Raw genomic sequence first — 72,089 nt, forward strand, 5'->3', positions numbered from 1 at the left:
CGGGTGTTAAGCAAAGATGCCAATGAATAAAATTAATAGTTTTATATGGCAATAAGTAGGGCGAGCTGAAGCGACATGTGGACTACTTTATTAACGATGTAAGCGATGGAGACGATGCAAGAAACAATCTAAAGGGTAAGGAAAATACATGTAAGAAGAAAAAGGGCAATGGGAAAAAAGATGTTGTATTTCTCGCCGGCTGAGCGCAGCGAGATAGGCGAGAAATGATTTCTCGCGAAATATTTTTCAGTTGCAAATATGGCATCTGGTGTGTTCTTTGTTGTCGCTTCTTTTCCTGACTTCTTCAGTCAGTTTTGAGTCTCACCAGTGTGGACCGGTTTTTTCGATCTCCGTAGGATTTTCCTTGAACGAACTCCTTTGTCAGGATCCCTCGAACATAATGCTTCTTTCTCAGTGCCTTTGACATCCCCTCCGATCACATCGTCGTCGGCTTCCCTCGCGTCCCCCGAATCGCCGTCTTCGCCATCCAACTGACCAACATCCGAGGCGGACAGGTCCTCTGCGTGACGGAATCTGACACGACCCGTGGAAAGCCAGCAGTTGAAACTGCAACACCCACAGGACAAGATCCAGGAGCTGAGGACACTGTCACGAACGGGCCTCAACCCCAAACTCCAGCAAACAAAACCCTCGCTCGTACTCGTAGCCAAAAATGCTGCGAACAACAGTTTGAACAAAAAATCGAACTGTTCGCAACCAAGGACGGCGCCAAGCCCCAGGTCCGTGAAAGACACCAGCAAGGCGCTATGTCATCCATCGACCATCGCGTGAGCCTGAGATACACAAGAAACAAACTTCTGAGAATTGCGGAGGAAAAGTTTGGAATGTGGTGGTGATGATTTGATGCTGATGATTACGCTGCACGCAAAACAGGCAGAACGAAGAAACATGCCATCTCCAGCAAAAACAATGACCTCTGCAGTACCTACAGTAGCCTACAGCCGCAGCTGCCACTGGGCAATCAGCCATCGCCAGCCGCGAGATCACGAGGCCAGATGACGGATCGTGGCTGCCGCCAGTGACTATCCAGATAAGTTGAATTTATTGTTTGCTTTTTCTCATAGGTTTAACAGATTGGTGCCGTAGTGTACTCCAGTCACCTCCGTTCGGGCTTTGTTGCAGTCGTGAATGAAATTACTTGTTTCTGTACTCCAAGCATCCTATTATAATGGAGATTGTCTCTCCCTTTCCCTTCCTCCGGCACACACCAAATCATTCGGTAACGAGAATAGCGCCGCCAACCATGCCGGATTTGTATATGGTGGTATAAAGTGCCTTCTTACGTGTAGGTGGTCAGGCGTAGTTGTACAATCGAATAAGCTCCAGCTTATAGTAATCGTGCGATTGCTTTACACCCCTACAGGCAAGGTTTGCAATTCCAGTACTTTATGCGGGGTAGGGTAGTACACTAGTTCCGCTTCCAGTATATCCATTGTACAGCGTCGGTGCATTATTTGTGCGTCAGTGGATGAATCTACAAATTTGTGTATGCGAAGCTAACTTTAGTAAATGCGCGTATGGCACACTGTGTGCTGGTGGCATAACTGTGTTTCGGAATGTGTGTGCTGCGCATACTGTGCGGGCGGACAAGTCCTGCTGTATCTGTCTTACTGAACGCATTGTGCGTTGTGCTATGTTAGATCGGTCCTGCCTGATGAGTGCATCGTGCACCGAGTGTCGGCAATGATTCCTGGTGTAACTGTCCTAACTGGCAAGCACATTATGCGCTGTTTGGTAAAACTGTGTTTCTGGATGAGTGTACTTCACATAGCGTGTTGGTGGACATGTCCTGGTGTAACTGTCTTACTGGATGAACGCATCGTGCGATGTGCTATCCCAGACCTGTCTTACTTGATGAGTACATTGTGCGCTGAGTGTCAGTGTTGATTCCTGGTGTAACTGTCTGAATTGACGAGCGCATTATGCGCTGTGCAATGTCATATGAGTCCCGATAGAACTGTCTCACCGAAGGAGTGCATCGGGAACTGTGCGATGACCAACGGATCCCGGTATGTCTGACTGGAAGAGTGCATTGTGCGCTGCAAGGTGACGGTGGATGCCCAGTATAACTGTCTTACTGGAAGAGTGCATTGTGCACTGCGAGATGATGGAGGATTCCCAGTATAACTGTCTTACTGGAAGAGTGCATTGCGCGCTGCGAGATGATGGAGGATTCCCAGTATAACTGTCTTACTGGAAGAGTGCATTGTGCGCTGCGAGATGACGGAGGATTCCCAGTATAACTGTCTTACTGGAAGAGTGCATTGTGCACTGCGAGATGACGGTGGAGGCCCGGTATAACTGTCTTACCGGAAGAGTGCATTGTGCACTGTCCAATGCCAGACGAACCCCTCTAGATCTGTCGCCCTGGATGATTGCGTTCTACACTGGGCGACGCCAGATGAGTGCCCATATAACTGTCTCACTGGATGAGCGCCTTATGCACCGTACAACGTAAGGCACTTCCAGCCCGGCAGTGTCCGCCCCCTCCCAATATCAATGTCTTACTAGTTGACGTATTGTGCAATGTACGATGTCAGTTGTGTCTCTGTACGATTGTTTCAACGAATGAGTGCATTACGCCACGTACAATGTTGGGTTGAGTCCCAGTAGAATGGTCTTACCGGATGTACGTATTGTTTACCGAAAGTTATAATGTCGATTTCCAGTATCATTGTGTCTCATTGGAGGAGTGCCTTGCATACTGCGTGGGGTCAGCTGTGTCCTAGTCAAAATGTCTTACTAGAGGAGTTCATTCCAGTCTTATTCGCTCATCAGATTGTGTACTATACGATGTCAGACGGGTCCCCGCATAACAGTCTCTATGGGTGCATTGGGTACTGTGTAATGTCCGCCACCTCCCAATATCAATGGCTTACTACATGTAGTTGACGTATTGTGCAATGTGCGATGTCAGTTGAGTCTGTATGATCGTCTCGATGAATGAATGCGTTCGCCACATACCATGTTGGACGGGTCCCAGTAGAATGATCTTACCGGCTATACGTTTCGGTCACCGAGAGTTAAATATTGAGTTCCAGTATCAGTATCTGTCCTATTAGAGGAGTGCCTTGCATACTGTGTGGTGTCAGCTGTATCCCAGTAAAAATGTCTTCCTGGAGGAGTTCATTCTCTACTGTGTGAAATCAAAATAGGCCCTCTGTACCAGTCCGATTGGACAGGTGTTGAATGCACTTTGCAAAATCGGATCAGACCTAACTTACTGGCTTCTTGCATAGGCTCTGTGTGTTCTGTGTGAGGCCTGGCGGCACTGTGTGAATATTCCTGGATTAATTCCAACAATTTTATGCTAAGTAGTGGTTGCGTAATTTTATGCTGTGCATTTTAATCATGCCGGCCCTATCGGGTTTCACTTGTCCCGAGTCTGTTTGTGGCACACCCTGTACATGCTTCTTGCATCCAGATGACTTACTCTGCTGTTCTGTGTGCTTATTCTGCTTGTTCTTTCTCCTTTCTCTTCTCTACTCCCTGCTTTAGAGTACTTCAGGGGTTGGCTATGGGAGGATTGATCCTGTGCAGCCCAAACTGAACCGATATATCTGCTATCTGTGATCTTTATAGTCGCCACATGCTGTTCAGTCAGGGTTGAGAATCAGATGCCTTGTTCATGTGCACTGCGTGGACGTATCACTATCAAGTCCTGGCTGGCCAGTTCCTGACACCTGAACTACTATAGATACCCTACATGCTCTCACACTCAGTTTGGTGGGTGGTTCCTCAACACTGAACTGGGACGTACTGCACCAGATCAGGGTGCTAGGTCCTTGGACTATGAGAAACTTTGTGTAGGTCATAGCCTACTCGTTTTGTCCCGTACTCTCTCTCTGTGTCAGTCTTCCTGTCTTGTTTGCATCTCCCTGCCTTCTTTCTCGTTTTCGCCGCGCTATGCTTTTTCTGAGTCACATCTGGCTGCGGCCAACTACCCTTCACTTTGTGTGTTGTCGCTATTGCTGTCTATGTCTCTGTGTTTGCCAGTATATGTGGAGCGAGAAGTTGTATTTCTCGCCGGCTGAGCGCAGCGAGATAGGCGAGAAATGATTTCTCGCGAAATATTTTTCAGTTGCAAATATGGCATCTGGTGTGTTCTTTGTTGTCGCTTCTTTTCCTGACTTCTTCAGTCAGTTTTGAGTCTCACCAGTGTCCCTGCCCTCCCACCCTTTATTTCTGTGCATATTATCAATGCTTTTTATCACTGTTTGCCGCGATGTGCTTGCCATGCCTACATGATGCCTAATCGCCATTGGGGATATACACCCGGTTTTTTCCCTCACAAATGCGTCCGTCGGCGCGAGGGTTTTTTCCCGGCTGGCTCGGTCCAGGAAAATTAATCTGACGGTCCCAAGTGGTTCTGCATCATGGCCTATTTCTGCTATCCACTGGCACGACTATTCTATCTGAGACACTCTGTTCTCAGTCCTTGCTTGCTTCCATACCTCACTCATCCGGTTCACATCTGGCTGCGGCCAACTACCCTTCACTTTGTGTGTTGTCGCTATTGCTGTCTATGTCTCTGTGTATGCCAGTATATGTGGAGCGAGAAGATTCGAACAAGTTTTCGTACAACACTCTTCAGGAATCACTGTTGTACTAAAGAACAAAATGAGAACAAAGGAAATAATATAGCAATCAAGGTAGGGTGACACGATACAATGACAGCACTGGAATATCGAGGTGCGATTTCTCACAAAAGCGTGCAGAACACAGTCAGTTTCTAGTACTGACTGTTGTCGTACTTATTCTGATTCCTGTTTTTCTGTTTTGTGCCGTGCTCGTCATGGTTATCTTTTGCAGTTACAAGTTTTGGAAGCTGTTTGTCAGCGCATTCATAAGCCGAATTTGTGTGTCCAGAAAGATAGTGTTATTACCCTAAAATTGTTCAAATAATGTTCTTTTGTGTAGTGTGGCAACGTTGTTGCCACTTGTGCCTAAATGTGTTTTGTCACCTTCTTGTTTGTTATTGTTATTATTATCATTCGTTCTCACTTTTTTGTTTTTGTTGCTGATACACACTTGTCACGCTTAGTTCTTACTTGTATACCCTTGTGTTCTGCACGCTTTTGTGAGAAATCGCACCTCGATATTCCAGTGCTGTCATTGTATCGTGTCACCCTACCTTGATTGCTATATTATTTCCTTTGTTCTCATTTTGTTCTTTAGTACAACAGTGATTCCTGAAGAGTGTTGTACGAAAACTTGTTCGAATCATCTTTTTTCCCATTGCCCTTTTTCTTCTTACATGTATTTCCTTACCCTTTAGGTTGTTTCTTGCATCGTCTCCATCGCTTACATTGTTAATAAAGTAGTCCACATGTCGCTTCAGCTCGCCCTACTTATTGCCATATTAAAATTATTGTCTCCTCGTCGAATTCTTAAAATAGTTTATAGTTAATCTAATTACTCAATCTGCGGACAGCATCCTGTTTCGTTCTTTTTGAACTCATCAGCGCAGCACAGAGGAAATGAGGCCGAACCTGATAGCAATGGAAATAAAAATTTCCAATCAGGCCCGAACGTACCTTGCCAGAGTGCTCAAACTGACAAGTCAGTGAGCTCTGCATAACGCAAACAGCAAAGGCACTACCCCACGCAAGAGTGCTCAACTGCTACAAGAGCAGGAGCGAAATACTCAATCTGCGGACAGCATGCTGTTTCGTTCTTTTTGAACTCATCAGCGCAGCACAGAGGAAATGAGGCCGAACCTGATAGCAATGGAAATAAAAATTTCCAATCAGGCCCGAACGTACCTTGCCAGAGTGCTCAAACTGACAAGTCAGTGAGCTCTGCATAACGCAAACAGCAAGTTAATCTAATTATGGTTATGGGTGCAGACCGGGAACAGAAAAGCGTTTGTAGCTTCCTATCCAGGCTGTTCTCTACTGTATAAGTACTAAGTTTCGTTTGGAATTAACTTTTGCTTTGTTCGTTAGGGGTAGCGAAATAACTAAAGCATGTACCAAACTAAATTATTTTTCCCTGAACGTTCGGGGTGACAGACTTTGACCAAAAACGAAATTTTGTACGTAACGAACTTGCTGGTGGAGTGATCTAACGAAAGATTTTGTGAACGAAAATTTGTACTCCTACAGTACAATTTGAAACTCGGATGTTGAGCCATAAATAAATGTGGAAAGGAAAAGGACATATGGATACGAGTTAAGAGTAACAAAACTGACAAGAGTACTCTTGTCAGTTTTGTGCCTAGTTATTGCACTTTCTGACTGTATATAGTATCCAGTTACAGTGATGGAGAGTTACTCTTAACTCGTATCCATATGTCCTTTACCTTTCCTACAGTACATATTCAGTTTTATGAAATTCACCCCTGGTTTAATCATTATCTGAAGAGCTGGAATGCAAGGTCTGCTAAATCCCCCCCCCCCCCCCCCCCCCGCCAAACCCACCAAACCCCAAGCCAAAAAGGACGCATTTCAAGCGGTTTATATCTAAATCCATATTTGGGCTCTAGTTTTCAAATGGTTCTAGACATAGTTTGAAGGTAGAAGTGTGCGTGTTTCGAGAGAATGTAGCAAGACTGCCCCTATAATACCGGTAGTCCATTCATTGGAAACTGGCGCCCTAACTTTTTGGTGTTTCCCAAACATAGTTATAGATATCGTGAAAACAACAGTACGTTCTGCAGTGTGTGACCCGTGCTCCTTGCCACAGTCGAGGCCAGAAAAGTTCAAGAAAAGGGAAATAGAAATTCAGCCAGGTTTTACAAAATTAGAACAAGTATGCCATGTCAAAATGTATGGAGAAGCAGATCCCACACCCAGATTTTTGAGAATTAAAGTCGTTTTTGATCCAGCCGAGTCTCATGCGAACCGTGAATTTTTTTTTTTTTTTGATCCCCAATTCGGCCCAAATCGGACTTTCAACAGCCAGCGGGACTATTTCCGATGAATGGACTATAAAATTTTGTTCTGAATATGCACTGTGTTGTGTTCAGCTCTCAAAACCAGGTGCCCAGGCACAGATGGAGCAATATACACCTGGATGGCCCTTGCCGGCTTGCCGACTCACCCGCACGTGAACGAGCCCCACAGGAGACCGATCTGAGTCGAGGCCAGCAGATGTGCAGGCGTCGAGGATACGACATCATCAATTTCAGCCACTTCACCACACTAGAGCTTGGCGTGCACGGCTGCATGGTAGCAATGCTCAAAGAAATGATGGGAAACGGATACAGCAACCCTATTGAAGTGTGGACAGATCATGTGTACCGTGGAGAGCATGTCATTTACAGTCTCAACCAGAACGACACGGAAGATGTATTGTTTGATGAGCAAGGAACAAGCCATCACGATATCATCTGTGAAGGTAAGCTATTCCCTTTTTTCAGTAATTATTATTATTATCATGCTTAGTTTAACTCGGATGGTGAGACAATTAAATTATGGTGAAAAAAAGAAGGACAAAATGTTACGAGTTATGACTGACTGTCCACCAACGTAACCAGATCTTATACAGTCAGGTTTGCGCCTTGGAGAAGTGTTGGAGCTAGGTGTCAGGTCGCCGAATGTTTCAGTATTCCTTGTCAGTTTTGTGCCACTTTGTCGCACTCGCTGACTGTATAAGATCTGGTTACATTGGTCATTGGTGGACAGTTAGTCATAACTCGTAACATGTTGTCCTCCTTTTTTCACCAAAATTATCATGGTTGTTTTAGTTGACATCACCAAGCAAGCGTGGCTAGCCTTTGCATAAGCCAAATGAAGAAAAGGAAAGAGGAACGAGCGAAGCCAATGAGGAGCACACACACACACACATGCAACTGCAGAATAGGCAAAAAGGAATAAATAAGACAATCCTAAAAACACACGAAATGTCAGCTATTTACTTCAATAAATATAATTGGAAACGGCTGACTACAATAATAGCATATTTTAAAAGAACGAATGGGATGAATGCTCAGCAGCTAGGAAAGAGTAGACAGGTTAGTACGTACTGTAAGTCAACAGATATTCGGCGCATATTTATTTTCAACTATTTTCGGCCAAGTCATATTTGGCCGAAGATTAGTTTCGGCCGAAATTGTTTTTTGCAAGGTTCGATATGACAGTGTATGCAGGAAGCAGCAGTACTGGCTGAAAATTTGTTGCAGCCTAAATGTGTATCGTTACGGAGCCTTTTGCGGAGGAAGCATGTCTGCAGTACGAACTTCGCCTCATCAGCATGGCCTGGCTAGAAGTACATGGCGATGCACTGGTAGACCGCTGGCTAAATACACTAGCCCTAGAGCACAAACCCACGCACCATCCCTACCAGGTCAGATCGGTCGAGAGAGACGAAGAGTTGGTTCGCAAAACCGTAAAGTTTACTACGGAGGGCCTGGTGTATGATGAAGCGGAAAGCAATCAGCGAGCCCAAATCCTCTGTGTCAGTAAGTGAGATGAAAACTAATGGCTGGCTCCACCAACGGCTTGCAATTCCCAATCATGCTTTTGTACCTGCCAACAACATGATGGACGTGCCCATTTCTTGTAGCAACAGGATTTGTGCCAACACTCCTTGTTTCAATGCGGGATGTGCCATAATGACTTTCCAGGGGCGTCAGAAGGTATTTGACATTGATGCCACTATGAATGGGGGGGGGGAGAGCTCCCCGGGAAAATGTTAGAAGAAAACTGGCCCCAAACAGACCATATAATTATTATCTTATTGCTTCAAAAATCACGGGGAAATTTTATTGGTGAGGCCAAAGCACCCCTCGCACCAGTTCCGACGCCCGTGCCCTTTGCCACCCCGACTTGTGCCAACAGGGCTGGTAAAACTACACGGTGGTTGTTCATGGTGATAAGAATGATCACACTTTCCAAGCTGTCTTCGTCTACCCATGCACAAGTGGCCATTGGTATACTCGTCCTTCATCCTGAAACGGTTTTAAAACAAAACCATCATAATTATCCTGTGGTCCTGTGATCCTGCATCAGCCTGGCGTGCGGAGAGGAGTTTGTGCTATTGAGCTGTTTGCTTTCGTTTTCTGCGCAGAGTCCTGTGGGAGCGGTATTCTTGGGCCAGACATGATTTGCTCCTGTGACCCCCATACATCCTACGGTGAACAATGTGAAAAAAGTAAGAATTGCCTGGAAGGACTGTCGGACCAGTAATGTTAACGAACATTTTTAATTCTAACGAGTTAACGAATTTGAATCGAATTTCAAAGATTCGATAGCATTTGAAGTCGTTATTTGCTAAACGATATGTACATGTACAGTCATTTGCCGGTTTTGAGATAAAATTCGTTAGAATTTCACCTCGCTAACCCACAAAAATCAGGAGATCGTTAACTTTAATTGACGTTAAAATATCTGGTCTTCCAGTAACACAATCTTCTTCAAAATAATCTGAGCACACATACACACTTCATAGCCTGAGTACAAAACTAACATGACGGGTGTAGAACAGCAGGTATGTTGTTGTTACTTTATTTTACTTCACCAGAATTACAGTCAGTAGAATGCCTTCTCACTAGACGAGTAGAGAGGGTGTCATGGCCCAAGAAAGTCGACAGACAGACCGGTCCACCTTTTACCTGCACCACTTGATGTGAAAGCAAGAGAAAGCTCTCGCGTATGTGCAACTCTGCATACAGGCCCCCAGATGTGTCACGAGTACAATTCCTACTGCGTACACAGAAGGCTAGCATGTGCATAGTCTGAATATCTGCCATGATCCCTGGATCAAGTGTACTGTCTGGCTTACTCGCTGGTGACTTTGTGCGGTCGAATATTTCTTTTCCCAAAGCTCCATGAATGACTTACCATGCTCTCTTTATATTATTCTGTCTCGCGCTGTGATGTTGTTTCCACTGTATGCCTGATCGTGTCTATAGCATGCAAGTGCGTGAACCAGGGTCGGTGTGACAGCGAGGGTATATGCAGCTGCCCAGAAAGATTCACCGGAGACAAGTGCCAAATCTGTAAGTATAGATGGATTTTAAAGGGAACAAGAGAACTTCAAGCTCAAAGGATCAGTCGTAAACTTCTCAGCGCCTTCTAGGTTCAGCCTGGTCCCATAATAAAACCGGTTGTGGCGACAAACACGATTAGGTCGGCTGCAGGGACACCGTAATCTCGCACCTGCCCCAGCACCAATCAAACATGTCCCTTTGGCAGTTCACAGTACGAACTTCAACAAATCCCTGTGTAATGCGTACCAGGGGAAGGCTAGACAGCATGTCTCTAGACATCAATAGGCATTGTATGAAAAGCCAGTCAATAGCACTAAAGAGCGAAAGCCTTTTCCAAGTTCGGTTTCACTCACGCACCGGGCCCAAGCTGGCAGCACATACAAACGCCGGGCAAGAGCTGGCAGCACAAACAAACGCCGTACTCACACGAATACAGTTGGGCCAACGGATGGCCACAGCCATCAAAAATAGGAACAAACCCATCCACGTCTTCTTTCTCTTGCTAGCTGTGCTGCTGCCTGCATCCAACTGTTTTGCAATTTCTCCCTCCCACCCACGCCTCCTGAAATTTATTATCGCTCTACACTATCCTATGTCTCACAATGAGTGCCACTCAGCATGATGGTACTCCAAGCTACATGTCATGTATTTGCATGATTTGATCTGTCCTTGGTCATTATTCTTGACAAGATTCAATTGCAATGAAGCGCCGGTGGCCGGCGGGGGCATTCGGCGGCTTGGTCTGATTCATAGCTTGTTGGTAACCGGCTTGAGATTTCCAAGGTTGCTATGACACCGTGAAGTCATGCGCAGGGCCACCCAACATGCATTTGCCCAGGAAAGACAGAAACGCGTTGCTAAGCAACAGCAAAAGCGCTCGGCGAGTATCACGCTACTCATGTAGCGCACATTGGCGTAGGGTATCACGCTACCCTTGTGCTTTGGGGTACCACATCGCCCCTCACTGGAATCAGACCCGCGCATGGATACCTTGCGCTGGCCTCCTGACGGCCAAACTCAACCAACTTGTGCTCTGTGACTGGGGTTGTACATGTCCAAGCAACATAACGTGGCCCCGGTGGGCTGACTTTCAATTAGCCAAGTGAGCTACTCAGGCCAGGGTGCATGGTCACTATTCGCAGCACTTATCGTCCATGCAGCAGTCGGGTTAATAGTTAAAGCACTGCTCATGACAAGCAAGGTCCCGGGTTCAAGTCCTGGTGGGTCCGGGATTTTTCTCTTTCCAGGCAGTTCACTTCCCCGATTGATCCTATAGATCAATTCATTTTAAAATAAATGCGATGAATAATATGAGCCTGGATCAGCAAAAACCATCCCATGTGGAACATTTCGAAAAACAAAGTTTTGCTCCAAATTGATCCACAACTATTGGTATCTTGTCTCAAGAAATTTTAGATCAATCACACCGTCGTAAGTGGGTAAAAATGTGGTACACTACATCTCTGCACAAATGGCGAAGGTGGCATCTATGTGTAAGATTCATGTATTTGTATGAGCGTTGGTATGTGTCTGATCCTGTTCAGCCATGCAATCACTCAGCTGGTTAACAAGGAGGAATACTATCATTGGGGGTGTACTCAGACCCTGTAAATTAAAGCTGTCTGGATCCTAGCACTCGAACTCAGCATCATTTGCGGCAGACTAAAACTCGTGGAGCAAGGCTTTCCATAGCTTGACGGCAGCAACTAAGGCGTGTCAGTCATCTGAGTGACTGTGCACCGTAGGGAAACCATAATTCTGCGAGATGGTCGGTGAGACGGGTGGTGTGAGCAGGTAGACGAAACAATCGCTGGTGGATCAGTTCGCCTATCCTAAGGGTATGAATACGGCTCAGCTCATTCCAGCGCCGGGATCGCATGAAAACTATGATATCATACCCCTCCACCACCTTCAACACCCCGAAAGATCATGTTTTTGTGCAAAAACAGGGCGCCTGGTTTTTACCCCAAAAATGGGGTACTATCAATAATACCTCATTTTTGGGCTGGGGCATGTACCTACTCCAAACCCCGCCCGACACATACTACATGTCTACTCTCCATATAACGTAATCTCTGGGACCACGCAAAAATTATGTTTATCGAGAGTTATGTTATGTAGAAAACCGTTTGAAAAATACATGTACCTCAAAATGAAGGATATAACAAGGCTGGTTCAACCGTGTAAACAAATACACACTGCACCATCATCGATATCAGATACCATCAATACCGCTGACTATATGCACAATAGGACTAGATTGGCTATAGTGCTAGCTACGGCTACAGCTTGATTGTACCACGCACGTGAAGCGTTGTATCGAGAGTGCGCACGTCGGGGACCGCGCCGTAGTGTGCGTTATGCCGGGGTTTATGTTATGTAGGATTATGTTGTGTAGAACAAAATTTGTATGGGAGTGATGCTGTTTCGGCGCCGGATTTGATTTTTTTTTATGTACTAACGAGGTTTATGTACAAGTGAGAGTTGTTATATCGAGAGGAGACCTGTACTGGGATCTGTCCGAAGCAGGTGTACAAATGGGGCGGTGTGTGTCCCAGCCCCAGCTGTTTGGCCACTGTACGAATGCACCTTTTATCCAGTACAGTTAGCTGGTGTCTTTTTCTGGGATGTTAGGGAGGAGAGATATGCGTTGGAACTGTAGAGGATGCCAGGTAGAATGAGAGCAAGTCATATAATCTGCCAGAGAGGGCATCTCATCCGGGCCGGACTAATCCTGACGAAGAATTTGTTCCTGACATCTCAATACAACCGTTTTGAAATGACGCTTTTCCACTTCTCCTACTTTTTCAAGACATAAGGCCATGGTAAAAAATAAAGTTGATTCTCAGGTCATGAGCCTGTGAAAATCGGTGCGAGCGAGCGATTTTTTATTTTAATTCCCACAATTTTTTTATTTCCAAAGATAGGGTCACACATGTGTACGTCACAGGTTCATAATTAATTTATAATTATTTTATTATTCAGGCCAGGGAGTAGAAAAATGCCGGTATTTTACTACTCCCGGATTCATGTCTTTCGCATTGACCGTTTTCATGCACGCATATGCATGCATAGAAATAAAAAAAATCGTCGGTGCGCCGCCAAAAATCGGTGCGCGCGTACTTGAGAATCAAAGATAATTTTTACCATGGCCTAACATGGGATTTGAACCCGCACTGTCGCCCTGCATGCATTCCCCTGATACACTTCGCATACATACACATTCTTCGAAGTTTCTTCATGTTATGATCTTGCAGCTGAAAGCCCTATTTGAATAGGGTGTCCAGCTGTCTTTGGTGGTACGCTACGCGGCATGTACGGGAGAGAGCCATGCAGGCGCGACGACACGAAATACATAATTGTACCAAAGTAAAGCTGTGTGGACCCTGGCTAGCGCCAGACGTTACTGAAGTAACGTCTGCTGTATAGCTACGGGAATAACGTGTACTCTGCTTTGCTTCTGCCTGTGGTCTTACCTGCAGCCAAATGGCTTCAAGTGAGAAGTGTGACGTACGCAATGGCACAGCCCACCCATCTGACCATGGTCACATTGGACTTTGCCGAGGAGGCCTGTCAGCAGTACGGATTGCACATTGTTACCGAGGACTGGGTTCAGAAGCACGGCCATCATATACTGCCAATGCGCTGGGCACTTCCGCTGTCTCTGGAGCCACACACTCCTTATCACCTCGCACCGACACTGGTCAACGGAAAACGGCGTCACCGCACTGTTACATTTGAAGAGGATCAGAGTAGGCCAACATTTGAAAGCTGCTCGGCCGGCGGCGAAGCGGCTATCTTCTGTTTCAGTAAGTGAGATTTAATTTATGTATTTAGTTATTTAGAAGACCAGAGAGCTACAAGGTACGCTATGATATCCACTTACACCACCAGTTACTTTACAATCAGCTCATGCGATAACATTGCACGAAACTGACCAACGGTACTGACATTCTGCACATAACGGTTAGTACCCGAGTCTAAAAATGTGTTTACTAAACTCAATCTCGTGGCATGTGCACAGAACGCTAATGTAGGGACCAAGCACAGAGGTGAGGGTTGTTACGGAATCACGGCCATTCCGTTCCCCAGGACGCAGGACACAAAGGACAAGTACTCATTTGTTTTACACTAGATATTTTGACATGACAGAAATGAAGACTACACTGAAAGAGGCGAACAAGAAGACTGACGAAAGGACTCTCGACTACAAAATCGCGCATGCTAATTGCACACATGCACGCGACTAGACGAGACAGTTTGTGGAATGCCATCACACAGGAAAACAACACATCATTTCACAACAGGGTGATGCCTTACCAGATGAACCCTGTGTACCAGGATATGCAGATTGTTTTCATTGCTGTTGTTTGATGATTACCTCGCATGTATCTGGCTGGGGTACCCATGTGCTCACATACAGTCCCTGGCTACGCTTTGGAACTGTTTTCGCTGCGTATGTCCTCATCTCTCTTCGCTTTGTCTTCGCTGCCTGATCTCTTACTAATCTTTGCTTGCCTGCTTGCTTGCTTGTATTGCTGAGGGAACATATGCTGGTTTGTATTCGTGGGTTCCTATGGTGCATGGGCCATGCGTACTCATCCAGCGGATATGTGTGAATAATAATAGTAATAGTAATCGCAATGGCTGACTTTGTCCAAACAATTAACTCTCTCTGTCTCGCTGTCTCTGTTTCGCTGTCTCTTTTTCTCTGTTTTTCTGTCTCTCTGTCTCTCTTTCTGTGTTTGTGTGTGTGTGTGTGTGTGTGTGTGTGTTTGTTGTGTGTGCGCGTGTACTTTTCACTTTTCGTGCAGATTACTGTGGTGGTGGTGAAATTGAAGAGGACCTCGGTTGTGCCTGTGACCGATCCGTGTACTACGACATACATTGTGAAAAACGTAAGTCAGAATGTCTCTTTTATCATACTTTGCCCAGAAATAGAAGAACAATAACAAGAACGTTGGGAATAGAAGAGCATTGGGCAGTCAGCTGACCACTCCAGCTTTGGCCGTGCAACGTATTGTGAAAGTTGCCTCGGATTGAATAAGGCTGATTTGCCATACGCCGACAGAAGTAATTGATGAAGCTAATGGAATTGTCTCTCTTGCCATTTGCTGCAACCCATAATCGATTTTTGTTTTAAAAATTGGCAATCTGCCACTCTGTGATTAGCGAATGCCTCACTTTCCAGTACCCGTAAAACAAAATCCCGTGCTTTTGTCTGTGTTCTGCCGTATTCTGCACACACCGACCCCGGCTGTATATCCAATCAGGGCTGCAGCATGCAAGTGCTTGAACCAGGGTCAGTGTGACAACAATGGTGCATGCTCCTGCCCAGAAGGATTCACCGGAGACTATTGCCAGAAGCGTAAGTCACTATCAATGCTTTATTTTATTTTATGTTTTTATCGTATTCATGGTCCGTGCAATATATGCTGAGCGGTTGTTGAAAAGATACCATGATGTTTCGAATGTAGCGAGCTATTTTCAACTACGGGGGCATCTGTAAAAGCTGATATTTAGGCGAGACCAAAATAAAATCGAGATTCCCGGGCAGGATCCATGTGAAATTGGTGCGGGCGGGCGAATTTTATTTTTTATTTATTTTTCCCATGTATGTACATGACTAATATGTGTGCATGCCATGTTGAACTTTTTTTACAGCATTTTCCGGTAATTTTTATTCAACTTTTTTTGCAAACAACAGGTACGCGGTTTACCCGTTCAATTTTCTATATTTCAATGGCCCTGATCTGTACATATTATACAAGCTCGGGTTTGTGTGACTCCACGTCACAGATCTACTCACACGATCAGTACTGTACATGTATGAACTGTTAAAAAAAAATGGCTTTGGCGCAATTTTGGTGCGGGAGGGCCCGGGAATCTCTATTTTTGTTGGTATCGCCTTATTTTAGAAACGAAAACTAGTAATTTGTCTTCAACCCCGCTCCCTGAGAAACGAACACATACAAACAGAACATAGCATCGAATTTTTTTCTTTTTCTGGATGTGCCAACACATACAAACTGGGCATCAATATTTTTCAAAAACCGAACAGGCGTTTATTCCCCCACCCCTCCCCCACCCCGCCCCACCCCGCCCCCTGAACGACTAGCTTTCGTTTCTAAATGAATATTTACAGATGCGCCCTAAAGCAAGCTCGTGGTATGACTGTACACATCGCCGTATTGATACTATATGCGCACATGCTATTGTGCTAGGCACTGTTCTACACAGATGACATTGCTGGCTTTATCTAACAACCATTGTGTCTTGTTGTTGGTATGTGCTTTCTTCTTTTGTTTTTTTGTTTTGTTGCTTTCTTGCGACCAGTGCTCAATGAGTCGAACATTGTCCAGTGTAATCTAGCTACAGCGCCCACAAACAGTCCAATGAGCACACCAACCATTACCCCAAACACTACACTCGTCCAAACTTCTAAGCCATTCACCACAACCACCGCTGCCTCAGCCGAACCACCCATGGACGCCGCAACCACCGCACCCGCCACCGCCACGCCCACCCCGTTCTGTATCATCTCTTACACAAAGCCCACTACTACTGCTAGTACAGCGACTGCCACCGTCACGACGGCGCCAGGAGAAACACCCGACGAGCAGACAAACTCAACCAGTACATCGCCTGGGTCTGGCAGCACCATGCCCACAACCACCGCCACCAAGGTACACGAGACTACCGCAGAGAATGCTAGCAACCACTGCTGCAGCTACCACTGCTGCAGCAACCACTGAGGCAGCAACCACTGAGGCAGCCACCTCGAATTGGACAACCACTGCTGCAGCAACCACTGAGGCATCAACCACTGCTGCAGCAACCACCAAGGCAGCAACCACAGATGCAGCAACAACTGCTGCAGCAACCACTGGTGCAGCAACCTCTGCTGCAGCAACCACTGAGGCAGCAACCACTGCTGCAGCAACCACTGAGGCAGCCACCTCGAATTCCACAACCACTGCTGCAGCAACCACTGCTGCAGCAACCACCAAGGCAGCAACCACCCAGGCAGCAACCACTGAGGCATCAACCACTGGTGCAGCAACCACTGCTGCAGCAACCACTGCTGCAGCAACCACTGAGGCAGCAACCACTGAGGCAGCCACCTTGAATTCGACAACCACTGCTGCAGCAACCACCAAGGCAGCAACCACAGATGCAGCAACAACTGCTGCAGCAACCACTGGTGCAGCAACCTCTGCTGCAGCAACCACTGAGGCAGCAACCACTGAGGCAGCAACCACTGCTGCAGCAACCACTGAGGCAGCCATCACTGAGGCAGCCACCTCGAATTCGACAATCACTGCTGCAGCAACCACTGCTGCAGCAACCACCAAGGCAGCAACCACCCAGGCAGCAACCACTGAGGCATCAACCACTGGTGCAGCAACCACTGCTGCAGCAACCACTGAGGCAGCAACCACTGAGGCAGCCACCTTGAATTCGACAACCACTGCTGCAGCAACCACTGCTGCAGCAACCACTGAGGCATCAACCAATGCTGCAGCAACCACTGAGGCAGCAACTACTGAGGCAGCAACTGATCCAGCAACCACCGAATCCGCGGCTACCACAACCACCAAATCCAACACTACTTCCACCAAAACGCCAATGGATGCCACAACCACCGCATCTGCAGCAGCCACAACCACAACGCCCAACACTACGTTAACAGAAACACCCATCGGTAGTGTCACCGCTGCATCCACCACTGCAACACCCACCAAATCCAACACTACTTCAACTACCACAACCACTGCTGCAGCAACCACTGCTGCAGCAACCACTGATGCAGCAACCACCGAGGCAGCAACTACTGCTGCAGCAACCACCCAGGCAGCAACTACTGCTGCAGCAACCACCGAGGCAGCAACTACTCCTGCAGCAACCACTGAGGCAACAACCACTTCTCCTGCAACCACTGATGCAGCAACCACTGCTGCAGCAACCACCCAGGCAGCAACTACTGATGCAGCAACTACTGATGCAGAAACCACCAATGCAGCAACCACTGCTGCAGCAACCACTGATGCAGCAACCACTGAGACAGCAACAACTGAGACAGCAAACACTGATGCAGCAACCACTGATGCAGCAACCACTGGTGCAGCAACCACCAAGGCAGCAACTACTGATGCAGCAACCACCAATGCAGCAACCACCAAGGCAGCAACCACTGCTGCAGCAACCACTGAGGCAGCAACCACTGATGCAGCAACCACTGAGGCAGCAACCACTGCTGCAGCAACCACCGAGGCAGTAACTACTGATGCAGCAACCACGGAGGCAGCAACTACTACTGCAGCAACCACTGAGGCAGCAACTACTGCTGCAGCAACCACCCAGGCAGCAACTACTGCTGCAGCAACCACAGAGGCAGCAACTACTGCTGCAGCAACCACCGAGGCAGCAACTACTGCTGCAGCAACCACCGAGGCAGCAACTACTGCTGCAGCAACCACTGCTGCAGCAACCACTGAGGCAGCAACCACTGATGCAGCAACTACTGATGCAGCAACCACTTCTCCTGCAACCACTGATGCAGCAACCACTGATGCAGCAACCACTGCTGCAGCAACCACTGAGGCAGCAACCACTGAGGCAGCCACCTCGAATTGGACAACCACTGCTGCAGCAACCACTGAGGCATCAACCACGGCTGCAGCAACCACCAAGGCAGGAACCACAGATGCAGCAACAACTGCTGCAGCAACCGCTGGTGCAGCAACCTCTGCTGCAGCAACCACTGAGGCAGCAACCACTGCTGCAGCAACCACTGCTGCAGCAACCACTGAGGCAGCCACCTCGAATTCCACAACCACTGCTGCAGCAACCACTGCTGCAGCAACCACCAAGGCAGCAACCACCCAGGCAGCAACCACTGAGGCATCAACCACTGGTGCAGCAACCACTGCTGCAGCAACCACTGCTGCAGCAACCACTGAGGCAGCAACCACTGAGGCAGCCACCTTGAATTCGACAACCACTGCTGCAGCAACCACCAAGGCAGCAACCACAGATGCAGCAACAACTGCTGCAGCAACCACTGGTGCAGCAACCTCTGCTGCAGCAACCACTGAGGCAGCAACCACTGAGGCAGCAACCACTGCTGCAGCAACCACTGAGGCAGCCATCACTGAGGCAGCCACCTCGAATTCGACAATCACTGCTGCAGCAACCACTGCTGCAGCAACCACCAAGGCAGCAACCACCCAGGCAGCAACCACTGAGGCATCAACCACTGGTGCAGCAACCACTGCTGCAGCAACCACTGAGGCAGCAACCACTGAGGCAGCCACCTTGAATTCGACAACCACTGCTGCAGCAACCACTGCTGCAGCAACCACTGAGGCATCAACCAATGCTGCAGCAACCACTGAGGCAGCAACTACTGAGGCAGCAACTGACCCAGCAACCACCGAATCCGCGGCTACCACAACCACCAAATCCAACACTACTTCCACCAAAACGCCAATGGATGCCACAACCACCGCATCTGCAGCAGCCACAACCACAACGCCCAACACTACGTTAACAGAAACACCCATCGGTAGTGTCACCGCTGCATCCACCACTGCAACACCCACCAAATCCAACACTACTTCAACTACCACAACCACTGCTGCAGCAGCCACTGCTGCAGCAACCACTGATGCAGCAACCACCGAGGCAGCAACTACTGCTGCAGCAACCACCCAGGCAGCAACTACTGCTGCAGCAACCACCGAGGCAGCAACTACTCCTGCAGCAACCACTGAGGCAACAACCACTTCTCCTGCAACCACTGATGCAGCAACCACTGCTGCAGCAACCACTGCTGCAGCAACCACCCAGGCAGCAACTACTGATGCAGCAACTACTGATGCAGAAACCACCAATGCAGCAACCACTGCTGCAGCAACCACTGATGCAGCAACCACTGAGACAGCAACAACTGAGACAGCAAACACTGATGCAGCAACCACTGATGCAGCAACCACTGCTGCAGCAACCACCAAGGCAGCAACTACTGATGCAGCAACCACCAATGCAGCAACCACCAAGGCAGCAACCACTGCTGCAGCAACCACTGAGGCAGCAACCACTGATGCAGCAACCACTGAGGCAGCAACCACTGCTGCAGCAACCACCGAGGCAGTAACTACTTATGCAGCAACCACGGAGGCAGCAACTACTACTGCAGCAACCACTGAGGCAGCAACTACTGCTGCAGCAACCACCCAGGCAGCAACTACTGCTGCAGCAACCACAGAGGCAGCAACTACTGCTGCAGCAACCACCGAGGCAGCAACTACTGCTGCAGCAACCACCGAGGCAGCAACTACTGCTGCAGCAACCACTGCTGCAGCAACCACTGAGGCAGCAGCCACTGATGCAGCAACTACTGATGCAGCAACCACCAATGCAGCAACCACTGCTGCAGCAACCACTGATGCGGCAACCACTGAGACAGCAACAACTGAGACAGCAAACACTAATGCAGCAACCACTGATGAAGCAACCACTGAGGCAGCAACCACTGAGGCAGCAACCACTGATGCAGCAACCACCGAGGCAGCAACCACTGATGCAGCAACTACTGATGCAGCAACCACTGCTGAAGCAACCACTGCTGCAGCAACCACTGATGCAGCAACCACTGATGCAGCAACCACTGATGCAGCAACCACTGACGCAGCAACAACTGAGACAGCAACCACTGCTGCAGCAACCACTGAGGCAACAACCACTTCTCCTGCAACAACTGATGCAGCAACCACTGCTCCAGCAGCCAAGGAGGCAGCAACCACTGATGCAGCAACCACCAATGCAGCAACCACTGCTGCAGCAACCACTGAGGCAGCAACCACTGAGGCAGCAACCACTGAAGCAGCAACCACTGAGGCAGCAACCACTGCTGCAGCAAGCACTGCTGCAGCAACCACTGATGCAGCAACCACTGAGGCAGCAACCACTGCACCCGGTAAGTGTGGCATGGCTTGATGGTGGATCATTTTGTGGAATTTCACTAGGGGTGTGTGTTTTTGTGTGTTTTTGTGTTGTGACCCATGTTCTGTTCATGATGCTGACAATCAACTCTTTTGGTCTAATTGGGTGCATTTTGGTATTCGACAATGTTAAAACATTCTCAGACCAAGACTGTTTGCCTACTAACCACAAATACTTCAAGTATAATGAAATTATGATTCCATTCTTTCCGGTCGTTGAATTGCTCTAACTCCGTTACCACTCACTGATGATAATCCTGTGCCTTTTTCCTTCCCATACTGTGGTGTGTGGGAAAATCAATCGGTGGTATTTTAACACTTCTGCAGCGTGCAAGTGTGTGAACCAGGGTAAGTGTAACGAACAAGGTAAATGCATCTGTCCAAGAGGATTCGCCGGAGAACATTGCGAGAAGAGTAAGTGGCAGTTGCTCTAGATATGTTTCCTTTTTCCGTTCATCTCATAGAGGTTTTATAATACTGCATGCCATAAAGGAAACCAGTTGAGTGGCAAACTGGGAGAAATGTGTACCGAGGTACTCTGAAAGCCCTAATATGGAATCCAGCTCAGTACTAACAGTTTTACAGTCAAATCTGCCGTTAGCGACCTCTGCTGTAGGCGACCATCCACCGTTAGCGACCGATTTTCCGTGCACCGACGGTTTCACATACAAACTGATCTGTCCAGAGCGACCATCTGCTGTGCGCGACCAGCGACCGCGATTTCATGCATGGTGGCTGCATTCAAATCTGCTGTAAGCGACTGCGACCCAGGTTCACTAAGGTGCGAAACTGTACTTGCCAGTGCGCTGTCAACTGCAAAGTGTGAAAATGCGCTGTCTTGCAAGTGCGATCGACTGGCGCCTGGCCTGTACTGAGGCTGTGCTGTAGCTCTCGACTCAAGTCCAGGCAGTGTCGATCTACTGCCGTGTCGCATACGCGTACTATACGGGTATGGTCGTCGTTGAATATCCAATAAAATGATAAAAAAAATCACATTATTCTCGTCGATTTGAGTACATGGAAGCATATACCTGGTATGCCGGATTTACCATACATCTGCCGTAAGAGACCATCTGCCGTAAGCGACCGCTTTTTCTTGCACCAAGGGGCGGTCGCTTACGACAGATTTGACTGTATCAAGAGTCCATAACCCCAAGAGTGTGCAACTGTGGTCTGGCTGATGTAGGCCCACTGCGGGGCAGAATTCCAACATTACGTCATGCCGCTGAGGCACAAAGGATAAAATTCCGCTGTGCTTGGATTTTGCCTTGGCACCAGGGAGTAGTACAAGCGCTTCGAACATGTACGTCATTTTTGTCCTATTACTATAGGCCTTATGCACATTGTACAGATGCACGAAATCCCGTATAATCTTGTAGAATCCCGTAGACCCGGTTGGGTGTTGAATGTGCAGGACCCTATTGTGTTTACTGCTATTTCCACTATGAAATGGGCCATGAAGGCATTTCATACGAAATCTTTTCCCGGCAGAGATCTAGCTAGTCGTTAGTTCAATCCCAAAGTGAAGAAGGCTTGAAAAGTGATCGTTTGCCATGAATTGTGAGGCTAAATGGGTCAAACGCGCATGTATAGCACACAATGAACACCCAACCGGGTATGTACACACCTACGGCCATAGTACAGAACTTCGTACATCTGTACAATGTGCATAAGGACTATTAGAGAGGTTCCGCAATACGTAAAGTTGAGCAACTTTACGTTAGTAGGCGGGGAAAACCCGTGAATTCGCGAGTTTGCACTCCACTTACGAAAAGTTGTCTACGTAGAGTACGTAGATAGGGCTCTGATAACGTAGGTGGTCCGTAAGTGGATTGGGGTACAAATTTATGACTCTCTCCCCAGGTCGATCTGGCCGTACGCTGCCGCGTTCGGAGTTGCCAAGGGCAGCTATGTGATTTGAAAACTCCGTATGGCGGAACAAAGATGCGCATGCAGTTAACGTAAGACTGTCCATAGATCGACTAAGTCTTTTACTAACGAAATTACGTTATGCGGAACCTCTCGAATGTTGGAATTCCGCCGCGCGGATCCCCATGTAGAGAGTTTGCGCACTCTTTGGGTTATGGACTCTATGTTATATATGTATTGACTTATGAGTAAGCAGAGCCAGATTTGGCCAGTGAAGCTTCGATACCTTGCCGCAAATTTCTGCTAATATGCTCTTTTCTCTATTTGCTGCATTGCGGCTAGCGCCATGATGGCGAAGAAAACTGCGTCAACTTCCGTGCTGTTTTATCTCTACCGTGTGTGTTTGGACAATGTGTTGATGCAGCATGCGAATGCTTGAACCGTGCTCGGTGTAATGAGAATGGCACCTGCACGTGTCGGAAAGGATTCTACGGCGACAAATGCCAGTACTGTAAGTATCTTTGAGTGAGTGTGAAGTGAGTGTGAAGTGAGCGTGCTCATTCGCTTGGTGTTAACCCGGTCAAGCATGTGCCCAGGGGTGCAGCCCAAGTGGGATGCAGTGACTCAGCCAGAAAGCCACTCTTTAGATGCAGCGGGCGCTTTGTAAGGGGTCTAAATGTCTGATCTGCGTGCGTACACAAGCTCCCGCTAAAGCCTAGTGTAGTCAAAGGACCGTTGGCCTCGAGTGCTGGTCCCGGTGGTAACAGTGGTTGCTTTTTCTTCTTCTGACTTTTCCTGTTTGGCACCCCTTCCAACTAATGAGTGGCTTAAGACTTCCCGTATTTGATGAGATTTAGCTGAGCCCCCCTCCCCCCACCCCCCTTCCTCCGATTCCCAGAGTAAACTTCAGAAGTACCACGGCAGCATCCTGAAATTGCATTCAATTCACCTTTTGTATTGGTATGGTTATGTGCGTGTGCGTGCATTTCTCGGTTTGCTTTCCTAATCACAGATGTGAAGGAGGTCTGCAATGGCAGAGATCATTACAGATACTTCTACATCCCGCTGACAGTAATCTGCTCCGGGGGATGCGACAAGAGGGCAGGACTCCCGTACGGCCATAGCCAGTGTCTGGATAGGGGCTACGTGCTCGCCGACGAACGTGCCTTCATGAACAAAGCGCTAGACATTCAGGGCTGCTTCGATGGCATGCTCGTCGACATGATGCACCACGGCTACTCCACCCCGGTGAACATCTGGACTCTGGGCTGGGCGCGGCACTATATCTACACGCACTCCCTGCTAGGCAGCCGAGCTAGCCACAGGCCAGCGGATGCCAGCAAAGCCGACACTGTCTGTCATGGTAAGCGGTGGTGGCCAGGCATCTCGCTGAAAGTATTCGCAGCTACATCGAATCGGGAGAATACGGTTAACCCTTTCACTGCTGTTGCCATACTATTACTGGGGTCTAGACAATGCCCAGGCTCTGAGCCCATACTATTACATAATGGCTGCGCGTTACATGTTGATGAAAATTTACAGTCTGTGATGTATTTCCAGTGAAACTTTACCTGTCTTCGTTGGTCCTTAGAGCCCTGGCAGCAATGCACCACAGCATTCAAAGCGATAACCGCAAAAGGCCGGGCTTCCGTAGCAGTTGTGACGCTTGCACTAGATTTTGGTTTGCCAAAACGAGCTTCTTCTGTCGTAGTTTCGGGACAAGTTACATGCATGGTATTGATTGGCCCATGTGAACTGATTTAGAGTGGTTTCGCATCTATCACATGACCATACAGGGCAGCCATGTTGGTTCCAACTCCACTCAACCCCTGCATCTATGGGTCAAATGATGTCGGCCGTGTTGGTTCCACAGTCAATATGACAATCATGATCTGGTCTTTCTGCACAAATTTAGTCACATGAGGAAGATGTGAAACCATTCTATCGCTGATTTTACCAGCAATCAGCACTTGATGATGGTTATCATCATGTTCATCTCTGATTCCAATGCTTTTCACATTTGTGTGTGTGTCCCAGCCGCTTGGCGTTATTCCAGATCAGGACCCCTGGCAGTCGCAGCCCTCATCATGCACCACTTCCAGCGTGAAACGTTGCCCACTGCCGAAGGTCTGTGTTACTGGTACGGCCTGCACATCCCGACGAAAATGTTCCTCTTGAAGCACGAGGACGAACTGAGACCACTCTTTGCGAGAACCGAAATGCGCAGATTCCCGGGCCCCTACTACGCAACAAGTCATGCTGCTCAGCCTAACCAGCCGCGTGTACAGAACAAGGTTACCTTCGATGTTAGCACACTCGCACCGAAGATCGAGGATGACTCACAGCATCCCGGGTACAGTGCCGTTCTCTGCGTCAGTAAGTGTTGCAGTGGGCTTGTAATGTTGTGCTTCACAGACGGAAGAAAGAGCAACTGCTTGTTCATAACTCACGAGTTTCACGAACTGAATCGATCATCAGACGTAAATTTTCGTCTGATCGATTCAGTTCGTGAAAGTCAGAGTTACGAAAAGGCAACTGCTCGTTCTTCTGTTGGTGTATACCGCTCTTCGCTTTCGTCCAATTGAGCCATCTACAGATGGTGGGTGATGAAGTTCACATTGTAATCTGTACACCGTGAAAAAAATGATGTGTCTCCTCTAACCCCTTATGGGCCTCACATAAGCGTAAAGGTCATATACGACCCGCACCGTACAGTAAAATCCCATTTTTTTAGTGTTTTGTTGCTAGGAGACGACTGAAATGGCGCGCTGCGTATAGCTGAGGTTCAAGGCTTTCCAACGGTGTAAGATACAATCATTCTTTCCATACAAATGTTTGCAGTATCGAACGACTGAAGTTTGGTTAAATTGGAACAGACGACCATCCGCCATCCGCCATGCACATATGTGGAGAATGGGAACGCATCTCTTGAGGCCGGGCCTGACAAGCTTTCTGAGGACAGTAGTTGCACCAGTCCAGGCTGGATATCCCTGGAGGGTTTGCAGAGTAGTGTGTTGATAAAGAGAGCTCCGTTTGGTCCTCCTTGCTGAAAATAAATCGTCCCCGAATGAATAAATCAAAAATACCAACCAGCGAGGAAGCACGGCAACAGCAACTCTTACAAGGACTCGTCAGGTGCGATCAGCTGATTCGCTTAGCCGTGAGAATCACACCATGCATGAGATCACGCCTGAGTACTCATCTGAGCGAGAGTGAATCTGACGCGAGCGGCGCTGAAGTGAACGAACCAAAATTACGATATTGTGATACTGCCGCTTGTGGCGCATCGCCGATGGCGATGGATTTCAGTTCAAGGACGGAATTAGGAGTACACAATTTTATAGCGTCTACCTGATTGTTTATCGTAGGACTTCAGCTCCGACTTGATATGCACTTGATATGCATGTCGTGCTATGATTTTCGTGTATTACGTTCGCAATTGTATTTTCTCTCAACTTAAAGGGCTTCCACGTGTCATACCCTTGCCTGGACCTAGTCATATTTGTGTTTTCTGGACTCGTTCAGGCAAGTCGACAAATTTTCGCTTGCCTGGACCTAGTCATATTTGTGTTTTCTGGACTCGTTCAGGCAAGTCGACAAATGTTCGGCCCTTTCAAATTTCGGCCTCTCCAAGGGCTAACACACATTTCGGCTGCAACAATTGTTTGACCTGTACTGCTGCTGCCTGTATACGCTGTCACACTGAACCCTGCAAAGCAAACTTTCGGCTGCAACAAATTTTCACCCAATATGGTCAGGCCGAAAATAGCCGAAAACAAACATGCGCCGCCTAATTATTTGTTGACTAAGAGTACAGTATTTCTTAAGTTCTTGAGTTATGGCTGGTTGTTTGTACACGTGTGTTTGCGTGACCACCTCTCACATGCATTGAGTTAGACCCACTAAGGGCTAAATGTAGGGGTCAAAAGGGTGTACCGGGTACCCGGGTACCGACCCGTTAATCTCAGGTACCATTAGTAAAAGGGTACCCGTTTGTAAAAAAAAAAAAAAAAAAGTGATCCTATCGGTATTCCAAGACTCAAAAATAAATAGGAGTGCGGATACTCTTTTCCTTTTTCCTGTGCATTCCCGCTTTCGATTTTATCAGGCAGGAGCAGGCTGAAAGACAGACTTGACAGTTGTTCTCTCCACTCTAGTGCAAGTAAAAATCGTACTGGAGGTTTTTGATTGTGATGTGAGAAAATGCAAGACTTGAAACTCGTTCGAGGTGGCAGCTGAGTAACTAGAAAGTTACGATGGTTCTCCGACATCGAACCTGCCACAGTACTTGATGAACTAGTGTCACCAGGCTGAGTGACCAGTCGGAGTGTCACAAACCGTGATGTCCGTAGGTGGTAGCTACATGTATGATACTCATGGTTGTAGTTTGTTCCTTCAATCGACGAGCTGAAAAGTAGTTCGAAATATTGCATACAAGATTACGGATTTGTGAAGATTCATTTCACGAGTTCAACAAGCTAGCACTAGCAGCTAGCTGGCCAGCAGCACATCAGCTGTGTCAGGCACCCCAGCTAGCTATGGGCGCGAACATCTTCTGAATGCAACGAGTACCAGTTCTCTGCGAACATAGCAAATAGGATTGCGCGAGATCACGGAAGTTTTGCTAAACCACTCTGTTCTTGAATGGCTTGAGTCACATCGATCTGCAGTTGATTTGCGTACATGTAGCAAAATACATGACATTGTAGCTTGTAGGACCATCTACATGTACGATTGTAAGTTACTGCCTGTGAAGTTATGTACATGGGCAAATGCATGGATGACATTCATTTGGAACCTTCATTGCCATAATAATATTATGATACACGAATCAATTGCGAATCATAATGTAGTATCAAAATACAACCTGAGAATATACAAATTAAAATCATGATTTATGTGAGAAATGCGCAAAAAATAATATGGCTGCTAAAGGGTACCCGTTAACCCGCCCGTTAAGAAAATTACCCGTTCGTTAGTTAAAGGTACACCCGTTTGACCCCTAGCTAAATGATTCCCCTTTGCCTCTGTTCACGCACACTCCCATCCTGTTTTCCGTTGCAGAGCACTGCGGGAACGGCATCGTGGAAGACGACAAGGACAACACGTGTATCTGCGACTGGGGATGGACTGGCCCTACCTGCGAAGAACGTAAGTTGGAGACGCTCTCCTGACGTCAATTAATGTGTTTGTGGATTTTTTAAATAATAATAATCCTAAATCAAGGGGCCTCCAAGAATAAATATCGGTGCGATATACATGGATGTGCGCATGTGGACCACAAAATAATGCACGTATCTCCAAGTGCGACCTAATATGCCAATGTACACAGCTTTCAATGTACACAGCTTTCACAAGTCAGTTTACATTTTGCACTCGAGTGATTGTCCAGGTCCGCGCATGATGATTTACTTGTTCTGTTTCTACATTCCCGCTAGCAACTCCTTTGAATGTGCACGAAAGAAGGCATGGAATGTTCCCGGTTCTGGGAAAAAATATGTTATTTCCAATAATGACTATACTCGTCTTGCCTTGTCTTGATTCTGCCAATTTAGAAACCGCCGTCCGCAAGGAATTTGACATCACCAAGAATGGCAAGAAGATCGCAGCAGATGTCGAGGTCCATGCATGTAACGGCTGGGTGTACTTCGACGCGGAGAAACATGCAGTCAATAACTGCACTCGTGAGTCGCAGCATTTCGATTACTCCGGACCTTTCAGCATGGAGATTTACGAGAGCTACCCGATAGTTCGCGCAGCCGTCGACAAACTCCTGCGAGTAGCTGGTACGAACAAGCTCATTATATACGTCAATGGGCTCGACGAACATGGTCGGATTTCTAACCATTACCGCACGTTCACCTACCACAACAAAACCGACAGATGGACTAACCTCATCAACCTTCAAGCCACCAGAGGTCTCGTTGTTTGCACAAGTAAGTCGGCTATACCGCGAATCAACCAAATTCGGAAAAATATGCCTTTGATAATAGTTGAGGTTTGACTTTTTGAGGTATCATACCCTTCATAGTGGTGGCCTGCTGATGCGAAGGCTAGTTGTGTGTTTCTGAACATTCGAGCAATACCGACGCGGATCCCGCGAATATTATTATTATACCCTTATGGTAGCTTGCCCCTCCCTTGCACCAATTTTCGGGACGTGTTTACAGTAAAATTTGTAACTAATGACCACCCCTTGGGGCCAGAGAAAGCCGTCTTTAGTGGCAGCTGGTCCTTAGTTAGAGGTTTAAAACTCACAACCATTATTATGAATGTGAGACCGTCCGTGCCTGACAATGTGGTCTGTAGGACCAGGCTGGTCGCTAGTCTTGGTGGTCTTTAGTTACAGCCTTTGCTGTATCCTCGAGATGGACTACATTGTCTAAACTTACACTGCTGTCGAGACTGATTGCACAGTGTAAGGGAATAACTTTGCTATGGCACACGGTGTATCCGACTATCTGGCCATGACAGTCTTTCCTATGTGAATTTCAAGAGCATAATGTTTCCGTCCATAGCTGGAAAATCGTGTGCGACTTATAACGGTCGTTTCAAGCAGGACCTCAAGTTCTGCTGATGGCAGCACACTTTCTTCTCGGCTGTGTTCTATCTGTTTTACAGCTAAGGTACTCACCTCGTATTCCGATTCGACACACACCTGTGACGGCGAGCAGTTCTTCGTCTCAGCCGACAACTACGGCTACAATAGTGCCTTGAACCTGTGCGAAAAACAACACAAGGTGATGCTCACCTTCAACTCGATGCGTGCCCTGATGGAGGGCAACGGTTGCTTCAGTCTGGACATTGTGAAAACTCTCAAGGCTAAGGGGCACGGTGACTTCTGGATTTCCAAGTTCGGCGACTACAACAAGTATGAGGTGTACGAGCCCACACGGGCCACGCTCCTTCAAGACAAGTCCGGCAAGCATGCAGTCATTTGCACACGACCCAGTGAGTAGTGGATCAGGGACATAGCTGGTCCCCCTTTCAGGGGGTTGCACGGCCGCATATGTGTAGGATGGTTTGTGCGTATCATTCATGGTCATTATGTGCATGCTGGACATTGGTCTAAATGTTTGGGGGGTACAACATGCGTAGCCCCCCCCCCCCCCCGTGCCCCATGCGAGATACACATCTGTTGGTGGTGTTCCAACAACTCACTCTCCTCCGGGCCATTCAGCCAGGAGATTGCATACTGTTCAGACCAAGAGTACGAGAGTACTTTGTGGCCTGGTCGACTGCTGATGTTTTTCACGTCCTAACATTCTTTGTTGAAACTCTGCTGTACAGACATGGACCCGTGTGGATCTGACGATGGATTCAGTCCTTGTGGTAGCCACAGGATTTGTCGTTCGTTAAACCTTACCGCCTACAGGTGCCACGGTGAGTTTTCTTGTGCGTATGCTTGTGCTTGTGATGCTGGTGATGCTGGTGATGGTGTTGGTGTTAGGGCTAGTGCTAGTGCTGGTGCTGGTGCTGGTGGTGGTGCTTGTGCTGCTGGGTCTGCTGCTGATGTTGGTGATGCAGCTGCTGATGTTGGTGCTTGTGATGCTGGTGTTGACGGTACTGTTGGTGCTGCCTACCTACAGTGAATGAAAATGCAGATCTATGGTATACTATCCACAATCAGTAATAGCACAAGCTGAATCGACATTGTTAATGTCGATTCAGCTTGTGTTATTATTGATTGCGGCTATTAAATCGTTGTCTCCTATGATTTACTGTCGATACTATGTGAAAGGCAGTCTGTCAGCATTTTCTTGGGCAAGCAGTTCTGTTCCACAAAAGCTTATTTGCATGCGCAACGCCATTTTCCTAAGCCATTCTGCTACCTGACTGTATAGATGGTTTGTCACTATTTGCTGATGACACAGCCCTCATTCAGTTTGACGCTGACATTGCAAACCTGTGTACGAAGCTTCAGAATGGAATCAATGTTGTTCATAAATGGATGTTGTCATGGCGTCTGAAACCCAATATCTTGAAGACAGAAATAGTCTTTAGTCACCCTCAACTAGCCAACCCTCTCACATTTACCCTTCCCAGACTTGATTCGGCTATTAATATTGTAGATACGCACAGGCATTTGGGTGTTGTATTTGACTCGCAATTGTCCTGGAATTCTCAAGTATATTTTGTATGCAACAAAGTTAGCAAATCTGTACGTTGCCTGATGTCTCACTGCTCCCACTTGTCCCCCGAATGTATTCGTCTCTTTTATAAATGCTACCTTCTTCCTATCTTACTGTACGGCGCCGCTGCTTGGCATTCCCTGCTTAGTAAATCTGCTTTATACCGTATTTTCCGGAGTGTAGTGCGCACCTTTGTACAACGCGCACCCCCAATCTTCATTGGGGGTGCGCACTTCAATCTTCATTGAAGTACATGCATTTCATATTCGGAGCATAGTGCGCACCTGCGATTTAGGGCCTAAAATAGCACATCTAAAGTGCGCACTATACTCCGGAAAATACGGTAGGCACTAGAAATACATCATAAACGTGTGTTGAAAATTATTTTTCGTAAACCCTCTCTATTCCCCTCCGCTTATCTATATACATGTAGTTTGACCTCCACCAGCCCCATCTTTATCCTGTCGCAGAGACAGTCATGCGTTCTGGTCCATCGTATTAAACTGAACATTGTCCCTGAACATCTCAGCAAGTATAATTGGTTTGCTTTCGCACGGGACACTCGCAATGGCATAGTACTTCCCAGAGCTTTGTCAACTATGTTTACCAAATCTCCTATCTGTTCTCCATATTTGTATTGGCTCAAGCTGCTCATGGAAATGAAGACAATATCCAATATTAGACAGTTCATAGACCATGTTAAATGTCATGCCACGTTGTAGGCTCGCTCGCCTCTTTTGCTAGCTTATCTCGCCGCTCTCCACCATGGTCAACATAGCGATAAATTTCACCCCGCTGATGCATTCGTTTCTTCCGATTATCATCTTCTTTCCTTCTCTTTTCTTCTCTTGCCATTATTATAATATTCTTTCCTTCTTTTTTCTTCTCTTGCCATGGCTGGCTAACGCCCCCTCCTTTTCATTGGCTTCTGCCATTGGACGGTGAAATAAAATAAAATTAAAATTATGAATGGTGTTAGCTAGGAATTCGCCATGACGACCACCAGTTGTTCATGTCATACCGTGCTCCATACCGGCTGTCGGTCTTTACAGACATGGCCATCTTCTGATAGTGAGTAGTCCTCATAATGGCACTATTGAGATGCCTACCATTAAAATGTTATTATCGTTTTCGTGCAGATACAAGTGCCACCGTGGACGTAGTCAAGCCCGAGCATGGAGGAGGTCTCGTGAAATACAAGATTGGCTACGAATTGGCCGGTGGCGACATCAGCTACACCGATGCAAAGCATGCATTCGCAAAGTGCAAGAAAGGCAACAAAGATGCCCACTCCGATCCGTTCCGGATGGAAGAGTACACCAATACGCCGGCCGTCTTCAACACTGTGAACACACTCCTCAGAAGAATGGCTGCCACTATCCCAGTGTATGTACGCAGCATGGACACCCAATCATTGTTATTGCAAGGTTCCGACGGAGCGAGCGGTGTACAACATGGAGAGTTCCGGACCTTCTATTTGGCCCGACACCCGACCAACTCGCTCAGCAGCCCCGTGCCAAGGACCGGCGTTTCCATCTGCACTTGTAAGTGTGTGTGTGTGTGTGTGTGCGTGTGTGCGTGCGTGCGTGCGTGCGTGCGTGCGTGCGCGTGCAGGGACTAATTTACTTCCAAAAAATGCATAGCAATAATTGCTACACACCCCGACGTTTGCATAGCAACGCAACAATTTTGCATAGCAGTTTTTTTTCGTCGACAATGCAGTCTTCAGTGCACTTCCACTTATACCGTCAACGAACGCCGTGCTGTAATTCCTCAAACCACGAAGCGAGGACGCCTTCTCCTGGCACATCTTGCAAAATATCTTGGTCACAGCTCCACCACTCGACTCTGCGCGAATCCATTCTTTTTTGGGATCAAATTCAGCAATCCACTTGTCCACAGTACCTTGTTTCACAGACATGCCGGCAGTGAAGAGGCTTCCTCAATTAGGCTAGCAGAATTTTACAACGATAAGTCCTGAACGGTCGAGACGCCTACTGCTAGTGAAGCAACGCGGTCTAAATCTCAAAAGCAGGTGAAGTACTTGTCGACACTCGCCTCGTGCTTCCTGGGCTGCACTTCGAGTAAGTAAGTTAGTTAGTTTCCAAGTGCACGTGCTGCGGTGCGCGTGCGGAGATAGTGTGACATATGGCCATGGTCCCGCAGCCCGCGCGTGCGTAGACCCGGGTGCTCGAATCAGAAACGATTTGACAGGTGTGAAATTTCTCATCTGTAAATCTCAACAATGTCAGAATATACTTTTGGAGAGGCGATGGAACAGGGAAGGGAGTCTGGCTTGACCCACCCAGCAGGAATTCAGAACCTGGGTGCGCTACAACACAGCCTACAGTACGCAGTAAAATTGTCGTATTTCCTTCGGATTTTTTATTTGAAAATTGGGTGCTCGAATCAGAAACAGCAAACTCGTCAGATCGTCTCCGATTCAAGCACACGGGTCTACCATCGTCTACGCTTGGTATGGCAGTTAAGGGCAGGGAGTAGTTACTTACTACTTCGTTTTTGAGAGCAAGATTGTCAGTGGAGCCGCAGATTCAGCAGGTCTTTGGCAGCACCGTACACGAGACCCACATCCTCGAATCAAGGACCCAGCAAAAAGTGGGTCGCGAGTATTTCAAAAACCGTTTACCGGGCAGGGCTGAAATTTGGCATACCGTTAGCGGGCCGTATGTTGATGGTATTTCTGAAAATTAAACGAAATCGGAACAAATTTAGGTACAATTTCAGGCTGTTTCTGTTTTGGTACCCCGTCTCTCATTCGAGCACCCGGGTCTATGGTGTAAAATCTACCTGCAGTGCTGCAGTGCAGGCTGGACAACCACACACACACAGTCTAATCTAGTCACAGTGCATGGCGCGCCATCTCCTGGTGCCAAACCAGCCACACACACTGTAAAGCTACACATGTGCATGCGCTACGCATGCACTACAAATCTATGTCCAGGGCCATACTTGGCTAACATGTATGTTGTGTCGCAGTTTACCGCGACTCACTACGAACTTCGAATCGCAGACACTGTGTTTTGCGTCGCAAACTGCGATGCGATACCGGTTAAATTAGTCCCTGGCGTGTGTGTGTGTGTCCCATATGGTGCAGTGGTATGTGCAGCGATTTCCAACCGATAGGTTGTGGGCTCGATTCCCAATGATTATGGTCACACACATCTTTCTTCTCTTTCTCAGACTCCTCCTGACTTTTCTTTCATTCTCCTGGGTGGTTACCAACAGCCAGTGCATGCCAGAGTATGTGGTGTGATGTGTGTGCGGGAAAAGAAATGAAAAAAGACCAACAAGTAGGGATTCACTGGCCAGAAAAAGCCACATCATACCTGTGTGGTGTAGACCAGGCTGAATAGTGGCGGTCAATTCTTCAGCCTTGCAATCTGTTGAATAGTGCAATCCCAGCACAAGCTGCTATGGCTTCTGCTGTAGCATCGCTATCATCGCCTCCGGCGATGGGCGTCCAATGGTCCAATGGTGTTTGTCCCATGTGTATCCCATATGGTGCAGTGGTATGTGCAGCGATTTCCAATCGATAGGTTGCGGATTCGATTCCCGACGATTATGGTCACACACGTCTTTCTTCTCTTTCTCAGACTCTTCCTGACTTTTCTTTCATTCTCCTGGGTGGTTACCAACAGCCAGTGCATGCCGGAGTATGTGGTGTGATGTGTGTGCGGGAAAAAAGAAAAGAAAAAAGACCAAAAAATAAAGACCTAATAATAGGGATTCACTGGCCAGAAAAAGTCATGTCAAATAGCTGTATGGTGTAGGACAGGCTGAATAGTGACGGTTTATTCTTCAGCCTTGCAAGCTGTTGAATGGCGCAGTCCCAGCACAAGTTGCTATGGCTTCTGCCGTAGCATTGCTATCATCGCCTCTGGCGATGGGCGTCAAGAGGTCAAGAGGTTGGTAACCACCCAGGAGAATGAAAGAAAAGTCAGGAGGAGTCTGAGAAAGCGAAGAAAGATGTGTGTGACCATGATCGTCGGGAATCGAACCCGCAACCTATCGATCGTAAATCGCTGCACATACCACTGCACCATACACACGCACACGCACACACACACACAAACACACACACACACACACACACACACACACACACACACACACACACATGCAGCAATCACATAAATATATTAGGCATCAAAATGTTGTTTATAATAAAGTTTTTTCAAGGTTGTACCAATGGTCACTTTTTGGGGTCATGTGTGAGAATTTGTTTAATCACCGGTGAACAGGCAAAGCCCAGTTCACATTCACTTTGATGTGACTCGTGTTGAGTCAAAGCAGTTACCGGGAAGCCCTTCCATGGTTTGGGCGAAAAAGAACAAGCTTCTGTAGCGCCGCTGTGCGGTGATGGGAGCGGCGTCCTTGAAAACGCTCTATTAATTGATTCCAGTGATGATGTAAGGATGGCTGCGGCGGATTCTTGTCATCTTGAGAATGTGCAACATTGTTGCCCTGTTCCCCTGTGTATAAAACAAATCCATTTTCCAGCTAATGTTATACTGTAGAAATATTCGTCTGGAATTTAATTTCGTCTTTTTCGTCCAACGAGCTGTTGGACTGACTTAAATGCCGGACTAATATTGATTTGTCCAGTTTTTCAATACACTCTAATGATCCATGGACGAAATTTACAACCGTACGAACTCCCTTTCTTTGGAGTTGGACGAAATTATTGACCAACGAAATGTTCTGCTTATACAGTAATCAAATATTGCCTTTCTTATTCTTCTTTTTTTCCTCACAGGGATTGTCAAACATCAACCCAAAAGTGAGTGTTTTCGTGAGATCCTAGTGCCCCGTGGCACAACCCTCGTCATAGACACAAGCTCCTAATTCTCTTGTTGGTTAGAAGGTGTTCTTTATTGATCTGTCCCTGTTCTCGGGAGTTGTGTGATTACAGGAAAAATAGTGTGCAAAGTGAGTCGGACATGTATGGTAAAGTGTTGTATCGTCCTCTTTACGGAGGTGACACAGTGGGTGCCCAATCGGGCGAAGCACAAACAAAAAAGGTGCCGCGAGTCAGTGCTGTCATGCAGCAACAGTGTGTGTGTGTGTGTGTGTGTGTGTGTGTGTGTGTGTGTGTGTGTGTAAAATTTGGCTCGTGGAATGTCCGCAGTCTGGTGAATTGTGATGGCCCAGTTGAGACGGCGACAACTCGAAATTTGAATTTGAAAAATTCAAAGCAAGTGAATTGCATCGTGGAAGATAGGAAGATCAACATCGTCGTTCGCGAAGCTCGACGACTTGGTATCGAGACCCTTGGACTCCAAGAGACGAAGTGGTTTGGCAACAATGTATACAATGTTGAGGATGCTGTTGTTGTTGCTTCTGGTCGACCGACACCCGTGGAAAATTTCGCTCGTGGCGAGGGAGTCGCGCTCGTGATGCGGGGCCGCTCAGCGCTGGCGTTTGCAGCAGGCGGCCGGCAGTGGACAGCTGTGTCTTCTCGTGTGATGGTCGTAAAGTTGCAGTTTGCTCTGGAGTCTGGCAAGTCGCAGTGGGTTCATGTTCTTGTTTGCTACGCTCCCACTTTCCGCAGTAGTCGTGATGAAAAATTCAAATTTTTCAATTCGCTTGAACACGTGCTTCTGTCAATTCCGGTCTCTGATAAACTCATCGTACTCGGAGACTTCAATGCTCGAGTTGGTTCAGGGCAGCGTGATGACGAGTGGCACAGAGTTCGCGGTCCTTTTGGTACTGGAGCTATGAATGAGTCTGGTGAACGTTTACTCTTGTTCTTGGCTCTGCATGGTCTGCAAATCTGTAACACCTGGTTCAAGAAGCGGGACGCAGAACTGCACACATGGCAACACCCACGCTCGCAGGCATGGCACTGTATCGACTTTGTCTTCACTAGGCGAGCGGATCGTACCAACTGCATGGACTGTCATGTTGTTCGCCGTGCAGAGTGTAGCACTGATCACAGATTGGTGTGTCTGACCTATCGCCTTCCGGCACCAGTCCACCGCCAGCGCCTGCCACCGCGAAACCCTGGGAAACGTAGCATGTTCGATGTAAGCAAATTGAAGACGTGTACGGGTATGAGTGAGGAGGAGCGGGAAGTTGTTGAGTGCAACAGGGCAGTGTACCGAAGTGCTCTTGGTGATCGGCTGAAATCGTGTCACGTCACCCATGAAGACACCTGGCAGCCTATCAAGTGGGCGATTGTAGATGCTGCCGAAGCTTCCATCCCTACACGGAAATCTCGACGTCAGCCTGACTGGTTTGCAGACAGCGCAACAATCCTTGAACCCAAGCTGCAACATCGAAACCGTGCCTATGCCCAGTGGCTTCAGTCTGCTGATCCCGCTGACCTTTCGGCTTTCCGCAAGGCCCGTAGTGCAGCGCGTACTGCAGTTCGAACGGCAAAGCGTGTCTGGTTGCAAAGAAAGGCGGATATGGCACAGTCTGGCAAGTTCAGTGGGGAGCGCGTCTGGTCAGCCATCCGGGACATCCAGCGCTGCTACAATGGTATGAAACCTGTGGCCTCTCATTCCATTCGCAAATCTGATGGAACCCTGTGTGTGTCAGCGGAGGAAGAGCGTGTTTGCTGGCAGCAACATTTCACCCGTGTTCTCAATGTCATTAGTGTGTTCGATGTCTCTGTCTTCCAGCAGTTGTCCTGCCGGGAAGTTGACGACAGCCTGGCATGCCCTCCAACGGCTGTGGATATTGAGTGCGCTCTCCATCATCTGGCCAACGGCAAGTCGGCTGGTTCGTCTCTCATCGTTGCGGAGCTGTTGAAGCACGGCTTTACTGTTCTTCGGCCACACCTGGATGCACTCTTCTCCACATGCTGGTCAGCGTCATCTGTGCCTCAGGAGTGGAAAGATGCTGTGCTCGTCCCTATTCCAAAAAAAGGTGACTTGAGCAAGTGTGACAACTGGAGGGGAATAGCCTTATTGGACGTCGTCGGGAAGCTTCTCGCACGTGTTATTCAGGACCGGCTGCAACCTCTTGCTGAGGCACATCTCCCTGAAAGCCAATGTGGTTTTCGGCGCGGGCGATCCTGCACAGATGCCATCTTTTGCGTGCGACAGGTAGTCGAGAAGGCATTCGAGCACCGCTGTAAGGCCTTTCTCGTTTTCATCGATCTCCGCAAGGCGTACGACTCGGTACCGCGCGCTGCACTGTTGCTGGCCCTTGAGGTGTATGGTGTGCCTGGGTCACTCATCCAGCTGATTGACGGCTTCCATTCAGGCATGCAGGCTGCTGTTCGGGTTGATGGTGATGTGTCTGGGAACATCTCGGTTGAGAATGGTTTGCGGCAAGGGTGCGTTATGGCCCCACTGTTGTTTAACCTGTACTTTGGTCTTGTGCTGGAAGCATGGCGTTCAGCTATAGCAGCAGCTGGTGTTAACGGTGTGTCCCTGGTATCTTCAATCCATGGAAGTGGCAATCTATTTCCCAAGCGAACCCGTCAAACTGGCACGACATCGGTCAACGACCTGGAGTTTGCAGATGATGCAGCACTACTTGCACCATCCCGTGAGTCAGCTCAACTGGCTTTGGAGCTGTTCAGCAACGTTGCTTCTTCCTTCGGCTTGACTCTGAGTACAGCGAAGACCAAGTTCATGGCCGTTGGTGCAAATTTATCATGTGCTGACCGCCTTCCGCTCTTTGTTGGTCCGGAGGAGATCGAAAGTGTCAAATCCTTTGTGTATCTTGGCTCTGTGATAACTGCTGACACCCGCTCATCTGCAGATGTGGCCAGAAGACTCGGTAAGGCAGCGGCAGCTTTCGACCTTATGCGCCGTGTCTTTCTTGACCGAAACCTTTCCATCGCCACCAAGCGCCATCTTTACGATGTTTGCGTTCTGTCCACATTGCTCTATGCCTGTGAGTGCTGGACTCCGCTGAAGAGAGACATGGTTGCCATCAACAACTTCCACCACCGCTCCCTCAGGTTCATTCTGGGTGTATCCCGGCTCGATCAACAGCTGCAGCATGTCAACAACCAGGAGCTGCGAAGACGCTGGGGTGATATGGCACTGCCATCTGATACCGTCAGACACCGCCGTCTGCAGTGGCTTGGGCATGTCGCCAGAATGCCAGATGACCGGCTTCCGAAGCTGATACTGTTTAGCTTCTTCTCAGATCCACGCCCAGCCTGTGGGCCACGACTGCGATGGAAAGACCTCGTCGCACGTGATCTTCGTTTCGGTGGCATAGTGAATTGGCTCACTTTGGCTCAGGATCGCCCAGCATGGCGCGAGGCAATTGCAAAGACTCCGGATGATCTCGTGGAGTGTAACAACAACAAAGTCACCTGCAAGGTTTGCAACCGATCATTCACTGCTCGTGGGATTCACCGTCACAAGTGCTCAGCTGTACGGTCCTTACCTGTTGCCCAGCAGCCTGGGGCCCGTCACTGTGGAGTTTGTGACCGCTGGTTTCAAAGCGCTGGCGGTTTTGCAGTTCATCGTTGTGTGGAGCGTCAGACATCGGACGAAATACCAGCTGTTTCAACGAGATGCAGCCTGAACTTGGACTGCTGCCAGCACCATTGCTCGATCTGTGATCGCTGCATGAAGAGTCAGGCTGGTTTTAACCGCCATAATTGTACTCGAGGCAAACGACTGCGAAAGGACCAGAGGACTAATCTGCCCATTCAATGCAGCCTATGTAACGAACGATTCTCCCGCCCGCAGGACCTCACCCGCCACCGTAGACAGAAACACTAGCTATGTGTAGAACGGTCCCCTTTCACCTCAATTATTCTCCTTGTTTCTTTTTTCTCGCTGTTGTCTCCCGCTTCTGGGAGCGACGTGGCCATTTTGTGGCAGTTGTACATAGTAGTAGTAGTAGTGTGTGTGTGTGTGTGTGTGTGTGTGTGTGTGTGTGTGTGTGTGTGTGTGTGTGTGTGTGTGTGTGTGTGTGTGTGTGTGTGTGTGTGTGTGTGTGTGTGTGTGTGTGTGTGTGTGTGTGTGTGTGTGTGTGTGTGTGTGTGTGTGTGTGTGTGTGTGTGTGTGTGTGTGTGTGCTTTCTGAGCTCCGTGTTCTTGGCTTTCTCCCAAGTTTTCTGCCTGCCCGGGGCGACTCTGGCGTAGCCAGAGTCGACCCTGGAGCACCCTCGCACACTGCCAAGGTAGTGCTGCATGATTGGAGCGCGGAGTCGCGATGTAGCTTGCAGGACAATTTACTTTGATATTGTCACTGCTGCGTCGGCCGTGGTCCACCACTCGCAGTGGAGTAGCTGTCCCTCGAGTGCTGTGAAGAATCCAAGCTCGAAGAATGCAGTGGTGGGAATTGCGGATTGGCTGGTGGAGTGCTGGAACAACTCGTTGTTTTCAGTGGAGTGGACGAGCGAGTGCGGAGAGGAAGGTCCCAATGGCGGAATGGTGGGAATTGAAACTTCAATCTTTCGTCGTCATGAGTGCACTGGTCAAGCGTTGTGGAAGTCTGTCGGATTTGTGAGGCCTTGCTGCCCTGCCGCTTACATCGTCAACGTGGAAGAACTGCTAGTGGAGTCCTGGTGGGATTTCGGATGCCCACACTCCTTTTGCTTGGTGGATTCTTTCGTGGACAGTGTTTTTTTCGTGACGTGAAATTTTGAATTTTTTTTCCTTCCTGTTCATTTTTCAGTCGTTGGCGCTGTAGCTGTCAGGTTGTTGTTACAGTACAGCAGTCGTCCGTTCTGCTTCATTGTTTCTTCTGTTTTGCCAGTTCTGCTAGCTGATTCTATTAATTTTATTTGCCACTGCCCCTCATAGTGCTCATGCTTGGGTGGAGGGCGGCGTGACCCGTTTAGGGTAGCTGTATCATATTAGTAGTAGTAGTGTGTGTGTGTGTGTGTGTGTGTGTGTGTGTGTGTGTGTGTGTGTGTGTTTGATAGCAGGCTTGGGTGCAGGGGGAAATCAAATTGAAATGGCAGATGATACTCTGTGTGGGGATGCCTAGCGATGTGAGAGATGGTGTGTTATGCAAGTAAGAATTTATTCCCGTAGCTATGCAGAAGACGTTACTTCAGTAACGTCTGGCGCTAGCCAGGGTCCACACAGCTTTAATTTGGTATTTGTGTGTTTGTGTGTTTGTTTGTTTGTGTCACGCCTGGCGCTATCCCGTATCTGTCCCGTACTGTACCGTACCAGCAAAGACAGCTGGCCACAATATTTTTGTTTGTTTGTGCCATCGACATGCCTGGCGCTATCCCGTACCTGTCCCGTACCATCAAGAGTACGGTACCAACAAGAGAATGAGTATATATGCGAAGTGTATCGGGGGAATGCATTCAGTGCAGTAACATTTTGTGTGGATTTGTGTGCGAGGCCGAGATCCCACTAGCAGGCTGGCTGGGCCGCCTGTCGACCAGCCCGGGAATCGCATGTAGGCGGATAGCATAATAAGTATAACGTTTATACAGTCATGTAGATGTATAGCAGGGAGTCATATTATGTAAACGACTCCCTGCTGTATGGGGAGATTTTCTGGATAGAAATACGAAGTAGGGAGACGAGTAAATGCAATCAGAATGGATGTTAGTTGCCGTCAGTATAATAATAAGAAGAAGATAAACTCCCGTGATCGGCAGAGTCAGCGCCGGTCCCAGGAAACGTCAGGACAGACATCCCGTCGACTCCAGAACGCCCGTGATCGGCAGAGTCAGCGCCGGTCCCATAGCTATGCAGAAGACGTTACTTCAGTATCTCATTGAAACGTTTTTGCAATACAATGATTTAGCTTATCAAAGGAAAAGCATTTCCATCAGTTCTAACAACATGCACGAGGAGCTAGGCAACAAAACATAGCGCAGGGCCCTGAGCTTCCAAGCTCTCTCGTTTTCATTTATTTGAACAGCAGCTTTTCTATGCCAAGTTTCAACTGTAAACCGATCTTTGCAGTTTGCCGAAATTCCCCAGACCACCATAATTTTCACATTACATGGACTTTTACAGAGTATGTTGTGATCAGATGACCTGTGTATACTAATGTCTACACTCCTGTACTGTTCTGTGGTGAATCTATCGGACAGGAACCACGGTACGAGAGGAATACGTGACCACTGTTGGCGGCGAGAAGCGCACAGCGGAAGTCTGGTTCAATGTCACCCACGGCTGGTTCCACTCGGACACCAAGGTGAACGCGGAGAGGAGCTGCCGGCGGACGCACGGTTTCGATTACGCCGGACCGTTCAACATGGGCATTTACGAGAGCGTTCCCAGAATTCGTAAAGCCGTGGACCGGCTTCTTCTGCTAGGTGATGCCGCCCAGCTCACCATTTATGTCCAAAATAATTCTACTCGCCATTTCCGCACGTTCACGTACCACAAAAACAGCAACCACTGGACTAGCGCTGTCAATCATGCTGCCACAACAGGCCTGGTTGTTTGCACCAGTAAGTCTTTTTTTCTTTTCTTTTTACAAAGACCACTTAAAATGCCAAACATGAGCTGCACCTAGGGAAGCATGCGCAACATGAATCGTCTTCCAGACTGTACATGAGCAAATGTTTGGCGCATGTCGAATCTCGGGTATTTTGAGCTTTACACCCTGAAATCTGAAATTGCCTACGGCTAAACTTCAATTTGCATGACACCGTATGACTGCCTGTCGTATGGCTGTGCATACCGGCAGGAACTGCGAAGGCTGACATTTATTGCGCACGAAAACAGAATTTGGCCCACGTGGCCTGCGACTTGTTCAGGCTTACTTTACCGTGTGGCAGTAGTATATTCCGGGCAGGGTGGGACCGACCACAGTCCGTAACCATGGCTTCATACATACAGCCCCCCAAGAGTTTTTTTATATTCCGCATGCCCTGCTGTTCCAACATTTTTTCAAGTTGACACCTTGTTTGTGATGCAATGCTGCTGGCCCGAGTGATCCCCACGTTTGTACGGGATGCGAACGTATCACGTGTGTTTCCTTGAGCTAGTTTGTAGAGAATAAGGTCAGGATTTGTCCACCGCAAGTACAGGACACGTCTGATTATACGCGTGCATTTGGAATCGCATCATACGAATGACGCCAACTTGAAATTCTGCCGAAGTGCATCGCTCACATAGCGCTCAAACTAACACGAGACACATGTATGTGCTGAGGCAGTGTGTAAAAATGGGCACTGACGAACTTTGCCAGCTCTCGCCGGCAATGATTTGGCGTACGGTTTTTGGTGAGCATTTTTGTGGATCACATCAGTGAAATCGGCCTGGAGATGTTGCAATTCCCCGGGAGTTCTGGTGACGTGCTTCGCAGCCATTGAGGTCATTTCAAGAGAACAGTTGCTGACTCTGCTATTTCTTGCAGACTTTTTTTATATTCTTAGACCTATTTCTTCGTTGTTTTTTTAACTCTTTTTTTGCAGCTCAGACACACCGCAAGTTCGTTCCCACTTTAACGCACACCTGCGGTGACGAAGAGTTCTTCATATCGGCCACCCGTCACACCTATGACAGCGCCCATGCCCTGTGCAGACAGCAGAAAAAGACCATGCTTACCTTCAACTCTATGCGCGTCCTGAACCGGACCGACTCCTGTTTCCGCAACCAAATCCTGAAGGCTATTGAGAGGAAGGGCGCAGACAACTTCTGGATCACAAAGGTCGGCATCTACGATAATCAAGAGGTGTACGTTCCCAGCGAGGACACGGTACTCTATGAAGATGACAGCACCGGTGAACATGCAGTCATTTGCACTAGACAGGGTGAGTAATTATGTTGCACCGGCATCACTCACTCTCTTTGGTCCTCTAGGGTAAACACATTGTCCATGTCAATTGAGCATCTGCAGGTAGACAAGACTTACATAGCCTAGGAGCTGTGGCATCATTCATGACCCACAGCAAGAAGGCAGCACTGCCTGTACCTAGTACCTATGGTGAAGTAAACATACAGATAACATAACATTACTCACCTTGTTCCTAGGGAGCCAGGACTTGGACATGCAATTTGATATTGTGCACTTGTCCTTATCTTGTTAAACCTGACTGAGTTCCTCACAATAGAACTACAGTCCATTCATCGGAAACAGTCCCGCTGGCTTTTGAAAGTCGGATTTGGGCTGATTTGAGGATCAAAACCCCACTTTAAATCTCAAAAATCTGGGTTTTGGATCTGCTTCTCCATACATTTTGCCATGGCATACCTGTCCTAATTTTGTAAAACCTGGCCGAATTTCTAGTTCCTCACATTAAAACTAGACATAGGGACAAGCGCATGGATACGAGCTGTGAGCATCTCTCCACAACTGTAACTACTGTCGCGGACGTTGAAGTCTGATGGGATGACCATGCTCATTTTCGCGCGTACAAGCAGTGTACTTATTCCTGATGATGGGCCTTGCCCGAAAACTTGAACTAACGTACAGTCAAATCTGCCGTTAGCGACCTCTGCTGTAGGCGACCATCTACCGTTAGCGACCGATTTTCCGTGCACAGACGGTTTCACATACAAATTGATCTGTCCAGAGCAACCATCTGCTGTGCGCGACCAGCGACCGCGATTTCATGCATGGTGGCTGCATTCAAATCTGCTGTAAGCTACCGCGCCCCACGTTCAGTCAGGTGCGAAACTGTACTTGCCAGTGTGCTGTCAACTGCAAGGTGTGAAACTGCGCTGTCTTGCAAGTGCGCCCCTATATTCTATTGAATATCCAATAAAATGATATCAAAAATCACATTATTCTCGTCGATTTGAGTACATGGAAGCATAATTATATGCATGCCCGGTATGCCGGATTTACCATACATCTGCCGTAAGAGACCATCTGCCGTAAGAGACCGCTTTTTCTTGCACCAAGGGGCGGTCGCTTACGACAGATTCGACTGTATATCAATTGCAGTGTAGCCTAGAGACCGTTAGAGAGAGTGTGTACTAGGTGTGTGTACGGGATGTATGGATTCAAGTGTTGGCTACAGCGGAGTCTCCAAACCTTGAGACAAGCAGTGTAGTTCTAGAGAATACTGTAACAAAGGACCAGGACCCCGTGGCTGCTAGACTTTTCACCGGACTTCAATGTCCACTACAGTAGATGATAAACATTCGGAGAGTCTACTTTTTTTGCCAGGTTTGGTTATTTACGGCTGAACTTTCTTGATTTAAACCCTTGCCCCGCAGACTTGGATTCATGTCGATCGTCTGTTCTTGGATACGAGCCGTGTAAGAACGGACAGCTCTGCCGCTCCACAACCCTCAAGACCCACAAATGCCACGGTAAGTTGTTGTTAAGATGAAGGCACTGTTGCTGATGCTGAAAATTCGAAAATACAAAAATATTTTTTAAACAATGGGCCGTTCAGCGATATCGAAGAACAGGAAAAGAAGTTGGAACGCAGTACATAATCCAGTAGGGAACTGCTTCTCTGTACCGAACATTTCTGAACACCTAACCTGGCCTGTTCCCCTCAAATCGAAATATTGAGCAACGAAAATTCTGAAATTATAGTATTAGCTAAAGCAGACTGGGACCTGAAAAACGTGAATGTGAGAACTTTCTTTTCCTTTTACTTTACTTTACATTCAGTCGCCACACTTGAACCTACCCGACTCAGATTAAGGCACGGTAGCGGAAGTGTTGCACTGTGTATGTGTCTTGTGCCCGGCCGTGGGTTTGACATCCAGCAACAGCAGACACTGATTGCAAAGGTGTAGTCTATCCTGAAACGAATGGAGCACTGTTACTGCTGATCAGCACTCACATTGCCAGATGAGATATCTACATACCGTAGGTCCGCCGCACCTTTAAAGCCATGGAGGTATATTCGATTATAAAGCCAGTCTCAGTTATAAAGCCATGAGCTTCATAAATGAAATGACATTTGAAGTATGTTTTGTAAACATGAAGGAAAAAGTACTATATTAACAAACTTACAGCCCAGCAGGAATGGTGAACAAGAAGATTTGATGAAATTTCTGTGTGGACTTTGACTTTTATGGCATAGCGTTGTGGGTGAGTCATTTTGCGTCTAGAAAAGCTAGGAAACCAGCGGTGTTTCGAATATGAGGCCACGGCTTTAAAGGTGCAGACACACGGTATTAAATTATTACATGGAAACCTCTGGACCTATCTTGCCTTGTGTGTCGGAGTACTGAGTGCCCAGTTGGTATTATTAATAGCTCTATTAAAAAAAGTTAAAAGGACCAAGAAACTACAAGTTACGCTATAATGTCCACTAACGCTACCAGTTACTAAACAATCAGCTCATGCGATAACATTGCACGGCACTGACCGACGGTACTGACGTTCTACAACTAACTGGATAACAGTTAGTGGACATTATAATGTAACTTGTAGTTCCTTGGTCTTTTTTACTTTTCATAAATAAATAATCCTTGGCTCTCTATCCGAGTTTATTAAAACTGTGATCTCCAAGTCGATTATTTTATTTCCATGTTCAATGTTCTTTTTTCTCTTCTGTGCAGACACACATGTTTCCGTGGATGTAGTAAAGCGGACGCCTGGCAAAGCACCTGTCGAGTACACGGTTGCCTACGAACTGGACCACAGGAACGTGAACTACGACGACGCAGACTACGCTAACTCCAAGTGCAGATCCGGCCCACACCATGCCCACTCGGACCCGTTCCGAATGGAGGAGTACACCAAGTTTCCCTCCGTCTCCAACGCCGTCAACAAGCTCTTCAAGGCGATCGACGTCGGCGTTCCAGTGTTTGTGCACGACCACAAGTTGCCTGGCCCATCGCACGGTGAATACCATACCTTCAAGTATGGCCCACAATCCACTACCAACTCGCTCACCAAGCCCACGCCAAGGGCAGGCGTTGTCATCTGCACTTGTAAGTGGAATGCATCAGCTTGAATGGGTGTTTTCTGATCTTGTTAACTTGATGCCCAGTATGTGGGTGTACACACACGCACGCACGCACATATACACACACATACATACAAGCATCTGCACATATGTAAACCATAAACTGTACACACACGCAAATGTGTACACACATGCAAACACGCGCGCGCACACACACACACAAACACACACACACACACACACACACACACATACAAACATACATACACACAGATGCATGCAGACACAATCAATGTAGCTGAGTAGAGCTGTAGTGCTGTAGTACAAGTGCTGTTGATCAGCGACCTAGAACTAGACGCACGCCATCATACAGGGAAATGCGGCATAAAAGTCGTATCCCATGGCAAAATAGGTTCCGCCCCGGCAACCTTGCAATAGCTCACAGCAAATGTTTCTATGGGCAAGAGTGCATAAACCAATGTGTGCAGCTGTGCAGCTTCGCATTTCGTCCTTGCCGATGATGCACCCTTGGCCAAAAGAAAGGACTGTTTCCTTCACCAAGTTCATTTCCAGCCAATTTGGTAAATGATAGAGAGGTTCTGCAACACGAATATTCGTACAAACTTTGGACGCGAGATCAAAGCAACGGGTTCACTACGTACATGCAATTGGGCGTGCGAGAACCATGAAAAAGTCTGTGCGAATATCCACGCGCACCTTCGCGAAACCCGTTGCGAATACTCGTGCCCATTTTCGTTCTTCAAAAACGTCTCTAACGTGCTGTGGTCTCTCCTTTACCTCATTTATCTTTTTCCTGCAGCGGTCATTCGGAAGGTCTAATTCATGCTCGGTTCTTTCTTCGTTTCCACCCTCCAACATCCTTTTAAAATCCTGCATCACGGTCATTTTGCCAAGTTTCCCACAAGGAATCTAAATGGCCAGGCCTGTTTGACTTTTAGTTACCAATGATAACTGTTTGGCTGTCAATGGAGTACAAAAAGTAGATGCGCACAGCCCAGGTCTGTTTCATGCCTGCAAGCTGTTCCCCCATAATGTAGGAATTAAATTCTATTCTTTTTTTCCGTTTTCCTTAATTGTTTGCATTTTACTTGCTCCTTACTGGCTACTATCAGCCGGAAAATCTCTCTACTACAATTTCAAACAATAGTGCTGCTGTTTTTTTTAAAGATCTGGTTAGCTCCATAACTGGCGAAGCTTGCACTTCCATGTATTCACTTATTTTGTGTGCACGGCATTTGTGTCTGTTTAAGAACACCCTATTCTGTTCTGTTGACACGAGGCACGTGTCTTGTTTACCTGCGGCGACACCACACTATCGCGTTCGACGCATTGTCCTGTTTGACATCATTTCCTGCTTTTAACTAATGCACGACCTTATGTCTTGCATTGCCTTGTATTTCCTACTTCTTCAAAGTTAACCCTACCGAGCACCTCTGCGATAATCTCCCACTCGTGTACCCCGTGTGCATAACATGCTTTTTTGTTTATTTGCGCCTAGTACTGTACCTTGATTGGACTTCGCCCAGAATTAGTTTGGCTTCCGGAATTCCAGTAGTGTGAATGATGTTCGGTCAGGGGCGTCGGAAGGTATTTTAGTGTGGACCAGGCTGAACCTAGAAGGCGCTGACAAGTTTTTCACTCCAAAGGCAGCTCACAACACGTGCCACACATACTGATGGCACTTGGGTCTTTTTCCCTCCCCCAGGGGACCAACCACGGTCAGTTTCTGGAAACTACCAGAGGTGAAAGAAAGTGATTAAATTTGGAAAGGATTGGGAGAACTTCATATTCAAAGGATCAGTCGGGGAAGTGAACTGCCTGAAAAGAGAAAAAAACGCCAGACCCACCAGGACTCGAACCTGGGACCCTGCTTGTCATGAGCAATGCACTAACCACTGAGCTTGTCAGCGCCTTCTAGGTTCAGCCTGGTCCCATAGCTCAGTGGTTAGTGCATTGCTCATGACAAGCAGGGTCCCAGGTTCGAGTCCTGGTGGGTCTGGCGTTTTTTTCTCTTTTCAGGCAGTTCACTTCCCCGACTGATCCTTTGAATATGAAGTTCTCCCAATCCTTTCCAAATTTAATCACTTTCTTTCACCTCTGGTAGTTTCCAGAAACTGACCGTGGTTGGTCCCCTGGGGGAGGGAAAAAGACCCAAGTGCCATCAGTATGTGTGGCACGTGTTGTGAGCTGCCTTTGGAGTGAAAAACTTGTCAGCGCCTTCTAGGTTCAGCCTGGTCCCATAGCTCAGTGGTTAGTGCATTGCTCATGACAAGCAGGGTCCCAGGTTCGAGTCCTGGTGGGTCTGGCGTTTTTTTCTCTTTTCAGGCAGTTCACTTCCCCGACTGATCCTTTGAATATGAAGTTCTCCCAATCCTTTCCAAATTATTATTATTATTATTATGAAATGACCCAAAGGCAATGTGCCTATCGAGGGGTTCATTTGATTGAAAGAACAGTAGATGTAGATGTATGTACAAAGACAAGCAGGGATTGATGAGGAGAGAAATGGGGAAAATCAACTGCAAGGTGGCGGAATTCCGTTGATTGCATAGCATAGTCAGCTGTAAATTTCCTGAGGGCGGCTTTGAACTTATATAGCGAGGCTTCCGATGTTAGACTGGGGGGTAAACAGTTCCATAGAATAGCAGTTCGGAACATGAAGAGAGACCATAGGTCTGTGGGAAACACCCTAGTAAAATAAATAAGTATATGTTATCGCATGGTTGCAAGGGCCTTATGCCATATTATTGCCCCGAGGGCTAACCTCGAGGGGCAATAATATGCCATAAGGCCCGCAGCAACCATGCGATAACAAATTTATCACATGGCCCACAGAGCAGACCATTGGGCTGCTGTTGAAATTAGCCCAAATGCCAACACATTATGACCACAATGTATATTGATGTGCTATCATTATCAAAACAGGAAAAATGAAGATATTTCTCCTACACCCTAACAAAAAGTCTGCTACAGGCCATCAGAGAGTATACAGTACTGAAAGACGGAGACAGAAAAAAAGTGCCGGCACCGCATCGTCATAGCAATAGACATGGCAACGACAATAAAATACAGCAGAATTATAATTTCAGTTGAAAAATTAAGAGTGCTACCACAAAGAGCTTCTTCATGTTTACATGTGTATCAGGAAGTTGTCAAATACAGTACTGCAACAAGTGCAAGTATTTGACGACTCCCTGGTGTGTAATTCTGAGGACAATTTTTCTTCTTTTTTTCAGCTCCAGATAGCTGTATTTTTCATTGCAAAACATTCCTGAATTGTTGTGTTTGTTGTTCAAGCAAAGGTGAAGGCAGAGGACAGATGAGCCTGGTAAGAGTTTTGCGTGGCACATGAAGACCACACACAGGCAGTGACTTTGCGAGGATTTGAAAACGCACGACGCTGAGTTGAATTTGTGTTATTTCAAATAATTGTTTGTGATCACAGTACCACTTCGAGCAGAACTGAATCTTATCCACAAGCTTACCGACGGTCAGGCTGCCAACATGACTGAACAAATGATCCCTGCAAGCACCACACGGCAGACGTCCGAGGCCATGTCCATTGCCGGGATGTCCATCTCCAAAAAGAATTCCATCTTCGTCTCAATGCTACACTAGCACTGCGACTCGTCGTACAGTCGACTAGTCTACCATGGTCTACAGAGTCTAGTCGTCGTAGTCACGCGATCACTGGAATAAACTATTTTTTTGCGGGCAAATAAACTATTTTTTTTGCGGGCAATATCGCATATTATTGCCCGCGGCGCGAAAGGTGCTGATTCGCTGGAGTACGGCCAACAATCACGTGCCATGTGATAAAATAATAATAATAATAATATTTTTTTAAAGAGGTCGGAGGCGGATAATACTTTAAAACGAAGGTAAGTTATGGGTCGCAAATATCCACGCAAACACACATCCAGTCATAATAAGGCACTTGTCATAAGTATCCGAACGTTTTCGGTCCCTTCTCATCAAGGATTATACAGGGAATGGCTCAAGCTGAAAAGACTAAAACTTATATAGCGTAAAGATAATTAGATAACAACACTCGTGACAGGGTGGAAAATTATCAAGTTTAGCACGACACAAAACTCGAAGGAAAATAATAATAGTGACAACAACATGGTGAGCAAATTAAGTTACATTGTTACCACCTCGACGAGGAGTAACACCAAACAATTGTAGCGACAACACATTTTCTTTCTGTACGCAAAGTTCAGGATCTAACTTACGGATATACAAAGCTTCTAACACAGCCAAATGTAACGCACATCTACCACGTGACAATATTGAGAAAACATTATCACTGTACAACTCACGACAATTGGTACGGGCTGACAGATGTTGCTTGATTGACGAAGTGCGATTCTTAGCTCCATTGGGTGTTGTCTCCTCCAATGTCCCGTCATCTCGCCTCTTCGTGGCATCACCACTATCTGTCTCTTCGCGTTTCCGAGGCCTTCCACGTTTCTTGACACTAACCGTTGGGTGCGCGATACCCGGTGTCCTTTCCGTTACGTCTCCTCCATTGCGGATTTCTATTGAGCTTCTTACTCCAACTTGTCCGGTGTCCGATATTGAGGTTAGTTTTCGCGGTCTACCACGTTTTCGAATATTGACTGTTGTTGTCACTTCCGTTGTCGTTGTACGTTCGTCCTCATCAGTCCGTATTTTCACTTGGCTTCTCGTCACCCTTTCCGACGCTGACAGATCCTTTGTCAGTTTCGGTGGTTTACGTGTGGGTCTTTCACCATCTTTTATGCTGTTCTCAGCTGGCCCGTGTCCTACACACGCAGAGGAGGACGGGCATGCAGTCACATCTTCACGGGAAGAGGAAGATCCACCGATGGACTGGACAGCACATTTTGGAGGACGACCACGGCGAGGACGACAATCGCGCGCATCAAGCGGAACACAACTTAACGGCACATGTTGACGAATGCGTGCGCCCAGGTGCTGAAGGGTTCTACCTACATACCGATCTTCACATTGTCGGCATTGAAAGAAATAGATAAGGTTACTTTTACTAAGGGTAGGTAGAACATCCTTCTTCACACCGAACGCACGCACTGTCCCAAATATGACGTACAGCTTGACGCACGGATATGATGGACATACGATACCACGAACATCCTTCTCCACGCGCGCAGAACCGGTGCCAACCCAGGGTAAACGGAGCACCACTGGGCAACGGTCAGGTCCAAATTGGATAAGCTTGTCTCTCACCGGTTTTTCGTTGATTAGCTTGGCCAGAAATTCCTTTGGATAGCCGTTGTTCGTACCTGGGCGCACGCATTCGTCAACATGTGCTGTTAAGTTGTGTTCCGCTTGATGCGCGCGATTGTCGTCCTCGCCGTGGTCGTCCTCCAAAATGCGCTGTCCAGTCCATCGGTGGATCTTCCTCTTCCCGTGAAGATGTGACTGCATGCCCGTCCTCCTCTGCGTGTGTAGGACACGGGCCAGCTGAGAACAGCATATAAGATGGTGAAAGACCCACACGTAAACCACCGAAACTGACAAAGGATCTGTCGGCGTCGGAAAGGGTGACGAGAAGCCAAGTGAAAATACGGACTGATGAGGACGAACGTACAACGACAACGGAAGTGACAACAACAGTCAATATTCGAAAACGTGGTAGACCGCGAAAACTAACCTCAATATCGGACACCGGACAAGTTGGAGTAAGAAGCTCAATAGAAATCCGCAATGGAGGAGACGTAACGGAAAGGACACCGGGTATCGCGCACCCAACGGTTAGTGTCAAGAAACGTGGAAGGCCGCGGAAACGCGAAGAGACAGATAGTGGTGATGCCACGAAGAGGCGAGATGACGGGACATTGGAGGAGACAACACCCAATGGAGCTAAGAATCGCACTTCGTCAATCAAGCAACATCTGTCAGCCCGTACCAATTGTCGTGAGTTGTACAGTGATAATGTTTTCTCAATATTGTCACGTGGTAGATGTGCGTTACATTTGGCTGTGTTAGAAGCTTTGTATATCCGTAAGTTAGATCCTGAACTTTGCGTACAGAAAGAAAATGTGTTGTCGCTACAATTGTTTGGTGTTACTCCTCGTCGAGGTGGTAACAATGTAACTTAATTTGCTCACCATGTTGTTGTCACTATTATTATTTTCCTTCGAGTTTTGTGTCGTGCTAAACTTGATAATTTTCCACCCTGTCACGAGTGTTGTTATCTAATTATCTTTACGCTATATAAGTTTTAGTCTTTTCAGCTTGAGCCATTCCCTGTATAATCCTTGATAAGAAGGGACCGAAAACGTTCGGATACTTATGACTCTTGAGTGGTTCAAGTCGTATCTGTCTCACCGACAGCAACGCGTAGAAGTGAACGGAACCTCAAGTGACTGTAGAACCTGCACTAGGGGCGTTCCCCAGGGTTCCGTCCTAGGCCCTACCCTCTTCAGCATCTACACTCGACTTGTCCCCACTCTGCCATTGCGTTCCCAATGCCTTCTTTATGCAGACGACACCACCCTGTATGCCTCTGGAAAGTGTCCACGAATTCTCATGTCTTACTTAGAAGACGATTTTTCAGTGGTTAAGCAGCACCTCACAGATCGCGGCCTGCTCCTGAACTCCAGCAAGAGCCAAGTACTACTGATCCACAGCAGACGCTCACATCCCCCACCTAACCTGAGCATTGTCTGTGTTTCGACTGTTATTGCCCCGTCTGACGAAGTTAAGTATCTAGGACTGACTCTCGATTCAACTTTAAGTTTCAGTGCCCACGTTAACTCCCTCAGGGAAGACATCGGAAAGAAACTAGGTGCTTTTCGACGTGGAAGGAGGAACCTTGCTGTCCAGGCCAGAAGGCAGTTCTACTTGTCAGTAGTCCAGAGCAAGCTCGAGTACGCCAGCACTGCCTATGTCCACTGCCTCGCTGACAATGTGAGAGATCAGCTGCTACGCATAAGTAAGAGAGCCCTTAGATGCATATTTGAGCATGACACATTCACGCGGACATCATACTTGCTTGAGCGATACCACATAATTAGCTTAGACAAAAGATATCATACTAAGTCCATATTCTTCGTGTTCCGTTGCATCCACAATATCTGCAGTTCACTCCTCTCTGACATGTTCTCCCTTCGCCGTGACTGCGCTCACACAGACAGAGTAACCCGCGGCCAAGTCAATTATTCCCTTTCCTTACCCATTGTGCAAGCCCAAGCTGGATACAGATCTATTTCATTCCTTGGTGCTGACCGCTTTAATGCGCTTCCCGAATCCCTTCGCACAAATCATATCCCCAATTCATTTCGCCAGGAACTTAACAATTTCATTCATCTTGGGCACCCTGTAAGAAGACCTTAGGGTCTGTTGGGAATGCCCAAGTAAAATAATAAAATACAATACAAAAAATACAAATACTTATGACAAGTGCCTTATTATGACTGGATGTGTGTTTGCGTGGATATTTGCGACCCATAACTTACCTTCGTTTTAAAAATTAATAATAATAATAATGTATCCATATGTCTTTTTCTCTTCCACAATAATAATAATAATAATAATAATAATAATAATAATAATAATAATAATAATAATAATAATAATAATAATAATAATAATAATAATAATAATAATAATAATAATAATAATAATAATAATAATAATAATAATAATAATAATAATAATAATAATAATAATAATAATAATAATAATAATAATAATAATAATAATAATAATAATTTTAGAATTGCGATCAACAGAACGAGCTGAACCGACATTTTCACAAAGGCTTTTATTGTATTCAAAAAACGAGTGTATACGAAGGCAGTGAAGAACATGGAAGAAAGAAAAAATGTGATGTGGAAGAAATGATGAACAAAAATTGTACTTCGAACTAGTTTTCGCACAACACTCCTCAGGAAGCTACGTTGTACTAATGAAAAACAATCCAGAAAGATACTAATAAAGAGAAATGGAGTGAGAAGAAACAACACCTATGAAAATGATAATCCTAGCACTAAGGTAATAACAGGAAAAACTGCGAAAGCACTTTCTTCCATGTTCTTCACTGCCTTCGTATACACTCGTTTTTTGAATACAATAAAAGCCTTTGTGAAAATGTCGGTTCAGCTCGTTCTGTTGATCGCAATTCTAAAACTATTGTCGCCTCGACGCCTATTTAAATAATAATAATAATAATAATAATAATAATAATAATAATAATAATAATAATAATAATAATAATAATAATAATAATAATACACAGAGGCAATATGCTTTGGTTCTGCAAGAGTGCTCAATGCCTGATTCAGGCAGAGCGGCGTACACAAAGGCACACAATGAAACATGTGTCTATAGGTGTGTGTATATGCGTGTGTGCGTGTGTTTGTGCGTGTGCGAGTTAGGGTGTTGTGGGTGGGTGGGTGTCCTGTGTGTGCGTGCGCCCGTGTGCAAGTTAGGGTGTTGTGGGTGAGTGTATGTGTGTGTTAGTGTGTGCGTGTATGTGTGTATGTGTGTATGTGTGTGGGGGTGTTACTATGTGTGTGCGTGTTAGTATGTGTGTGTGTGTGTGTGTGTGTGTGGTGTGTGAGCGACATTAAGCGCGTACTTGTTAGTGCTAGACCTGCGCCTACTGCATCTGCCTCTGAAATAGCCCGTCCCTGTATACATTCACGCGATTACTCCTCTCGCTATCGTATTATCACACCTCTCTCCACTTAGATATACCAGCGCTGCCTCCTATTCCATTATCGTTGTCTGATGATTGGTTCAGCCATGAAACTCGGAGTCACAACGGAATAAATTTGCCAAGGTTTTCATTGTGTGCCTTTGTGTAATAATAATAATAATAATAATAATAATAATAATAATAATAATAATAATAATAATAATAATAATAATAATAATAATAATAATAATAATAATAATAATAATAATAATAATAATAATTTAAAAATTCGACGAGGAGACAATAATTTTAATATGGCAATAAGTAGGACGAGCTGAAGCGACATGTGGACTACTTTATTAACAATGTAAGCGATGGAGACGATGCAAGAAACAACCTAAAGGGTAAGGAAAAATACATGTAAGAAGAAAAAGGGCAATGGAAAAAAAAGATGATTCGAACAAGTTTTCGTACAACACTCTTCAGGAATCACCGTTGTACTAAAGAACAAAATGAGAACAAAGGAAATGATATAGCAATCAAGGTAGGGTGACACGATACAATGACAGCACTAGAATATCGAGGTGCGATTTCTCACAAAAGTGTGCAGAAAACAAGGGTATAACAAGGGTAAGGGTTTTTCTGTTTTGTGCCGTGCTCGTCATGGTTATCTTTTGCAGTTACAAGTTTTGGAAGCTGTTTGTCAGCGCATTCATAAGCCGAATTTGTGTGTCCAGAAAGATAGTGTTATTACCCTAAAATTGTTCAAATAATGTTCTGTTGTGTAGTGTGGCAACGTTGTTGCCACTTGTGCCTAAATGTGTTTTGTCACCTTCTTGTTTATTATTGTTATTATTATCATTCGTTCTCACTTTTTTGTTTTTTGTTGCTGATGCACACTTGTCACGCTTAGTTCTTACTTGTATACCCTTGTTTTCTGCACACTTTTGTGAGAAATCGCACCTCGATATTCTAGTGCTGTCATTGTATCGTGTCACCCTACCTTGATTGCTATATCATTTCCTTTGTTCTCATTTTGTTCTTTAGTACAACGGTGATTCCTGAAGAGTGTTGTACGAAAACTTGTTCGAATCATCTTTTTTTTTCCATTGCCCTTTTTCTTCTTACATGTATTTTTCCTTACCCTTTAGGTTGTTTCTTGCATCGTCTCCATCGCTTACATTGTTAATAAAGTAGTCCACATGTCGCTTCAGCTCGTCCTACTTATTGCCATATTAAAATAATAATAATAATAATAATAATAATAATAATAATAATATTAACTGGTTTGAGGGAAAGAGACAAACGGGAAAAGTCTGAAGAAAAAATTGACTGTCACCACCAGGACTCGAACCAGGGACCCTCGCTTGTAGCCAGCGATGCTCTAACCACTGAGCTATGGTGTAGTCGTCATCCCAGCAGAGACCGTTCAACATTTTCTTCAGACTTCGTAACTCACACTTCCTGTGAATCCACACAGGCGGGTGGGACGCAGCCCTCACTGTAACCCACACACTTCACGTACAAACTAGCACGCGGGGAGCCCCAAGTCATAAAATATTAACTGGTTTGAGGGAAAGAGACAAACGGGAAAAGTCTGAAGAAAAAATTGACTGTCACCACCAGGACTCGAACCAGGGACCCTCGCTTGTAGCCAGCGATGCTCTAACCACTGAGCTATGGTGTAGTCGTCATCCCAGCAGAGACCGTTCAACATTTTCTTCAGACTTCGTAACTCACACTTCCTGTGAATCCACACAGGCGGGTGGGACGCAGCCCTCACTGTAACCCACACACTTCACGTACAAACTAGCACGCGGGGAGCCCCAATATATAATAATAATAATAATAATAATAATAATAATAATAGTAGAAAGGAAAAGGACATAATTATGGAAACGAGTTAAGAGTAACTCTCCACCACTGTAACTAGATACTATATACAGTCAGAAAGTGCAACAACTAGGCACAAAACTGACAGAGTACTGAGACATTCGACGTCCTGACACCTAGCTTCAACACATCTCCGTAGCGCTAACCGACAGCCTTCCAACTTGGAAGGTTCAAGGTTATGGAAAGACCAAAGAGGGGAAGGCAAGCGCAACGAAAACGAGCACAAGCTACAGTCTCAACGGAACAAAGAATGTCGATTGTCACTGGACGATGACGAGACCAGTAGGCGATTTGACAAAGCGGTCTAACTACAATTCGAAGCAGCAAAGCAGCACACCACCCAACTTGGGTGGGTCAAAAATATCAAAGATAAGTTAAGAAGGGGGAAGCTTTGCGAGAACGAATTGTACAAGTCGATTATTATTGGCTCAATACCCGAGTTTCAAATAATAATAATAATAATAATAATAATAATGTTGATTGTTCCAACTAGGAACACACGCTTCTTGCCGAACTTGACACTTGACTGACTCACGACTGCCATCCGGAGCACACGAGGAGCACGTCGCACCTTCCACTCGGCAAACCTGCAAGAAAGCACCACTCCCTGCTCAATACACGGTGTTTCGGGGAATTCACCCCTCATCAGTTGAGCTTGAGTAGGCTGAGGAAGATTGTGCCTGAAAAGCACCACTTATATACTGCTCTCCAGGCCAAACCATCACCAGGGATACAAACTTACAGAGACGCTTTGTTTCCAGCGCGACAAACACCTCGTGAAGCTCCAGGTAGCATGAGCGGCTCTGACTCACGCTGCTACCTGGAGCTTCACGAGGTGTTTGTCGCGCTGGAAACAAAGCGTCTCTGTAAGTTTGTATCCCTGGTGATGGTTTGGCCTGGAGAGCAGTATATAAGTGGTGCTTTTCAGGCACAATCTTCCTCAGCCTACTCAAGCTCAACTGATGAGGGGTGAATTCCCCGAAACACCGTGTATTGAGCAGGGAGTGGTGCTTTCTTGCAGGTTTGCCGAGTGGAAGGTGCGACGTGCTCCTCGTGTGCTCCGGATGGCAGTCGTGAGTCAGTCAAGTGTCAAGTGTCAAGTTCGGCAAGAAGCGTGTGTTCCTAGTTGGAACAATCAACTTCATGACTATTACCGCCGAAGTCGCAACTTCTAAGTTCGAATAATAATAATAATAATAATAATAATAATAATAATAATAATAATAATAATAATAATAAATTATAATAATAATAATTTGAAACTCGGATGTTGAGCCATAAATAAATGTAAAATAGAAAAGGACATATGGATACGAGTTTAGAGTAACTCTCCATCACTGTAACATGATACTATATACAGTCAGAAAGTGCAATAACTAGGCACAAAACTGACAGAGTACTGAGACATTCGACGTCCTGACACCTAACTTTAACACATCTCCGTAGCGCTAACCGACAGCCTTCCAACTTGGAAGGTTCAAGGTTATGGAAAAGACCAAAGAGGGGAAGGCAAGCGCAACGAAAACGAGCAAAAGCCACAGTCCCAACGGAACAAAGAATGTCGATTGTTACTGGACGATGACGAGACCAGTACGATATTTGACAAAGCGGTCTAACTACAATTCGAAGCAGCAAAGCAGCACACCACCCAACTTGGGTGGGTCATAAATATCAAAGATAAGTAAAGAAAGGGAAGCTTTGCGAAAACGAATTGTACAAGCCGAAAGCCAAACTCCTACAGTACTCCTCATGCATGACATTGTGATGGACTAGTTGACTACAAAACACGTTGTTTCACACGACGTACGTTTCGCCGTATGGTTCGTGACGGCTCATCAGGTGTGCAATTTGAAACTCGGATGTTGAGCCATAAATAAATGTAAAATAGAAAAGGACATATGGATACGAGTTTAGAGTAACTCTCCATCACTGTAACATGATACTATATACAGTCAGAAAGTGCAATAACTAGGCACAAAACTGACAGAGTACTGAGACATTCGACGTCCTGACACCTAACTTTAACACATCTCCGTAGCGCTAACCGACAGCCTTCCAACTTGGAAGGTTCAAGGTTATGGAAAAGACCAAAGAGGGGAAGGCAAGCGCAACGAAAACGAGCAAAAGCCACAGTCCCAACGGAACAAAGAATGTCGATTGTTACTGGACGATGACGAGACCAGTACGATATTTGACAAAGCGGTCTAACTACAATTCGAAGCAGCAAAGCAGCACACCACCCAACTTGGGTGGGTCATAAATATCAAAGATAAGTAAAGAAAGGGAAGCTTTGCGAAAACGAATTGTACAAGCCGAAAGCCAAACTCCTACAGTACTCCTCATGCATGACATTGTGATGGACTAGTTGACTACAAAACACGTTGTTTCACACGACGTACGTTTCGCCGTATGGTTCGTGACGGCTCATCAGGTGTGCAATTTGAAACTCGGATGTTGAGCCATAAATAAATGTAAAATAGAAAAGGACATATGGATACGAGTTTAGAGTAACTCTCCATCACTGTAACATGATACTATATACAGTCAGAAAGTGCAATAACTAGGCACAAAACTGACAGAGTACTGAGACATTCGACGTCCTGACACCTAACTTTAACACATCTCCGTAGCGCTAACCGACAGCCTTCCAACTTGGAAGGTTCAAGGTTATGGAAAAGACCAAAGAGGGGAAGGCAAGCGCAACGAAAACGAGCAAAAGCCACAGTCCCAACGGAACAAAGAATGTCGATTGTTACTGGACGATGACGAGACCAGTACGATATTTGACAAAGCGGTCTAACTACAATTCGAAGCAGCAAAGCAGCACACCACCCAACTTGGGTGGGTCATAAATATCAAAGATAAGTAAAGAAAGGGAAGCTTTGCGAAAACGAATTGTACAAGCCGAAAGCCAAACTCCTACAGTACTCCTCATGCATGACATTGTGATGGACTAGTTGACTACAAAACACGTTGTTTCACACGACGTACGTTTCGCCGTATGGTTCGTGACGGCTCATCAGGTGTGCAATTTGAAACTCGGATGTTGAGCCATAAATAAATGTAAAATAGAAAAGGACATATGGATACGAGTTTAGAGTAACTCTCCATCACTGTAACATGATACTATATACAGTCAGAAAGTGCAATAACTAGGCACAAAACTGACAGAGTACTGAGACATTCGACGTCCTGACACCTAACTTTAACACATCTCCGTAGCGCTAACCGACAGCCTTCCAACTTGGAAGGTTCAAGGTTATGGAAAAGACCAAAGAGGGGAAGGCAAGCGCAACGAAAACGAGCAAAAGCCACAGTCCCAACGGAACAAAGAATGTCGATTGTTACTGGACGATGACGAGACCAGTACGATATTTGACAAAGCGGTCTAACTACAATTCGAAGCAGCAAAGCAGCACACCACCCAACTTGGGTGGGTCATAAATATCAAAGATAAGTAAAGAAAGGGAAGCTTTGCGAAAACGAATTGTACAAGCCGAAAGCCAAACTCCTACAGTACTCCTCATGCATGACATTGTGATGGACTAGTTGACTACAAAACACGTTGTTTCACACGACGTACGTTTCGCCGTATGGTTCGTGACGGCTCATCAGGTGTGCAATTTGAAACTCGGATGTTGAGCCATAAATAAATGTAAAATAGAAAAGGACATATGGATACGAGTTTAGAGTAACTCTCCATCACTGTAACATGATACTATATACAGTCAGAAAGTGCAATAACTAGGCACAAAACTGACAGAGTACTGAGACATTCGACGTCCTGACACCTAACTTTAACACATCTCCGTAGCGCTAACCGACAGCCTTCCAACTTGGAAGGTTCAAGGTTATGGAAAAGACCAAAGAGGGGAAGGCAAGCGCAACGAAAACGAGCAAAAGCCACAGTCCCAACGGAACAAAGAATGTCGATTGTTACTGGACGATGACGAGACCAGTACGATATTTGACAAAGTAACAATCGACATTCTTTGTTCCGTTGGGACTGTGGCTTTTGCTCGTTTTCGTTGCGCTTGCCTTCCCCTCTTTGGTCTTTTCCATAACCTTGAACCTTCCAAGTTGGAAGGCTGTCGGTTAGCGCTACGGAGATGTGTTAAAGTTAGGTGTCAGGACGTCGAATGTCTCAGTACTCTGTCAGTTTTGTGCCTAGTTATTGCACTTTCTGACTGTATATAGTATCATGTTACAGTGATGGAGAGTTACTCTAAACTCGTATCCATATGTCCTTTTCTATTTTACAATAATAATAATAATAATAATAATAATAACAATAATATTAACTGGTTTGAGGGAAAGAGACAAACGGGAAAAGTCTGAAGAAAAAATTGACTGTCACCACCAGGACTCGAAACAGGGACCCTCGCTTGTAGCCAGCGATGCTCTAACCACTGAGCTATGGTGTAGTCGTCATCCCAGCAGAGGCCGTTCAACATTTTCTTCAGACTTCGTAACTCACACTTCCTGTGAATCCACACAGGCGGGTGGGACGCAGCCCTCACTGTAACCCACACACTTCACGTACAAACTAGCACGCGGGGAGCCCCAAGTCATAAAATATTAACTGGTTTGAGGGAAAGAGACAAACGGGAAAAGTCTGAAGAAAAAATTGACTGTCACCACCAGGACTCGAACCAGGGACCCTCGCTTGTAGCCAGCGATGCTCTAACCACTGAGCTATGGTGTAGTCGTCATCCCAGCAGAGACCGTTCAACATTTTCTTCAGACTTCGTAACTCACACTTCCTGTGAATCCACACAGGCGGGTGGGACGCAGCCCTCACTGTAACCCACACACTTCACGTACAAACTAGCACGCGGGGAGCCCCAATATATAATAATAATAATAATAATAATTTGAAACTCGGATGTTGAGCCATAAATAAATGTGGAAGAGAAAAGGACATATGGATACGAGTTAAGAGTAACTCTCCATCACTGTAACATTGTCATGCATGAGGAGTACTGTAGGAGTTTGGCTTTCGGCTTGTACAATTCGTTTTCGCAAAGCTTCCCTTTCTTTACTTATCTTTGATATTTATGACCCACCCAAGTTGGGTGGTGTGCTGCTTTGCTGCTTCGAATTGTAGTTAGACCGCTTTGTCAAATATCGTACTGGTCTCGTCATCGTCCAGTAACAATCGACATTCTTTGTTCCGTTGGGACTGTAGCTTTTGCTCGTTTTCGTTGCGCTTGCCTTCCCCTCTTTGGTCTTTTCCATAACCTTGAACCTTCCAAGTTGGAAGGCTGTCGGTTAGCGCTACGGAGATGTGTTGAAGCTAGGTGTCAGGACGTCGAATGTTTCAGTACTCTGTCAGTTTTGTGCCTAGTTATTGCACTTTCTGACTGTATATAGGATCATGTTACAGTGATGGAGAGTTACTCTTAACTCGTATCCATATGTCCTTTTCTCTTCCACAATAATAATAATAATAATAATAATAGTAGAAAGGAAAAGGACATAATTATGGAAACGAGTTAAGAGTAACTCTCCACCACTGTAACTAGATACTATATACAGTCAGAAAGTGCAACAACTAGGCACAAAACTGACAGAGTACTGAGACATTCGACGTCCTGACACCTAGCTTCAACACATCTCCGTAGCGCTAACCGACAGCCTTCCAACTTGGAAGGTTCAAGGTTATGGAAAGACCAAAGAGGGGAAGGCAAGCGCAACGAAAACGAGCACAAGCTACAGTCTCAACGGAACAAAGAATGTCGATTGTCACTGGACGATGACGAGACCAGTAGGCGATTTGACAAAGCGGTCTAACTACAATTCGAAGCAGCAAAGCAGCACACCACCCAACTTGGGTGGGTCAAAAATATCAAAGATAAGTTAAGAAGGGGGAAGCTTTGCGAGAACGAATTGTACAAGTCGATTATTATTGGCTCAATACCCGAGTTTCAAATAATAATAATAATAATAATAATAATAATGTTGATTGTTCCAACTAGGAACACACGCTTCTTGCCGAACTTGACACTTGACTGACTCACGACTGCCATCCGGAGCACACGAGGAGCACGTCGCACCTTCCACTCGGCAAACCTGCAAGAAAGCACCACTCCCTGCTCAATACACGGTGTTTCGGGGAATTCACCCCTCATCAGTTGAGCTTGAGTAGGCTGAGGAAGATTGTGCCTGAAAAGCACCACTTATATACTGCTCTCCAGGCCAAACCATCACCAGGGATACAAACTTACAGAGACGCTTTGTTTCCAGCGCGACAAACACCTCGTGAAGCTCCAGGTAGCATGAGCGGCTCTGACTCACGCTGCTACCTGGAGCTTCACGAGGTGTTTGTCGCGCTGGAAACAAAGCGTCTCTGTAAGTTTGTATCCCTGGTGATAGTTTGGCCTGGAGAGCAGTATATAAGTGGTGCTTTTCAGGCACAATCTTCCTCAGCCTACTCAAGCTCAACTGATGAGGGGTGAATTCCCCGAAACACCGTGTATTGAGCAGGGAGTGGTGCTTTCTTGCAGGTTTGCCGAGTGGAAGGTGCGACGTGCTCCTCGTGTGCTCCGGATGGCAGTCGTGAGTCAGTCAAGTGTCAAGTGTCAAGTTCGGCAAGAAGCGTGTGTTCCTAGTTGGAACAATCAACTTCATGACTATTACCGCCGAAGTCGCAACTTCTAAGTTCGAATAATAATAATAATAATAATAATAATAATAATAATAATAATAATAATAATAAATTATAATAATAATAATTTGAAACTCGGATGTTGAGCCATAAATAAATGTAAAATAGAAAAGGACATATGGATACGAGTTTAGAGTAACTCTCCATCACTGTAACATGATACTATATACAGTCAGAAAGTGCAATAACTAGGCACAAAACTGACAGAGTACTGAGACATTCGACGTCCTGACACCTAACTTTAACACATCTCCGTAGCGCTAACCGACAGCCTTCCAACTTGGAAGGTTCAAGGTTATGGAAAAGACCAAAGAGGGGAAGGCAAGCGCAACGAAAACGAGCAAAAGCCACAGTCCCAACGGAACAAAGAATGTCGATTGTTACTGGACGATGACGAGACCAGTACGATATTTGACAAAGCGGTCTAACTACAATTCGAAGCAGCAAAGCAGCACACCACCCAACTTGGGTGGGTCATAAATATCAAAGATAAGTAAAGAAAGGGAAGCTTTGCGAAAACGAATTGTACAAGCCGAAAGCCAAACTCCTACAGTACTCCTCATGCATGACATTGTGATGGACTAGTTGACTACAAAACACGTTGTTTCACACGACGTACGTTTCGCCGTATGGTTCGTGACGGCTCATCAGGTGTGCAATTTGAAACTCGGATGTTGAGCCATAAATAAATGTAAAATAGAAAAGGACATATGGATACGAGTTTAGAGTAACTCTCCATCACTGTAACATGATACTATATACAGTCAGAAAGTGCAATAACTAGGCACAAAACTGACAGAGTACTGAGACATTCGACGTCCTGACACCTAACTTTAACACATCTCCGTAGCGCTAACCGACAGCCTTCCAACTTGGAAGGTTCAAGGTTATGGAAAAGACCAAAGAGGGGAAGGCAAGCGCAACGAAAACGAGCAAAAGCCACAGTCCCAACGGAACAAAGAATGTCGATTGTTACTGGACGATGACGAGACCAGTACGATATTTGACAAAGCGGTCTAACTACAATTCGAAGCAGCAAAGCAGCACACCACCCAACTTGGGTGGGTCATAAATATCAAAGATAAGTAAAGAAAGGGAAGCTTTGCGAAAACGAATTGTACAAGCCGAAAGCCAAACTCCTACAGTACTCCTCATGCATGACATTGTGATGGACTAGTTGACTACAAAACACGTTGTTTCACACGACGTACGTTTCGCCGTATGGTTCGTGACGGCTCATCAGGTGTGCAATTTGAAACTCGGATGTTGAGCCATAAATAAATGTAAAATAGAAAAGGACATATGGATACGAGTTTAGAGTAACTCTCCATCACTGTAACATGATACTATATACAGTCAGAAAGTGCAATAACTAGGCACAAAACTGACAGAGTACTGAGACATTCGACGTCCTGACACCTAACTTTAACACATCTCCGTAGCGCTAACCGACAGCCTTCCAACTTGGAAGGTTCAAGGTTATGGAAAAGACCAAAGAGGGGAAGGCAAGCGCAACGAAAACGAGCAAAAGCCACAGTCCCAACGGAACAAAGAATGTCGATTGTTACTGGACGATGACGAGACCAGTACGATATTTGACAAAGCGGTCTAACTACAATTCGAAGCAGCAAAGCAGCACACCACCCAACTTGGGTGGGTCATAAATATCAAAGATAAGTAAAGAAAGGGAAGCTTTGCGAAAACGAATTGTACAAGCCGAAAGCCAAACTCCTACAGTACTCCTCATGCATGACATTGTGATGGACTAGTTGACTACAAAACACGTTGTTTCACACGACGTACGTTTCGCCGTATGGTTCGTGACGGCTCATCAGGTGTGCAATTTGAAACTCGGATGTTGAGCCATAAATAAATGTAAAATAGAAAAGGACATATGGATACGAGTTTAGAGTAACTCTCCATCACTGTAACATGATACTATATACAGTCAGAAAGTGCAATAACTAGGCACAAAACTGACAGAGTACTGAGACATTCGACGTCCTGACACCTAACTTTAACACATCTCCGTAGCGCTAACCGACAGCCTTCCAACTTGGAAGGTTCAAGGTTATGGAAAAGACCAAAGAGGGGAAGGCAAGCGCAACGAAAACGAGCAAAAGCCACAGTCCCAACGGAACAAAGAATGTCGATTGTTACTGGACGATGACGAGACCAGTACGATATTTGACAAAGCGGTCTAACTACAATTCGAAGCAGCAAAGCAGCACACCACCCAACTTGGGTGGGTCATAAATATCAAAGATAAGTAAAGAAAGGGAAGCTTTGCGAAAACGAATTGTACAAGCCGAAAGCCAAACTCCTACAGTACTCCTCATGCATGACATTGTGATGGACTAGTTGACTACAAAACACGTTGTTTCACACGACGTACGTTTCGCCGTATGGTTCGTGACGGCTCATCAGGTGTGCAATTTGAAACTCGGATGTTGAGCCATAAATAAATGTAAAATAGAAAAGGACATATGGATACGAGTTTAGAGTAACTCTCCATCACTGTAACATGATACTATATACAGTCAGAAAGTGCAATAACTAGGCACAAAACTGACAGAGTACTGAGACATTCGACGTCCTGACACCTAACTTTAACACATCTCCGTAGCGCTAACCGACAGCCTTCCAACTTGGAAGGTTCAAGGTTATGGAAAAGACCAAAGAGGGGAAGGCAAGCGCAACGAAAACGAGCAAAAGCCACAGTCCCAACGGAACAAAGAATGTCGATTGTTACTGGACGATGACGAGACCAGTACGATATTTGACAAAGTAACAATCGACATTCTTTGTTCCGTTGGGACTGTGGCTTTTGCTCGTTTTCGTTGCGCTTGCCTTCCCCTCTTTGGTCTTTTCCATAACCTTGAACCTTCCAAGTTGGAAGGCTGTCGGTTAGCGCTACGGAGATGTGTTAAAGTTAGGTGTCAGGACGTCGAATGTCTCAGTACTCTGTCAGTTTTGTGCCTAGTTATTGCACTTTCTGACTGTATATAGTATCATGTTACAGTGATGGAGAGTTACTCTAAACTCGTATCCATATGTCCTTTTCTATTTTACAATAATAATAATAATAATAATAATAATAATAACAATAATATTAACTGGTTTGAGGGAAAGAGACAAACGGGAAAAGTCTGAAGAAAAAATTGACTGTCACCACCAGGACTCGAAACAGGGACCCTCGCTTGTAGCCAGCGATGCTCTAACCACTGAGCTATGGTGTAGTCGTCATCCCAGCAGAGGCCGTTCAACATTTTCTTCAGACTTCGTAACTCACACTTCCTGTGAATCCACACAGGCGGGTGGGACGCAGCCCTCACTGTAACCCACACACTTCACGTACAAACTAGCACGCGGGGAGCCCCAAGTCATAAAATATTAACTGGTTTGAGGGAAAGAGACAAACGGGAAAAGTCTGAAGAAAAAATTGACTGTCACCACCAGGACTCGAACCAGGGACCCTCGCTTGTAGCCAGCGATGCTCTAACCACTGAGCTATGGTGTAGTCGTCATCCCAGCAGAGGCCGTTCAACATTTTCTTCAGACTTCGTAACTCACACTTCCTGTGAATCCACACAGGCGGGTGGGACGCAGCCCTCACTGTAACCCACACACTTCACGTACAAACTAGCACGCGGGGAGCCCCAAGTCATAAAATATTAACTGGTTTGAGGGAAAGAGACAAACGGGAAAAGTCTGAAGAAAAAATTGACTGTCACCACCAGGACTCGAACCAGGGACCCTCGCTTGTAGCCAGCGATGCTCTAACCACTGAGCTATGGTGTAGTCGTCATCCCAGCAGAGGCCGTTCAACATTTTCTTCAGACTTCGTAACTCACACTTCCTGTGAATCCACACAGGCGGGTGGGACGCAGCCCTCACTGTAACCCACACACTTCACGTACAAACTAGCACGCGGGGAGCCCCAAGTCATAAAATATTAACTGGTTTGAGGGAAAGAGACAAACGGGAAAAGTCTGAAGAAAAAATTGACTGTCACCACCAGGACTCGAACCAGGGACCCTCGCTTGTAGCCAGCGATGCTCTAACCACTGAGCTATGGTACATGGTGTAGTCGTCATCCCAGCAGAGGCCGTTCAACATTTTCTTCAGACTTCGTAACTCACACTTCCTGTGAATCCACACAGGCGGGTGGGACGCAGCCCTCACTGTAACCCACACACTTCACGTACAAACTAGCACGCGGGGAGCCCCAAGTCATAAAATATTAACTGGTTTGAGGGAAAGAGACAAACGGGAAAAGTCTGAAGAAAAAATTGACTGTCACCACCAGGACTCGAACCAGGGACCCTCGCTTGTAGCCAGCGATGCTCTAACCACTGAGCTATGGTGTAGTCGTCATCCCAGCAGAGGCCGTTCAACATTTTCTTCAGACTTCGTAACTCACACTTCCTGTGAATCCACACAGGCGGGTGGGACGCAGCCCTCACTGTAACCCACACACTTCACGTACAAACTAGCACGCGGGGAGCCCCAAGTCATAAAATATTAACTGGTTTGAGGGAAAGAGACAAACGGGAAAAGTCTGAAGAAAAAATTGACTGTCACCACCAGGACTCGAACCAGGGACCCTCGCTTGTAGCCAGCGATGCTCTAACCACTGAGCTATGGTACATGGTGTAGTCGTCATCCCAGCAGAGGCCGTTCAACATTTTCTTCAGACTTCGTAACTCACACTTCCTGTGAATCCACACAGGCGGGTGGGACGCAGCCCTCACTGTAACCCACACACTTCACGTACAAACTAGCACGCGGGGAGCCCCAAGTCATAAAATATTAACTGGTTTGAGGGAAAGAGACAAACGGGAAAAGTCTGAAGAAAAAATTGACTGTCACCACCAGGACTCGAACCAGGGACCCTCGCTTGTAGCCAGCGATGCTCTAACCACTGAGCTATGGTGTAGTCGTCATCCCAGCAGAGGCCGTTCAACATTTTCTTCAGACTTCGTAACTCACACTTCCTGTGAATCCACACAGGCGGGTGGGACGCAGCCCTCACTGTAACCCACACACTTCACGTACAAACTAGCACGCGGGGAGCCCCAAGTCATAAAATATTAACTGGTTTGAGGGAAAGAGACAAACGGGAAAAGTCTGAAGAAAAAATTGACTGTCACCACCAGGACTCGAACCAGGGACCCTCGCTTGTAGCCAGCGATGCTCTAACCACTGAGCTATGGTGTAGTCGTCATCCCAGCAGAGGCCGTTCAACATTTTCTTCAGACTTCGTAACTCACACTTCCTGTGAATCCACACAGGCGGGTGGGACGCAGCCCTCACTGTAACCCACACACTTCACGTACAAACTAGCACGCGGGGAGCCCCAAGTCATAAAATATTAACTGGTTTGAGGGAAAGAGACAAACGGGAAAAGTCTGATAATAATAATAATAATAATAATAATAATAATAATAATAATAATAATAATAATAATACGAACTTAGAAGTTGCGACTTCGGCGGTAATGTCATGAAGTTGGTTGCTCCAACGAGGAGCACACGCTTCTTGCCGAACTTGACACTTGACTGACTCACGACTGCCATCCGGAGCACACCAGGAGCACGTCGCACCTTCCGCTCGGCAAACCTGAAAGAAAGCACCACTCCCTGCTCAATACACAGTGTTTCGGGGAATTCACCCCTCATCAGTTGAGCTTGAGTAGGCTGAGGAAGATTGTGCCTGAAAAGCACCACTTATATACTGCTCTCCAGGCCAAACCATCACCAGGGATACAAACTTACAGAGACGCTTTGTTTCCAGCGCGACAAACACCTCGTGAAGCCCCAGGTAGCAGCGTGAGTCAGAGTCGCTCATGGAGTTGTGCTAAACAGACGTTGAGAGCCAGTATAGCTATTCACAACGCTGTCACCTCCAACAACTAGTCGCACGTCCGCGTGAGGGACAACAATACGAACTTAGAAGTTGCGACTTCGGCGGTAATGTCATGAAGAGCAGGGAGTGGTGCTTTCTTTCAGGTTTGCCGAGCGGAAGGTGCGACGTGCTCCTGGTGTGCTCCGGATGGCAGTCGTGAGTCAGTCAAGTGTCAAGTTCGGCAAGAAGCGTGTGCTCCTCGTTGGAGCAACCAACTTCATGACATTACCGCCGAAGTCGCAACTTCTAAGTTCGTATTGTTGTCCCTCACGCGGACGTGCGACTAGTTGTTGGAGGTGACAGCGTTGTGAATAGCTATACTGGCTCTCAACGTCTGTTTAGCACAACTCCATGAGCGACTCTGACTCACGCTGCTACCTGGGGCTTCACGAGGTGTTTGTCGCGCTGGAAACAAAGCGTCTCTGTAAGTTTGTATCCCTGGTGATGGTTTGGCCTGGAGAGCAGTATATAAGTGGTGCTTTTCAGGCACAATCTTCCTCAGCCTACTCAAGCTCAACTGATGAGGGGTGAATTCCCCGAAACACTGTGTATTGAGCAGGGAGTGGTGCTTTCTTTCAGGTTTGCCGAGCGGAAGGTGCGACGTGCTCCTGGTGTGCTCCGGATGGCAGTCGTGAGTCAGTCAAGTGTCAAGTTCGGCAAGAAGCGTGTGCTCCTCGTTGGAGCAACCAACTTCATGACATTACCGCCGAAGTCGCAACTTCTAAGTTCGTATTGTTGTCCCTCACGCGGACGTGCGACTAGTTGTTGGAGGTGACAGCGTTGTGAATAGCTATACTGGCTCTCAACGTCTGTTTAGCACAACTCCATGAGCGACTCTGACTCACGCTGCTACCTGGGGCTTCACGAGGTGTTTGTCGCGCTGGAAACAAAGCGTCTCTGTAAGTTTGTATCCCTGGTGATGGTTTGGCCTGGAGAGCAGTATATAAGTGGTGCTTTTCAGGCACAATCTTCCTCAGCCTACTCAAGCTCAACTGATGAGGGGTGAATTCCCCGAAACACTGTGTATTGAGCAGGGAGTGGTGCTTTCTTTCAGGTTTGCCGAGCGGAAGGTGCGACGTGCTCCTGGTGTGCTCCGGATGGCAGTCGTGAGTCAGTCAAGTGTCAAGTTCGGCAAGAAGCGTGTGCTCCTCGTTGGAGCAACCAACTTCATGACATTACCGCCGAAGTCGCAACTTCTAAGTTCGTATTGTTGTCCCTCACGCGGACGTGCGACTAGTTGTTGGAGGTGACAGCGTTGTGAATAGCTATACTGGCTCTCAACGTCTGTTTAGCACAACTCCATGAGCGACTCTGACTCACGCTGCTACCTGGGGCTTCACGAGGTGTTTGTCGCGCTGGAAACAAAGCGTCTCTGTAAGTTTGTATCCCTGGTGATGGTTTGGCCTGGAGAGCAGTATATAAGTGGTGCTTTTCAGGCACAATCTTCCTCAGCCTACTCAAGCTCAACTGATGAGGGGTGAATTCCCCGAAACACTGTGTATTGAGCAGGGAGTGGTGCTTTCTTTCAGGTTTGCCGAGCGGAAGGTGCGACGTGCTCCTGGTGTGCTCCGGATGGCAGTCGTGAGTCAGTCAAGTGTCAAGTTCGGCAAGAAGCGTGTGCTCCTCGTTGGAGCAACCAACTTCATGACATTACCGCCGAAGTCGCAACTTCTAAGTTCGTATTGTTGTCCCTCACGCGGACGTGCGACTAGTTGTTGGAGGTGACAGCGTTGTGAATAGCTATACTGGCTCTCAACGTCTGTTTAGCACAACTCCATGAGCGACTCTGACTCACGCTGCTACCTGGGGCTTCACGAGGTGTTTGTCGCGCTGGAAACAAAGCGTCTCTGTAAGTTTGTATCCCTGGTGATGGTTTGGCCTGGAGAGCAGTATATAAGTGGTGCTTTTCAGGCACAATCTTCCTCAGCCTACTCAAGCTCAACTGATGAGGGGTGAATTCCCCGAAACACTGTGTATTGAGCAGGGAGTGGTGCTTTCTTTCAGGTTTGCCGAGCGGAAGGTGCGACGTGCTCCTGGTGTGCTCCGGATGGCAGTCGTGAGTCAGTCAAGTGTCAAATAATAATAATAATAATAATAATAATAATAATAATAATAATAATAATAATAATAATAATAATAATAATAATAATAATAATAATAATAATAATAATAATAATAATAATAATAATAATAATAATAATAATAATAATAATAATAATAATTTGAAACTCGGGTATTGAGCCAATAATAA

The 72,089-nt window shown here is 46.6% G+C and overlaps 2 protein-coding genes across 2 annotated transcripts; both read left to right on the forward strand.

The window, feature by feature from the left end:
• The first annotated feature begins 11,426 nt into the window (after positions 1-11,426).
• Positions 11,427-21,503, forward strand: LOC135821656 (mucin-19-like). Its single transcript, XM_065334655.1, has 6 exons — positions 11,427-11,448; positions 13,438-13,764; positions 14,770-14,853; positions 16,527-20,410; positions 20,592-20,936; positions 21,426-21,503. The coding sequence occupies exons 1-6, from the start codon at positions 11,427-11,429 to the stop codon at positions 21,501-21,503; spliced, it is 4,740 nt and encodes a 1,579-aa protein (XP_065190727.1).
• Positions 21,504-32,049: 10,546 nt separating this feature from the next.
• LOC135821657 (uncharacterized) lies at positions 32,050-48,230 on the forward strand. The gene is made up of 7 exons (XM_065334656.1): positions 32,050-32,506; positions 35,740-35,763; positions 41,967-42,329; positions 43,299-43,637; positions 45,049-45,144; positions 46,354-46,728; positions 47,524-48,230. The coding sequence occupies exons 1-7, from the start codon at positions 32,050-32,052 to the stop codon at positions 47,541-47,543; spliced, it is 1,674 nt and encodes a 557-aa protein (XP_065190728.1). The 3' UTR covers positions 47,544-48,230.
• Positions 48,231-72,089: the final 23,859 nt, after the last annotated feature.

Source organism: Sycon ciliatum, chromosome 7 (assembly GCF_964019385.1).
Source record: "Sycon ciliatum chromosome 7, ocSycCili1.1, whole genome shotgun sequence".
In the NCBI taxonomy this organism is placed as follows: domain Eukaryota; kingdom Metazoa; phylum Porifera; class Calcarea; order Leucosolenida; family Sycettidae; genus Sycon; species Sycon ciliatum.

What these genes read in the sequence shown, in the direction of transcription:
- LOC135821656 (XM_065334655.1), top strand. Translation starts at nt 11,427, where the DNA reads ATGGCGAAGGTGGCATCTATGT. An exon ending in AGCGGCTATCTTCTGTTTCA is followed by an intron (nt 13,765 to 14,769) that starts GTAAGTGAGATT and finishes CTTTTCGTGCAG; the next exon opens with ATTACTGTGGTGGTGGTGAA. An exon ending in CGACATACATTGTGAAAAAC is followed by an intron (nt 14,854 to 16,526) that starts GTAAGTCAGAAT and finishes TACTACTGCTAG; the next exon opens with TACAGCGACTGCCACCGTCA.
- LOC135821657 (XM_065334656.1), top strand. Translation starts at nt 32,050, where the DNA reads ATGGCACTATTGAGATGCCTACCATTAAAATGTTATTATCGTTTTCGT. An exon ending in TGTCAAACATCAACCCAAAA is followed by an intron (nt 35,764 to 41,966) that starts GTGAGTGTTTTC and finishes TCTATCGGACAG; the next exon opens with GAACCACGGTACGAGAGGAA. An exon ending in CAAGACCCACAAATGCCACG is followed by an intron (nt 45,145 to 46,353) that starts GTAAGTTGTTGT and finishes TCTTCTGTGCAG; the next exon opens with ACACACATGTTTCCGTGGAT.